Below are 72,089 nucleotides of genomic sequence, written 5' to 3'. Positions count from 1 at the left end.
TATTGCTGTGTGTATTTCCTGATGACATTAAGGAGGCTATTTAGTCCATTAATTTCCATGCTAGCTCTGAAACATTCCCATCAACCACATTGACTCATGTTTTCTTGAAACCTATTCTCCCCATTGACCCATTTACTCCCACCTGATTCACATACACCCTCCCCCACCTTCACAGGGTTAATTGTAATTAACAATTCATCCAGCATGTCCTTACAATGTGTCTGAAACTGTCATGGCCACAGGGAGAACATGCAAACTCCACAAAGACAGCAGCAGAGGTTAGGATCGAACCCAGGTCACTGGAGCTGCGATACTCTGCTATTCTGCATTAAAGGGACCAAAACTCGACAGTAATATCAGAAATTCCGCTCAAGAAGCCTCACCAGAATTCCGGAAATCTTCTCTTTCTGTTGCTGTTCCTTTTCCTGGAAGTCTGATTTCTTTTTTGTGAGAGAGCCTAAGGAAGATTTTAGCTGATCCTGGAAGTCCGAGAGTGAAGGAAATAGAAACAAAGATGCATCAAAAGAAACAGGTGATCAAACCCGATTATCCCACAAAATACCGGAGGACTCAGTGAGTCAGGCAGCATCTATTCAGGGGAAATAAACAGTCGGTGTTTCGGGATGAGACCCTCCATTAGGACTGGGAAGGAATGGGACAGAAGCCAGAATAAACAGGTTGGGGATGAGAACCAGCTAACAGGTGACGGGTGAGACAACGTGAGGGGGAACGTGGGGTAGGGTGATGAAGTGAGAAGCTGAGAGGGGACAGGTGGAAGAGGTAAGGAGCTGGAGAAGCAGGACAATTGGATACCAGAGGACAATCGAACATGGAAGAAATGGGAGGAACTGGGGCTGTTTGGCGCCCTGAGTTGTGACGAGGGAGGAGTTTGGGAATCAGGTGTAGCACTTGTCCCGCTTACAGGCACCAGTGCCAGGAGGGAAATCAGTGGGGAGGAGCGAGTGGATCAGGGCGATACAGGACGTAGAGCACGATCCGAATAGAGAGCGGAGAGTTGCGGGGTGCGGAGGTGGGCTGTGTGAAGGAGAGATGCTAGAATACCGTTGGAGATGGCGGAAGTTGCAGAGAATGATGTGTTAGTTATGGAGACTCGTGTGACGGTGTGTAGGACAAAGGAAATGTGTTAAGTATTAAATTAAAGTTCAGTTTTTACCATGTAGATTTTAACGGCTTCTTTAATCGGCAGGAAACGGTGTTCCTTGTGTTCCTCCGCCACTGCACAGATCACACAGATCAGTGTCTTGTCCGTTTCACAAAACAGCTTCAGTTCTTCCTCATGTTCCTCGCAGTGACGTTTACTTTCCTTCCCTTTCGGATTCAGGTTTATATTTCGAGCTTTATCAGCCAGATTTGCTAAGGCCCGATTCACCCTGAGGGTGCGGTCAGCAAACACCTCTCTACATTCCGGGCAGGAGTTTCTCTCCTCCCTTTCCCAGCATCGTGTGATACAAGAGCGACAGAAGTTGTGTCCGCACTCCAGTGTAACCGGATCGGTGAAGAAATCCAAGCAGACGGGACAAATTACCTCCTCGCTCAAACTCTGGGCCGGTCCTTTCGAAGCCATGTTAACTCGCAACACTTCCTGATTCAGAATGCTTTCACGTTCAAGGAGCTGCTGATTCCCTGCAGTACCGCGTTTGTCCACTACACGCGCTGCAGACTCGGGGAATGAACATCATGTTGTTCATCTGGACTGCCTGAACCCGAAATGTCGATTCTCCATTTCCCTCCACAGATGCTGCCTGACTCATTGAGTTCATCCAGCAACTCGTTTTCATTTTTTTTTTCGAGGTCTAACGAAAGTGGCTGGGTCGTAAAACGGTAGTTAAGTCCGTATTTGAAGTCACTATTAAATGAGTTCATGCCATGAAACTGGGGGTGTGGAGAGAATTTTGTGCTGTGAGGAGAGAGATGCAGTGGAGATGACCGACCCGTGGCTGCAGGAAAATGCACAGGACTGGATATTCTACGTCACAGGGTGGAAAATATTATTAGTTTCGGTGAAGTCCTGACTTGGTAGCCTTGGGCAAATCCGTGACTCACTGCATGAAGTCGCCTTCCACCGATGGGTTACTCCCAGCGGAAACTGATGGGAGACCACCCCAACTACACTCAATCCCAGAGCACCTTATATTCGCAGCCAACAGATGTGCATCAGGTGCAAATGCTTGAGTCCAAGCCGAAACGAGGGACATTCGGAGGACCCGGAGTCCGGAGTCTGCGGACTGGATCGTGAACCGGAATGCGGACTTCGGACTGGACCCTGACAGTTTGCCAGATTACTAATGATATCCAGATGTTTCTATATCCTGTCCCTTAAAATCTCTTCCAATAAGTTACCCACGACTGATGTCAGGCTCTCCTGCCTCTAATTTCCAGGCTTATTCTTCCAACTTTCCTTGTTCAACGGAAGCTAATCTCCAGCACCTCACCCGTGGCTGAGGACATTTTAAATCCCTCTGCCAAGGTCCCTGCAATTTCCGCATTGGCCACCGAAATGAACCGGGGAGGACACCCTATCTGAACCTGGGCATTCATCCACCATAATTTGGCGCATGTCGGCAAACACCCCTTTCACCATAATCCGTATATGGTCCATGACCTCAGTGCTGTTCTGCCCCATTTCCTTTGTCCATGTGCCTGTTGCTGAAGCACATACAGATACAAAAAACATTTAAAATATCTTCCCCGTCTCTCTTGGAAGACTAGTCTGATTGCCAATGGACACCATGTTTGACCCTTGCTATCCTCGTCCTCTCCGTATATCTCCAGAGACCCTTCGGATTCTTCTTCAGCTTGTCTGCTCGAGAAAACTTTGATTCCTGCTGAATTCCCTGAGAAGTATTTCATGTTTTCTTATACCTCATGAGTAACTCATTTCATCCGAGCTGTCTATGCCTCTTTCGTTTTCTTAACCAGACCATCAGTATGCCTCTGAAATCAAGATCCCTGAAGCCTTGGCCTTTATTCCAACAGGAACATATAAACTCTGCACTGCTGAATGTTTTCAACTTAGAAAGCATTATAACCCAATCTACACCGGCCTGAACTCTGCTGATGACATCGAAATTGTAGTGTTTCCAAACTACAGTCAGATTCCGAGGACCAGTTATATCAATCTTCACAATTATCTTGAAACTGATAGATTTATGATCACTAGATACAGAGTTTTCCCGGGCACACACTTCTGTCACTTGTAAACTACGACCTCCAGCATCTCATCCACTCACTGAGAAACACTACTTCCTCGATCCGAGGTGTTTCTCACCCTGGCATGTGAGATTCAACATACCTTTCCGGAGTCTCATTCTCGTCAACAAAACCCACAGTCTGTCCCACTAACTGGTGAATCCCCCGATTAGTACTGCTGAAAGGATGTGTAACCATTTGTGAAGATTTGGAAACGTATGGACTAATTCGGGATAAAAAGTAGAAAAATACAGCAAAGAATCAGGCCATTTGCAACGTGCAGGCCACGCTGAACCATTAAATAGTCCTCTATACCCTTACCATTTTTGTACCTATCCACACTTCGCTTAAACCTTGTAATCGAGCTCACAATCACCAGCTGCTGGCAACTATTTCAACTATTGAGTGAAGAGGCTACCTGCATGTTCCGCTTAAGCTTTTCACCTTTCACCATTAGCCCATGACTTTTGGTTGTTGTCCCACACAACGTCAGCAGAAAAATCTTGCCGATTTATACCCCCATAATTCTGTACACCTCTATCAAATTTACTCTCAATCTTGCACTTTGCAAGGATAAAATTTTAAGTTATTCAGTCTTTAACTCAGATAATCCAGACCTGGCAGCATCCTTGTAAATTTCCCCTGTACCCTTTCAACCTTATTTACAGCTTTCCTGTAGCTAGGTGACGATAACCGAACACAGATCTCGTAGCAAGGCCTCATCAGTATCTCTCGCATTACATCCCATCTCCGACAATCGATACATTGATTTAAGAAGGCCAATATTCCAAACAATCTGTATACTTTTGAAGCCACTTTGAATGAATTATAGACCTGTATTGCCAGATCCGTTTGATCTTCTACACTCCTCAGTGCCCTTCCGTTCACTTTGTAAGACCGACCCTGTTTGGTTCAATGGAGGAGCAACACCTCTCTCTTGTCTGCACTGAATTCGATCTGTTATTTTTCAGCCCGTTTTTCCAGCTGGATCAGATCATGCTGAAAAAAACATGAAAACCTTCTTCACTGTTCACTACACCCCCAATCCTGGTGGCATTCAGAAATTTGCTGATGTACTGTATCATATTATCATCCAGATCGTTGATATCGATGGTAAACAACAACGGACCCAGCACCGATCGCTGCGGCACTCCACTGGTCACAGGCCTTTATTCAGAGAGGAGACCATCTAATACCACACTCTGGCTTCTCACACAAAACAAATGTGGCTGAGTCGGCGGATCTGAGGGTATGACCAATCTCAGGTTGTTTCATTTATAGATACCTTAATAACGAATACACTTCGAAGTTTGAACTTTGTTTTTGCTATCTTTTAGGGTGGGGCAGCTATTTGTGAAGTGTTTGAAATCATTCTTGCTCTGGGATAATCTAATGTGCATGTGGAGAGTATCAGCGGGTTTGGGGTGCACACGGATTCGGCAGTGCACATAGATTTGGAGGTGCTCACTGATATGTGGGTGCACACGGATTCGGCAGTGCACATAGATTTGGAGGTGCTCACTGATATGTGGGTGCACACGGATTTGGCGTGTCTGCGGAATTGGTACTTTGACAAACCCAAGATTGTTTCATTTTTGAATACTTCAATGATAAATGCACCTTCAACTTTCTTCGCTATCAGTTTAAGGTGGAGGCCGCTATTTACTGAACAGTTTGGCATGATTATTGCTCTGAGATAATATTCCATGTCTGAGGGGTGTTACTGGGCTGAGGAGTGCGCTCAGATTTGGGGATAAGCGCAGATTCAGGGGTGTGTCAGCAAATATGGGGAATTAGGGGTTGTAGGTCGATTCGGGGTGTGACGAATCTCAAGGTTGTTTCATTCAAAGTTACTTTACTGATAAATACAGTTTGAATTCTGAACTTTGTTCTTGCTGTTTTTGTCAGGTGGAGGCAGGTATTTTGTAAACGGTTTGAAATTGTTCTTGCTGGGGGGTGTAATCTAATGTGCAGGTGGGGTGTCAGCGTGTTGGGGCTGCACACTGATTGAGGGGTGCAGACCGATTTTGTGCACACAAGTTTAGGGGTGTCCTTAAACAAGGGCTGCACACTGTTTTGGGGCCGTCAGTGGATTTCACTCTGCACAGTGATGTGTGGTGTGCATTGGGATTTAGGGGTGCATATGGATTTTAGGATGCACACAGATCCAGATGAATATAAAGTAATAATGCACTCCCCACCAGTGGTGTTACCTGTGGGGCACCTGAGACCACTAACCCAGGTCGCTTCAAACAGTCTTTCTGGTCTTTTGGAGTCGTTCTGCTGACTACAAACCCCTATAACGGTGTGAATGAAAACAAATAAAACTGTTTCGAATGACTGTGTCTAGAATCCTTATTCTTATGAGTTATAGACCAGCAGTGCAAGTTAAAAGAAAGGATTGCTTTGATTAGCCAAGCTACCCATTGTTTCACTGTGCGGTGTGTAAACGGTGGACTCCCAAGAGTTGAGGAACGGGAGGGAAAAGGACGTGAAACACTGGGGAAACTAGACCATTGACAGAACGAGGGGGAGTGACTAACCGGGCAAAGGGTAAAGGTTAGCGGAGAATGAGCATTACCAACCTGTTCAGTCACAGTCTGTTTCGTTGCTGTACTGTGTCTGTGACGGACGCAAACATGACAGGAACAACAGAGAAATGGGCCGGAGAGTTTGTTTCGATGCCATAGTGTCCGTGACTGACTCGAATGTGGGAGATGCGGCAGGAGGATGGGCCTAAATGCCTCTCCCTGTGCTATAGTTTCTACTGATAATGGGATAGAATGGGTATCTTGATGGGCTGATCTTGATCTCTGCCAGTGTTACAGTGCCTGTGGACAATGGGATAAAATGAATAGCGAGATAGGCTGAAAGAGTGTTTCTGCGCTGACGTATCTGTGATTCATTGTAATGGGACAGAATCTACAGGATGATGGGCCTAGTGGCCTTTCCTTCTCCCCCCCCCCCTCTCTCTCTCTCTCTCTCTCTCTCTCTCTCTCTCTCTCTCTCTCTCTCTCTCTCTCTCTCTCTCTCTCTCTCTCTCTCTCTCTCTCTCTCTTTCTCATACACACACACGTTTGTGCCTGACTCTAATGTGACATGAACAGCAGGATAATGGGACTGACGGTCTATGTGGTGTTGTGTCTGTAATTGACTCTCACAGTCAGGATGATGTACGAAGGGTCTGTTTCTGAGTACAGAGTCCGCAGCTGTTAAAAATATTCCTTATCACATACATACAAGATAGTTTACTTAAAAGTACATACTGTTTATTAGCAAGCTTGCGTTGCTCAGTTGACCCACAGAGACCTTGTGAAAATCTGCCAGTCAAGCAAGTCCCCGAGTACAGAGTCCGCAGCTGTTAAAAATATTCCTTATCACACATACACTCTGATAAGGGACACTGTGCAGCTTCTCATGCAACAAACACTTCTTTGTTCATACTTTATTCTCACAGCATGACTTGTCAGGCTGCCAATAACTCAGTTAGGCTTTAACCCTTTTCATCCTGCATATAATTTCCCAGCGTTAGAGTCAGTCACAAACACGAGAGCACAAGACTACCCTTCGGCCCGTCACCCTGTTGTTCCTCTCACTCGAGAGACAGTCAAAGAAACCGCAGTGCAGAAACAAACGCTTCGACCCATCAGCGTGTCGTTCCTGTCCCGTGAGAGTGAGCAAGGTTGTTACATTTATAGATACTTTATCAACAAATACACTTCGAAGTTTGAACTTTGTTCTTGATACTTTTTTATGGTGCGATAGGTATTTGGGAAATGTTTGAAATGATTCTTGTTCTGGTATAATCTAATGTTCACTTGGAAGGTGTCAGTGGGTTTGGGGTGCGCACGGATTCTGGAATGTACACAGATTTCGGGGATGCGCATAGTTAATTGGATGCTCACAGATTTGGGGTCGTGATGAAAATGAACGCTTTTCATTTTTCATACCTTAACAACAAATGCACTTTGAACTTTGTTCTTGATGTTAGTTTAAGTTGAAGGCATTCTTGCTGTGGGAGAATCTAATGTGTAAGTGGGGTGTCAGTGGGTTTAGGAGTGCGCACAGGTTTGGGGAAGTCTACAGACGTAGGGGTGTGGCAGCGAATGTGGGGGTTTGGAGGGTGCAGGTCGGTTTGAGATGTGATGAATCTCAGGGTTGTTTCAGTCATAGGTACCTTATTGATAAATACATTTTGAACTTTGAACTTTGTTCTTGCTACATTTGTAAGGTGGAGCTAGCTATTTTGTGAACTGTTTGATACTGTTCTTGCTCTGGATAATCTGATTTTCAGGTGGGGGTGTCAGCGGGGTTTCACACGGATTTCAGGGAACAGATGGATTTATGTTTGCACGCAGATATAGGGATATCGGTGGATTTGACGGTGCAGACTGATTTGTGGATGCATTGGGATTTGGAGCTGCATTTGGGATTTTGTGATGGGCACAGATCTAAGGATGTGTTGGCTAATATGGGGATATACACTGATATGGGGATGTGTTTAAATTTATGGGTGTATTATCGAATAAGCGCGTACACTCGAATTTGATTGTCCAGACAGATATGGTGTGTGGGTAGATTTGTGGGTGTGTCTGTAGATTTGGGTGAGTGGGTAGATTTGGGAATGTGTCTGTACGTTTGGGGTACACACGGATTGGGGTGTGATGAATCTCACGGCACTTTTCTAATAAATACAGTTTGAATTTTGAACTTTGGTTTTGCTATTCTGTAAGGTGGAGGCAGCTAATTTGTGAACTGTTTGAAATGGCTTTTGCTCTGGGAAAAGCTAAAATGTATTTGGGGGTGTCACACCTCGCTATCAGGTGTGTACACGACGAGGGTCACCAGTTGAAAATCAAACCGATATCAGTCCGCACCAGCACGTTAGTGCAAGGGGTTTTATTTAATGCAAGGTGGAAAAGTAAAAAAGTTGCCAAAAGATTGTACTGAAGAAAAGTATTTACAAAGAAACGAATGAAAACATATTCTTATGTAGAAAAAAAATACAAATATACAGTGGCTTGCATCACAACAAAAACTTTGTTTTTTATCTTTCCCATATAACCATTCTCTAGGCTCCATAGGTGGTCACAGCCGAAGGGTGGTAGTGGAGACGAGTTCGCACTGCTAAACAAATGCTCTTCATGGCGCGCGTTTCAAACAGCTTCTGACAACCAGATCCGACTCCTGGCCTTCACGTGGCGGAGCTGTTCTCACTGACAGGAGAAGAGGCAAAGGAGGGCCACTGGCGTCTTGAAACCAATTGCTCCGGGCAGATGGGGCTCGTTAACCACGGATGGTTGCTCATCTGGGAGAGGGGAAACTCCGATTTCAAACCTCCGCTTCCACTAGCGGTGTTACCTGTGCAAGGTGTGGGTCACCTGACCCCACTAACCCAGGTATTATTTCAGGACACCCCAGATGGTCCCTCGGATCTTTGGGGGCCATTGTACTGTCTACAAACTGCGGTAACCGTGTGACTAAAAATAAATGAAACCATTAGAAATGACTGTGACTAGAATCATATTTTTATCATTTATAGACCAGTAGAGCAGATTACCTGAAGTTCTGTGTCTCTTGTGTCTCTGCTGCGGTGTTTATACCGGGTCATGTCGCCTTCGGACCAGCCTCGGCCTTTTCAGCCGATTCAGACTGAGAAGTATCGGAGGACAGTGTTGAAGTCACTTCCTGATGACTCTGGCCATTTGGTGGCTGAAAAGACCAATCGATTGCTCAGAGATTGGTTCTACCGGCCGCTAATGAAGCTGGAGGACGAAGAATACAGCAAGTCGTGCATTCGATGCCTAAGACGGAAGAGACTGTCTACGCGGGCAGCTCCCTTGTCACATTTGCAGAGTGCAGGGCCTCTGGACCTGGTGTGTATGGATTTCCTGTTGATAGACCCCGATGCAGCAACGCGGCCAATGTATTAGTCATCACGGACCACTACACCAGATATGCGCAGGCTTTCCCTACCAAGGATCAGAGGGCGTCCACGGTGGACAAATTTTCATGGGAGATGTATTTCATTTATTATGGCCTCCCCAGGCTGATCCATAGTGATCAGGTTGGAGTTTTGAGAGTAGGCTTATGAGCATACACTGCTACAACTGTACAAGTAAAGAAGCTACCGGGACTCGCCACGTTATCTGATGTCGGGCATGATCAGGAACAGTCAACATGGATTTGTGCGTGGAAGGTCATGTTTGACAAACCTTATTGAACTTTTTGAAGAGGTTACCAGGAAACTTGACGATGGTAAAGCAGTGGATGTTGGCTATATGGACTTCAGTAAGGCCTTTGACAAAGTTCTACATGGAAGGCTGGTTAGGAAGGTTCAGTCGTTAGGTATTAATATTGAAGTAGTAAAATGGATTCAGCAGTGGCTGGCTGGGAGGTGCCAGAGAGTAGTGGTGGATAACTGTTTATCAGGTTGGAGGTCAGTGACTAGTGGTGTGCCCCAGGGATCTGTACTGGATCCAATGTTGTTTGTCATATACGTTAATGATCTGATGATGGGGTGGTAAATTGGATTAGTAAGTATGCAGATGATAGTAAGATAGGCGGCGTTGTGGATAATGAAGTAGGATTTCAAAACTTGCAGAGAGATTTAGGCCAGTTAGCAGAGTGATCTGAAAGATGGCAGGTCATCTTTCTGAAATTTGAAATGTCATCCGAAAGATGTCATTGGAGAGAGTCCAGAGGAAGTTCACAAGGATGATTTTGGGAATGAAGGGGTTAAAATATGAGGAGCACTTTGCAGCTTTGACCCTGTACTCACTGGAACTCAGAAAAATGCGGGGCATCTCATTGAAACCTACCGAATGTTGAAAGGACTGGATAAGGTGGATGTGGAGAAGGTATTTCCTATGGTGGGGCACAGCCACAAAGTTGAAGAGCCACCTTTTCAAACAGATGTAAGCAGGATATTTTTTATTATTAGCCAAGGAGTATTGGATCTGTGGAATGCTCTGCCACAGACTGCGGTGGAGGCCAAGTGTGTGGGTATATTTAAGGCGGGACTTGATCGTTTCCTGATCGTTCAGGGCATCAAAGGATATGGCGATAAAGTAGGTGCATGGGGTTGAATGAGATCCGGGGTCAGCCATGATGGAAAGGCGGCAGACTCGATGGGCTGAATGGGCTGAGCCTGTTCCTATCACTGAAGGTCTCTGGACACAAGCCCGCTCATTCATGATGAATCTCCTCTGCTGTCTTCCAGCACAAAACATCCTTCGTACAGAATGCTCAGCAGAACTGAATGCACATTTCAAGAATGTTGGCAAGTCAGGCAGCATCTATTGAGGGGAATAAAGTCGATGTTCGGCCCAACCTTTCCATGCTGTCCTCCTGTCCGTTTAAACTAATCCCTCTGCCTGTCTTTGACACAGAACACAGAAATCTACAGCACATTACAGGCTCTTCAGCCCACAAGGTTGTACCGACCATGTAACCTACTCTAGAGACTGCCTAGGATTTCCTGATCGTATATCACTCTATGTTTCAAAGCCCCATGAACCTATCTAAGAGTCTCTTAAAATATCCTATTGTATCCACCTCCACCATCGCTGCCGGCAGTGCATTCTATGCACCCACCACTCTCTGTGTAAGAAACTTACCCCTGACATTCCCTCAGTACCGACTTCCAAGCAGTTTAAAACTACGTCCCCTCGTGTTAGTCACTTCAAGCCTGGGAAAATGCCGCTGGCTATACACATGGTCAAAGCCTCTCATCATCTTATACACCTCTATCAGGTCACCTCTCATCCTCCGTCGCTCCAAGAAGGAAAGGCCAAGTTCACTCAATCTATTCTCATAAGGCATGCTCTCCAATCCAAGAGCAACATCCTTGTAAATCTACTCTACACTCTCTATAGTATCCACATTCTTCCTGTAGTGAAGCCACCAGAACTGAACACAGGACTCCCAAGTGGGGTCCAACTAAGTCCACAGCCCTACTGTATTGGGGTACAATTACTTATGTATAGGTTTGGAGAAATATAGCTTCAACATCACCTCACAGCTCTTGAACTCAATCCCACGGTTGATGAAGGCCATCACACCAGACGCCTTCCTAACAACACTGCCAAACTCCACAGCAGCTTTGAGTGTCGTATGGACATGGACCCCAAGATCTCTCTGACCTTCCACACTGCCAAGAGTCTTACCATTAATATTATATTCTGTGTTCATATTTGACCTGCAGAAATGAATCACTTCATCTGTGTTGAACTCCATCTGCCACTTCCCGGTTCTGCATCCGAGGCGAGAAAATAGATTGCTGAGCCTCTGGCTAGGATCATTATGTCCTCATTGTCCACGGGAATGGTCCCGGAGGATTGGAGGGAGGCAAATGTTGTCCCCTTGTTCAAAAGGTGTAGTAGGGATAGTCCGGAGAATTATAGACCACTGATCCTTACGTCTGTGGTGGGAAAGCTGTTGGAAAAGATCCACAAAGATAGGATCTATTGGCATTTAGAGAATCATGGTCTGATCAGTGACAGTCAGCATGGCTTTCTAAAGGGCAGATCATGTCTAACAAGCCTGATGGAGTTCTTTTCGCAGGTGACCAGGCATATAGATGAGGTTCCTGCAGTGGATGTGATCTACATAGATTTTAGTAATGCATTTGATAAGGTTCCACACGGTAGGCTTATTCAGAAAGTCAGAGGGCATGGGATCCAGGGATGATTGACCAGGTGGATTCAGAATTGGCTTGCCTGCAGAAAGCAGAGAGTTGTGGTGGAGGGGGTACATTCGGATTGGAGGGTTGTGACAAGTGGTGTCTCACAAGGATCAGTTCTGGGACCCCTACTTTTCGTGATTTTTATTAACGACCTGAATGTGGGGGTAGAAGGATGGGTTGGCAATTTTGCAGAAGACACAAAGGTTGTCGGTGTTGTGGATAGTGCAGAGGGTTGTCAAAGATTGCAGAAAGACATTGATAGGATGCAGGAGAGGGCTGAGAAGTGGCAGATAGAGTTCAACCTGGAGAAGTGTGAGGTGGTACACTTTGGAAGGACAAACTCCAAGGCAGAGTACAAAGTAAATGGCAGGATACTTGGAAGTGTGGAGGAGCAGAGGAATCTGGGGCTACATGTCCACAGATCCCTGAAAGTGGCCTCACAAGTAGACAGAGTAGTTTAGAAAACTTATGGGGTGTTAGCTTTCATAAGTCGAGGAATAGAGTTTAAGAGTCGCGATGTAATGATGCAGCTCTATAAAACTCTGGTTGGGCCACACAAGGAGTACTCTGTCCAGTTCTGGTCACCTCACTATAAGAAGGATGTGGAAGCATTGGAAAGGGTACAGAGGAGATTTACCAGAATGCTGCCTGGTTTAGAGAGTGTGGATTATGATCAGAGATTAAGGGAGCTAGGGCTTTACTCTCTGGAGTGAAGGAGGATGAGAAAAGAAATGATAGAGGTATAGTTGATATTAAGGGGAATAGATAGAGTGGACAGCCAGCGCCTCTTCCCCAGGGCACCACTGCTCAATACAAGAAAACATGGCTTTAAGGTAAGGGGAGAGAAGTTCAAGGGGGATATTAGAGGAAGATTTTATACTCAGAGAGTGGTTGGTGTATGGAATGCACTGCCCGAGTCAGTGGTGGAGGCAGATACACTAGTGAAATTTAAGAGACTAGTAGACAGGTATATGGAGGAATTTAAGCTTAGGGTGGCAGAATTTAAGGGTCGGCACAACATTGTGGGCCGAAGGGCCTGTACTGCGTTGTATTGTTCTATGTTCTATCTATTTCTCGCTGGAATCTCTCTTTTAATTTATTTTTTTATTGAAGGCGCGACACAGTACAGAAAATGTAATGCATTACATTTTCCTCCATTTTGCTTTTATACCTTACCCCTAAACAACACCACAATGTCATCAGTGGGGCCTTCTGGGAGTTTTAGTCATTGTCCTCGCTCGCTCTCTGTCAAAGCATGTTTCGTCAGCCACCACAGACGTCACCGAAACAGACCCACCGAGGCACGAAGGGGAATCCCACCCGTCCTTGTGGGCGCCGAGGCCGGCTACACCGACAGAAGCGAATCGCTGTTCTCCGCCATGGCGATGGAGCGGAAGAGGTGGAGCTGATCATGGGCTGATTTCCTCCAGCCTATCGTAGCTCAGACTTAACACTGACCCCTGCTGTCATTGGCTGCAGTGCTTGTCGCTCAAATGGGAGCTCAGATGGTGAATAGTTTATGTGAACCTCAGTCAGCCTTCCTGACCTTATGAGTTTGGATTTGGATTTATAACGGGACAGGAAGCAAATTGGGAGAAATGTGAGTTTTTATGTGATGGTGCATCAGTCTCCGAGTTACATTATTAATAATAAAATGGCAAAGGCCGTGGTGAGGTGATTTACTGACAGTTATATGGAGATAATATTGGAAGGGTATCAAACTTGGGATTGTTTGGGATATGATTTAGAAGATGGGGGGATTTGTGGGGATCATAACATTCCAGTGTTGATTAATGAAAGCAAAATGATTGTTACTGAAACAGGGAAGGTTGTGTTACTGACTGGATCATTTTTTGAGATTCATAATCAGGATAATTTAATTGAAGAAGTTAAACAATGTAGGGATATGTTTTTTCAGTGAATACCCTGATGTGCTGGAAGTCAGCTGTAGCAGTGATAGTATCACTGATGGAGAGATTTCTTTGTATGAATTTAAGAAGTCTATTAATAATGCAGGTCAGGTGTCCCCAGGAAAGAGTGATATTTGAAATTGTAATTGTATATAATTCTCTTTCGTGAAAATATTAAATGTTTGAATTGTGCATCTACTTTCCTCATGGAAAGTGGAAATAGTAGTGTATATTCTAAAACCTGGCAGATCCCCATTTGATCCTTCTAGTTAAGGGCCTATATTGTGAATGTCTCATATATGTAAACATATGGAATGTATGGTACTCCAGCGCTTGAGTTATATTTTGGAAAGAGTGGTGATGAAGTGTTTTATTAGAGTGGATTTTGGAAGGGTGAAATGACATTAGATTCAGTTTTAGGTTTGGAAGATGATATTCGGAAAGCAAAATTAAATAAAGCTGTTGTAATAGCAGTATTTCTTGATACTGAAAAGGGAAATGATATGGAAGAAAGGACGTTTGATTAAATTAGGAGTGAGGGGGTCAATGTATAATTTTTCTGAGTTTTTTTTGGATGGACTGTCCAAGTACCGGTCGGCATGTTATGTTTGTGTTTCTATGAGATAGAGAATGGGATCCCACAAGGCAGTATTTGTAGCCCTTCATTATTTAATATTATGATTAATGATTTTTTCTCTGAGATGGGAAAATGGGATACCCTGGGTAAATCACAATATACAGATGACGTAGCTTCTTAGATTAGAGGTATTAATTGTAATTTACAATTAATAGGTCAAACAGTGGGCAGATTGATGAGGATTTTAAGCTTTCAGTCGTTAAAACACATTACGTGGTTTACAAATAGCATTAATAGACTTGCACTTGATTTTAAATTATATGATTAATGTCTTGAGGAAGTGTCAGTGGTAAGATTTCTCAGTATGTGGATGGATAATAAGCTGACGTGGAAGCACCTATCAGTAAAATAATTGATATATGTAAAGGAGCTTGAAATCTCCTCAGACATCTATGTGGGTATTCTTGGGTACAACATGAAAATCTTTGCTGACCAGTTATATTTGTTTAATTTGATCTGTTCTTGATTATGTCTGTGTGACTTAAGGATCAGCTTCATCTTCAAATTAAAAATGTTTGTATGTGATACAATTACAGACTTTAGGATTGTGTTCTGGTGCGGTAATGTTGTCTCCTGTTTTGGCTTTACTGATTGCAATGGGACAATTGCCCTCAAAGTAACAGAGGTTCAAGTTGATGTCAACATACTGGATTAATTTGGTGTGCTGGAGGATGGTTGGGGACATCACAAGAAGAGAGTTTTTTGTTTTGGGTGGCTGGTTTCTTATCACGCTGGGAATATGGGTGTATTTGATAATACAATATCATCAATACTGTAGCTTTCTCTGTAACCCCACCTTGTTTTTTCCAATGACTTCCGTTGATTTTAGGTTACACGATCGGATTCGATTCTGCCTGAGAGTCTGTTGGTTCATCAGTATATTAATGAAAGTTATTATCATAAAGTAACCATTTTTACAGATGAATCTGTACAAAAGATAAGTTAACTGGGGATGTTGGTGTGGCTGTTTTTGTGTGCCTGAATTGCAAGTAATGATAAAGAAATGACTTATAGTCATTTATCAGCATAAAAAGCAGAATTCTTTGCCAACAGTTTAGGCTTACAGTGGGTGGAGGAAATTGGGCCTTATAATTTGCTCAGAATACATTTCGGTTTTGATGAGTCTTAAACAGGTCATTCTGGCAGTAGGTCAGATTGACAGTTGGAAACTCCTCAAACGATATTTCATATATAAAGTTTGATTTATATGTCTGCACATTATGGGCCCTGCACATCACACTGTTGAGGGAAATGATGGGGTTGACTGTTTAGCACTAAAAGTTGTTAAATGTTAAGCTGTGGATTTTGACCTTCCACTTAGCAAATTAGAAGCTAAAGGGTTGGTAGTGTTAAGAATTAGGGGCTTATGGCAAGACGTAGGATAATGGACATAAGGACAGACACCTTTACAGAATACATAAACCTGTTGGGTTTATAGAAGAAGGGCTTAAAACAAGGGAAGGAATGATATTGACATGACATAGAAATGCCCACACTATGCTTAATTATGCCTTGTAACTAATTGGAAAACTTCATTCTGTGTCGTATACATTTTGTCATTATGAAGCTGTCGAAACACATACTATTTCAATGAGAAGCGTTAAGGCTGAAGAAAAATCAAAATCAAATGCAGTCTTCAGCACAATCTTTGCGAGGATAGATAGTTTTCAGATAAAAACTTTATTAAATTATGGGACTGACTTTAAATCAATTCACAGTTTGAGCTGGAAAAGGCATGTAATAATTGTGTTAAGCCTAAGGAAATGACATATAGGGTAGCAAAGTGAGTGGGATGTTGGATTATTGGGATGCTCTTAAAATCCAACAAAAGGCAACGAAAAAAGCCATAAGAATGGTCAAGACGAAATATGAGGGCAAACTGGCCAATAATATAAATCAGGATACTAAAAGTTTAGTTTTCAGTTACATGAAGAGTGAAAGGGAGATGAGAGTTGATACTGGACCACTGGAAGATGATGCTGGTGAAGTAGTAATGGGGGACAAAGAAATGGCAGATGAACTTAATGAACAATCTTCACTGTCTTTTCCTGTCAGCACCGCCGCCACTTGTCCCATTTAACCTGTCTCAATACGGGTGGACTTTAGGACCCGGGGGAGCTCAGGACCCGCCGCCCGCAGCTGCTGCTGAATCCCCGGTGTTTCTGTTCGGTTGACAGATGCGGTGAACGAGTTAAAATTAATCGATCGATAATTCTCATCACGTATTGATTTCACTCCATAGAACTACAGAACACTACAGCACAGAAAACAGGCCATTCGGCGCTTCTAGTCTGTGCGGAAACTTTATTCCGCTTGTCCCATTGACCTGCACCCAGTTCGTAACCCTCCAGACCTCTCCCATCCATGTATCTATCCAATTTATTCTTAAAACGTAAGAGTGAGCCCGCATTTACCACGTCAGATGGCAGCTCGTTCCACATTCCAACCACTCTCTGAGTGAAGAAGTTCCTCCTAATGTTCCCCCTAGAGCTTTCCCCTTTCACCCAGAAGCCATGTCCTCCCGTTTTTATCTTTCCTAATCTAAGTGGAAAGAACCTACTCGCATTTACTGTCTATACCACTCATAATTTTGTAAACCTTTATCAAATCCCCCCTCATTCTTCTATGCTCCAAGGAATAAAGTCCTAACCTGTTCAATCTTTCCCTGTAACTCAACTCCTGAAGACCTGGCAACATCCTAGTAAATCTCTGCACTCTTTCAATCTCTCCAACCTCTCCATGGATACCTCATGTCTGAACTTTCTGAACTAACCTCCCATGTGGGACCTTGTCAAAGGCCTTACTAAAGTTCATGTAGACAACATCTACAGCCTTACCTTCACCTAGTTTGCTGGTAACCTCCTCGAAAACCTCTTCAAGTTTCATTAAACACGATCTACCATGCACAAAGTCATACTGACTATCCTTAATCAGCCCTTGGCTGTCCAAATACTTGTAAATCCGATCTCTCTGAACATCTTACAATAATTTACATGCTACTGATGTCAGGCTCACTGGCCTGTAATTACCTGGTTTACTATTGGAACCTTTTTTAAACAACGGAATAACAAGAGCTACCCTCCAATCCCCCGGCACTGCACTCGTGGCTGAGGACATTTTAAATATTTCTGTCAGGGCCCCTGCAATTTCTACTCTAGTCTCTCTCAAGGTCCGAGGAAATATCAAGTCAGGCCCGGGGGATTTATCTACCTTCATGCGCTGTAAGGCAGTAAGCACCTCCTCCTCTTTAATCTACAAATGTTCCATGACACTACTGCTTGTTTCCCTTCCTTCCATATACACTATGCCAGTTTCCTGAGTAACTACTGATGCAAAAAATCTGTTTAAGATCTCCGCCATCTCGTGAGGCTCCACACATAGACGACCACTCTGATTTTCTAGGGGAGCAATTTTGTCCCTTGCTATCCTTTTACTGTTAATATACTTGTAGAAACCCTTCGCGTTTACCTTCACATTATCTGCCAAAGCCACCTCATGTCTTCTTTTTTTCCTTCCTGATTTCCTTCTTTAGTATTTTCTTACGTTTTCTATACTCTTGAAGTAACTCATTTGCTCTTTGTTGCCTATACCTGCTATACACTTCTCTCTTTTTCTTAACCAGATCGCCAATATCCCTTGAAAACCAAGGTTCCCTATGCCTGTCAACTTTGCCTTTAATCCTGGTAGGAAAATGCAAACTCTGCACCCTCAAAATTTCACATTTGGAGGCCTTCCACTTACTGAACACATCCTTGTCAGGAAAAAAAAAACTTATCCCAATCCACTCTTCCTAGATCCTTTTTCATTTCCACAAAATTATCCCTTCTCCAATTTAGAACCTCAACTCGAGGTCTGGTTTCCTAATAGGAGATGAAGTATTGCATCCTCTCTCGTAGGTACCTCTATATATTGATTTAGAAAACTTTCCTGAAAACATTTCACAATCTCCAAGCCATCTAGCCCTATTACACTTTGGGAGTCCCAGTCAATATGTGGAAATTTAAAATCCCCTACTATTACAACTTCCTGTTTCTTACATCGGTCTAATATCTTTATACAGATTTGCTCCTCCAATTCTCTCTGACTATTGGGCAGTCTATAATATACCCCTACTAGTGTGGTCACACCTTTCCCGTTCCTCAGCACCACCCATATGGCCTCTGTAGACAAGCCCTCCGGGCTGTCCTGTCTACGCACAGCTGTGATAGTAATGCCACTCCTCCCCCTTTCATCCCTCCCCCTCTATCATGTATGAAACAACGAATATTTCTATCATGTATAAACCTTAGATGAGAGGTTATCTTTTTGTATTAATATATTAAAACTAAATGATAAATTCAACCATTGGAACCTCTTACTAAAGGATTCTTATTCAAAATAGTATCCAACAAATCAGATTCTTGCATATATGGGAACTTAGATAACTATTTTTGTAAAAAAAAATGTCTAACCTGAAGATATTTCAGTAAGTGTGTATGAGAGAGAATATTTGCTAATTAACTCTTCAAAAGTCATCAATCGACCATCACAAAATAAATGATAATAAAAATAAATAAATCTGCAAAAAAAAAAAACAGATCCCCTTAATCACTAAAGATTAAACAAGTTTGGGAGAGAGAACTTAATATGACCTTTGTTAATGAGGATGGTCAATTCTTCTTTAATATGAACCAATCAGTGTTTAATTCATTTTAAAATTGTTCACTGGTACTATTTAACAAAGGAGAGACTATCCAAAATATTTCCTAACATAGACAATTCTTGCGATAGGTATAAAACTGAAGTAGCCACTTTTTCACATATGTTCTGGTCATGTTCTTCATCAAAATCTTTTTGGAAATCTTTATTTTCTACAATTTCTAAAGCTCTGAAAATTAATTTACAACCTAATGTACAAACCTTTGATTTCTGTCTATACATGCAGTCCTCTCATGACCTTTATCCTCTTCCACCTCACTATCTGCTCTAACACTCTGGTTCCCCTCCCTCTGCAAATCTTTTTAAACCCCCCCCCCCCCGAGCAGCATTGGCAAATCTGCCCTCAAGGATGTTAGTTAGGGCCGTCGGAACAGGCCCCACCTTCCCGGGAACAAAGCCCAATTGTCCAGAAACATGAAGCCCTCCCTCCTGCACCATCTCCTTAGCCACGTATTTAGCTGCACTCTCCGCACATTTATATTTACAGGGACTTTACTCCTGACACCGGTCCGGGGACCCGACCCGATTACAGACCCGGAGCGGAACCGGAGCAGATTCTCAGCCACTGGTTTACATACCGAGGCCAGAAGAAAGGATAAAGTTTCCCCGTGAATTTATTCCCAGTGAAGGTGTGGAGATGGGACTTGGTCTCCGCGTTGTAAAATGAAACTCTCCTGGACTCGTAACTGAGAAAAACTCCCACCCTCCCGGGGATGGGAACGGCAGCGAGACGGGACTCGGGGGAGCGGAGACCACGGGACACGTCATAATCCCGATGTAACACGTCACCATCCCGCCCGATGATCCAGAATCCGGTCTCCGGACTCAGACTGAACAATCCCTTCCTCTCCACAGACTCTGCGGCGATTCCCAGACACCAGAACCGAATCCCCGTCACCTCCACCTCCCAGTAATGTCTCCCCGATGTGAATCCCTCCGATCCCAGCACACAAGGCCAGTGTGTGAACCTCTTCCCGGCGTCAGGGAGATTCCTCCGGGTCCCGGTCCGTCTCACACTCTTCCGATCCTCAGACACCTCGAGATACGGACTCGCCGTTTCCACATCCAGGGTGACAGAGACTGGGGGGAGAAGCAGAGAATGAGAGAGAGTCCCCGGGGATCGGGTGGAGAATCGGGCAGCGCGGCCCCGGGGATCGGGGGGAGACTCGGGCAGCGCGGCCCCGGGGATCGGGGGGAGACTAGGGAAGAGCGGCACCGGGATCGGGGGGAGACTCGGACAGCGCGGACCCCGGGATCGGTGGGATTCTTGGACAGCGCGGCCCCCGGGATCGGAGTGAGACTCGGACAACGCGGCCCCGGGGATCGGGGGGGGAGACTCGGGCAGCGCGGCCCCGGGGATCGGGGGGGACTCGGGCAGCGCGGCCCCGGGGATCTGGGGTGCGGGTGGAGGCTCGGGCAGCGCGGCCCCGGGGATCGGGGGGACACACTGGCAGCGCGGCCCCGGGGATCGGGGGGAGACTCGGACAGCGCGGCCCCGGGGATCGGGGGGGAGACTCGGGCAGCGCGGCCCCGGGGATCGGGGGGAGACTCGGACAGCGCGGCCCCGGGGATCGGGGGGAGACACTGGCAGCGCGGCCCCCGGGATCGGAGTGAGACTCGGACAACGCGGCCCCGGGGATCGGGGGGGAGACTCGGGCAGCGCGGCCCCCGGGGATAGGGGGGAGACTCGGACAGCGCGGACCCCGGGATCGGGGGGATTCTTGGACAGCGCGGCCCCCGGGATCGGAGTGAGACTCGGACAACGCGGCCCCGGGGATCGGGGGGGAGACTCGGGCAGCGCGGCCCCCGGGATCGGGGGGAGACTCGGACAGCGCGGACCCCGGGATCGGGGGGATTCTTGGACAGCGCGGCCCCCGGGATCGGGGGGAGACTCGGACAGCGCGGACCCCGGGATCGGGGGGAGACTCGGACAACGCGGCCCCGGGGATCGGGGGGGAGACTCGAGCAGCGCGGCCCCGGGGATCGGGGGGGACTCGGGCAGCGCGGCCCCGGGGATCTGGGGTGGGGGTGGAGGCTCGGGCAGCGCGGCCCCGGGGATCGGGGGGACACACTGGCAGCGCGGCCCCGGGGATCGGGGGGAGACTCGGACAGCGCGGCCCCGGGGATCGGGGGGGAGACTCGGGCAGCGCGGCCCCGGGGATCGGGGGGAGACTCGGACAGCGCGGCCCCGGGGATCGGGGGGAGACACTGGCAGCGCGGCCCCGGGGATCGGGGGCAGACTCGGACAGCGCGGCCCCGGGGATCGGGGGTGGGGGTGGAGGCTCGGGCAGCGCGGCCCCGGGGATCGGGGGGAGACACTGGCAGCGCAGCCCCGGGGATCGGGGTAAAGGCCGCTGGACGGAGAGCATAGAGTCCCCTGGCCCTGACTCCTCAGTGAGGGGAAACATCCTCCCTCACTCCTGCCTGTTGACCCCTGAAAGAATTTTGTGTTTCCATGGGATCTCCTCTCATTCTTCGAAACTGGGAACAGAGAACATAGAGCAGTACAGCACAGGAACAGGCCCGTCATACAATATTCACATTCATTTGTGAGTGTGAGGTGGGGGAGTGTGATGGTTTGAGATAGTAAAGGAGGTGATAATGGGAACCAGTATGGGAGAGATGAATGGCAGTTTGGTCCAGGAGGGGGAGGTGTGGAAAGCCTGTGGGTGAACTGTGTGTGTATACGTAATGAGAAGCTGGAGGCGGTAAAGATGGCAGATGAGGATGACTTTGTCCCCTTTCACACAACCCCATCCCCTGCAGCCCCTCATTAAGACAGGGGATGAATTTGCAGGGACCCTTAAGCAACACAGGTCTTCAGGAAGTGTTTTAGTCTGAACCATCGACTGTTTACTCTTTTCCAGAGAAACTTCCTGGCCTGCTGTTACCCCAACAATTTTTTTTAATTGAATTTTCAAATAGGTTACAGAAAGAAAGTAAAACCTTCCCCCTCCCCCCCAACACCCCGATAGAAAAAAAGAAGAAAAGATAAATAAATAAAGAAAGAATGCCTGGATATTGGAAGATCTCCACATGCTCCATGGAGTTCATAATAGCTTTAATATGTGTATTTATTTCTTTCCCCAGATAACCAATAATTTTATCTTCGGAGCACCTATATATTTAATCCCATTTTTTGTAAACAAGGGCGCCAAATTTTTAGAAATATTTCATATTTATCTCTTAAATTATAAGGAATTTTTTCAAGTGGAATGCAGCTAAGAATTTCATTCTTCGGACGATCTATACGTAAGTATGAATCCGATTTCCAAGTAACTGCAATAGCCTTTTTGACTAATGCAAATGCAATTTTTATTAATTTTTTCTGATGTGTATTCAATTTGGATTTTGATTTTATCCCTTCAATATAACCATATAACCATATAACAATCACAGCACAGAAACAGGCCATTCCGGCCCTCCTAGTCCGTGCCGAACTCTTAATCTCACCTAGTCCCACCTACGCGCACTCAGCCCATAACACTCCACTCCTTTCCTGTCAATATTCCTATCCAATTTTACCTTAAATGACACAACTGAACTGGCCTCTACTACTTCTACAGGAAGGTCATTCCACACAGCTATCACTCTCTGAGTAAAGAAATACCCCCCCCCCCGTGTTTCCCTTAAACTTTTGCCCCCTAACTCTCAAATCATGTCCTCTCGTTTGAATCTCCCCTGCTCTCAATGGAAACAGCCTATTCACGTCAACTCTCAACATTTTAAATACCTCGATCAATTCCCCCGCAACCTTCTACGCTCCAATGAATAGAGACCTAACTTGTTCAACCTTTCTCTGTAACTTAAGTGCTGAAACCCATGTAACATCCTAGTAAATCGTCTCTGCACTCTCTCTAATTTATTGATATTTTTCCTATAATTCGGTGACCAGAACTGTACACAATATTCCAAATTTGGCCTTACCAATGCCTTGTACAATTTTAACATTACATCCCAACTTCTGTACTCAATGCTCTGATTTATAAAGGCCAGCGTTCCAAAAGCCTTCTTCACCACCCTATCTACATGAGACTCCACCTTCAGGGAACTATGCACTGTTATTCCTAGATCTCTCTGTTCCACTGCATTCCTCAATGCCCTACCATTTACGCTGTATGTTCTATTTGGATTATTCCTGCCAAAATGTAGAACCTCACACTTCTCAGCATTAAACTCCATCTGCCAACGTTCAGCCCATTCTTCTAACCAGCATAAATCTCCCTGCAAGCTTTGAAAACCCACCTCATTATCCACAACACCTCCTACCTTAGTATCATCAGCATACTTACTAATCCAATTTACCACCCCATCATCCAGATCATTTATGTATATTACAAACAACATTGGGCCCAAAACAGATCCCTGAGGCACCCCGCTAGTCACCGGCCTCCATCCCGATAAACAATTATCCACCACTACTCTCTGGCATCTCCCATCTGGCCATTGTTGAATCCATTTTATTACTCCAGCTTTAATACCTAACGACTGAACCTTCTTAACTAACCTTCCATGTGGAACTTTGTCAAAGGCCTTGCTGAAGTCCATATAGACTACATCCACTGCCTTACCCTCGTCAACATTCCTCGTAACTACTTCAAAAAATTCAATAAGGTTTGTCAAACATGACCTTCCACGCACAAATCCATGCTGGCTACTCCTAATCAGATCCTGTCTATCCAGATAATTATAAATACTATCTCTAAGAATACTTTCCATTAATTTACCCACCACTGATGTCAAACTGACAGGTCTATAATTGCCAGGCTTACTTCTAGAACCCTTTTTAAAGAATGGAACCACATGAGCAATACGCCAATCCTCCGGCACAATCCCCGTTTCTAATGACATCTGAAAGATTTCCGTCAGAGCTCCTGCTATCTCTACACAAACTTCCCTCAAGGTCCTGGGGAATATCCTGTCAGGATCCGGAGATTTATCCACTTTTAAATTTCTTAAAAGCGCCAGTACTTCCACCTCTTTAATTGTCATAGGTTCCATAACTTCCTTACTTGTTTCCCACACCTTACACCATTCAATATCCTTCTCCTTAGTGAATACCGAAGAGAAGAAATCGTTCAAAATCTCTCCCATCGCCTTCGGCTCCACATATAACTGACCACCCTGATTCTCTAAGGGACCAATTTTATCCTTCACTATCCTCTTGCTTTTAATATAACTGTAGAAGCCTTTCGGATTTACTTTCACCTTATTTGCCAAACCAAACTCGTAACTTCTTTTAGCTTTTCTAATCTCTTTCTTAATTTTCCTTTTACATTCTTTATATTCCTCGAGCAATTCCTTTACTCCATGCTGCCTATATCTATTGTAGACATCCCTCTTTTTCCGAACCAAGTTTCTAATATCCCTTGAAAACCATGGCGCTTTCAAACCTTTAACCTTTCATTTCAACCGAACAGGAACATAAAGATTCTGTACCCTCATAATTTCACCCTTAAATGACCTCCATTTCTCTATTACATCCTTCCCATAAAACAACTTGACCCAATCCACTCTCTCCAAATCCCTGCGCATCTCCTCAAAGTTAGGCTTTCTCCAATCAAAAATCTCAACTCTAGTTCCAGTCCTGACCTTCTCCATAATTATATTGAAGCTAATGCTATTGTGATCACTGGACCCGAAGTGCTCCACAACACATACATCTGTCAGCTGACCTATCGCATTCCCTAACAGGAGATCCAACACTGCCCCATCTCTAGTCGGTACTTCTATGTATTGTTGCAAAAAACTATCCTGCACACATTTCACAAACTCTAAACCATCCAGCCCTTTTCCAGAATGAGCTTCCCAATCTATGTGTGGAAAATTAAAATCTCCCACAATCACCACCTTGTGTTTACTACAAATATCTGCTATCTCCTTACACATTTGCTCTTCCAACTCACGCTCCCAATTAGGTGGCCTATAATACACTCCTATCAGTGTTACTACACCTTTCCCATTCCTCAATACCACCCAAATAGCCTCCCTAGAGGAGCTCTCTAATCTATCCTTCCAAAGCACCGCCATAAGATTTTCTCGGAGAAGCAATGCAACACCTCCTCCTCTGGCCCCTCCTACTCTATCACACCTGAAGCAACTAAATCCAGGAATATTTAGTTGCCAATCACACCCTTCCTGCAACCATGTTTCACTAATAGCTACAACATCATAATTCCAGGTATCAATCAATGCTTTAAGCTCATCCACCTTTCTTACAATGCTCCTAGCAATAAAATAGATACATTTAAGATACTCTCCACCTCCTCCTCTCTTTTCATCCCTAGCAATGCATTCAAATTTATTATCCTTTTCTTTCTTCTCCCCTACATCTTCGGGCTGAGCGCATCCCTTCTCCATCACCTGCCTTTCCTCCCTCACACACTGTCTACTTACTTGCTCTACTGGTGAACTGACCTCCTCTCCCATAGTTTCCTCAAATTGATTTCCGCCCCCCCCCCATCTTACTAGTTTAAAGTCTGCCCTGTAGCCCTAGCAAACCTCCCCGCTAGGATATTGGTCCCCCCAGGATTCAAGTGTAACCCGTCCTTCTTGAGCAGGTCACGCCTGCCCCAGAAGAGGTCCCAATGATCCAGAAACTTGACTCCCTGCCCCCTTCTCCAATCCCTCAGCCACGCATTCATCCTCCACCTAATTCCATTCCTACTCTCACTGTCGCGTGGCACAGGCAGTAATCCCGAGATTACTACCTTTGCGGTCCTTCTTCTTAACTGCCTTCCTAACTCCCTATAATCTTGTTTCAGGACCTCTTCCCCTTTCCTACCCATGTCATTGGTACCTACATGTACCACGACCTCTGACTCCTCACCCTCCCACTTCAGGATATCTTGGACGCGATCAGAAACGTCCCGGACCCTGGCACCAGGGAGGCAAACTACCATCCGGGACTCCCGATCACCTCCACAGAACCGCCTGTCTGAACCCCTGACTATCGAGACCCCTATTACTATGGTCCTCTTTCTTCTATCCCTACCATTCTGAGCTACAGGGCCGTCCTCTGTGCCGGAGGCCCGGCCACTGTCACTTCCTCCAGGTAGGCTGTCCCCCCCCAACGGTACTCAAACATGAGTACTTATTGTCAAGGGGTACAGCCACTGGGGTACTCTCTAGTACCTGCCCCTTCCCCTTCCTGACCGTGACACACCTATCTGCCTCCCGTGACCCCGGAGTGACCACCTGCCTGTAACTCCTCTGTATCACCTCCTCACTCTCCCTGAGGAAAAACAATATCGCCTAGTAAAAAAAATATTGGATTGTGTGGAAGTTGTATTCCAATAATTTGTTCCGGTAAAACTCTTAAATTTGTCCAAAAAGGTTGAATTTTAGAACAAGACCAAGTCGAATGTAAAAAATTACTAATTTATTGATTACAAAGAAAACATTGATCAGATAAATTTGAGTTTAATCTATATATTTTTGTGGTGTAATATATATTTGATGTAAAAAGTTATATTGTACTAATCTTAGTCGAACATTTATTGTATTTGTCATACCGTCAGGACATAATCTTGACCAACTTGTTTCATCAATTTTAATATTCAAATCAGTTTCCCATTTTTGTCTTGACTTATGAATTACTTGTTTAATTGCCTGTTTTTGAATCAAATTATACATGCCAGAAATATTTTTAAAAATTTTTCCTTTATGAATTGAAGTTACTATTTCTTTAGGTTTCAGCAATAACATTGTTTGACCCAGTTTACCTCTTAAATAAGTCCTTAATTGGAAATAACAGAAAAGACTGTTATTTGATATTTTATATTTATTCTTTAATTGGTCAAATGACATTAATATACCTCCTTCAATACAATCTCCTATATATCTAATCCCTTTGTGAAACCAGTTATATAAAAGTTGATTATCCATTGTAAAAGGGATAAGTTTATTTTGAATTAAAGGTCTCTTTGCTAATAAAGATTTCTTTATCTTATCATCAACATTTATCTTTTTCCATAAATCAATCATATATTTTAGTATAGGAGATTCTTTCTTTTCCCGTATCCATTTAGATTCCCATTTATATGTAAAATCTTCTGGTATATTTACTCCTATTTTGTCTAATTCTATTCTAATCCATGCTGGTTTATCTTCATCAAGAAAAGATGCAATAAATCTAAGTTCATTTGCTTTGTAATAATTCTTAAAATTTGGTAATTGTAACCCTCTTAGGTCAGATTTCCATGTCAATTTTTCCAACGATATTCTTGACATCTTACCTTTCCAAAGGAATTTCCTCACGCATTTATTTAACTCTTGAAAAAAATTCTGTGATAATTGTATTGGTAATGTTTGGATTAAATATTGTAATCTAGTGAATATATTCATTTTTACAGCATTGACTCTACCTATTAATGTTATTGGTAACATCATCCATTTATCAAGATTCTCTTGAATTGTTTTCAATAATGGCAAATAATTTAATTTATATAAAATCTTTATATCATTATCTACTCTTATACCTAAATGTTTTATACCATTTATTGGTCCTCTAAATACAGTTATTAATCGACATTGACTATAATCTCCTTCAGTAAGTGGTAGAATTTCACTTTTATCCCAATTTATTTTGTACCCTGATATTTTCCCATATTCTTCCAATCTAGAAGATAATTTACGCAACGAATGTAATGGGTTACTTAGATAAATCAGAACATCATCAACAAATAAGCTAATCTTATATTCCTCCAGATTAACTCTGAAAGCCATAATATCTGAGTCAGTTCTACTTAATTCAGCTAATGGTTCTATCGCCAACACAAGTAAAGCAGGTGATAATGGGCAACATTGTCTAGTTGACCTTGTTAACTGAAATTATGTTGAAATTTGGCCATTTGTCACCACTTTAGCTTTGGAGTTAGTATTTAAGGTTTTAATCCATTTTATAAAAGATACTCCTTATCCATATTTTTCCAATACCTTAGATAAAAAATCCCATTCCAATCTATCAAATGCTTTTTCTGCATCCAAAGCAACTGCTACACTCATTTCTTCCCTCTTTTGTGCCAAATGAATTCTGCTAAGTAACCAAGTTACATTATCTGCCGATTGTCTATTTTTAATAAATCTTGTTTGGTCCATGTGTATTAATTTTGGTAAGTATTTAGATAATCTGTTTGATAAAATCTTTGCTATTATTTTATAATCCGTGTTCAACAAAGAAATAGGTCTACATGATGTTGGTTTTTAAAGATCTCTGTCTTTTTTTGGCAATACTATTAAAATAGCTGCCGAAAAAGATTCTGGAAGTTTATGCGTTCTTTCCGCTTGGTGTATTAGCTCCATAAAAGGAGGAATTAATAAATCTTTAAACTTTTTGTAAAATTCAGGCGGAAAACAATCTTCTCCTGGAGATTTATTACTCTGAAGTGATCCGAGAGCTTCTTCGACCTCTTTTAATGTAAAAGGCACATCTAATCCCTTCTGTTCTTCCAAATTCAATTTTGGGAGAGTTATTTGTGATAAAAACCTTTCTATCTCAACAATATCATTTTGTGATTCTGATTGATACAATTCAGAATTAAAAAAATTAAAAGTTTATAAAAGTTTATAAATAATTTTATTTACACTTGTTCTAATTGCATTTATCGTTTTGGAAGCCTGGTCTGTTTTTAACTACCAAGCAAGAATCTTGTGTGATCTTTCACCTAGTTAATAATATCTCTGTTTAGTTCTCATAATTGTTTTTTTTCTGTTCTGTATGTCTGAAGTGTATTATATTGTAGTTCGTATTAACAAGTTGTCTTTGGTTTTCTTCTGTCATATATCTTTGAAATTCTTCTTCTAATTTTGTAATCTCTTTTTCCAATTTATCTATTTCTACCATATATTCCTTCTTAATTTTAGAAGTATAACTTATTATCTGGCCTCTCAAATATACCTTCATCGCTTCCCATAATATAAATTTATCATCAACTGAATGTGAGTTTGTATCTAAAAAAACTTGAATCTGTTTTTTCATAAAATCACAAAAATCTTGACGTTTTAATAATATTGAATTAAATCTCCATCTGTAAATCGATTTCTCCGTATCCATCATTATCATTGTCATTATCAAGAGGGAATGATCTGACAATATTCTTGCTTTATATTCCATATTTTTCACTCTGTCTTGAATATTCGCTGATAGTAAGAAAAAATCTATCCTTGAATAAGTTTTATGTATATTTGAATAAAATGAATAATCTCATTTTCTTCTCCATTTATCAATCAAATTTAAATCTTTCATCAATGATAAAGTTAATTTTGCTACTTTTGGTTTTGTAACAGCCTTTGTTGATCTATCTAAAACTGGGTCTAGACAATAGTTAAATTCTCCACCTATTAATATTTTCTCGTGTGCGTCAGCCAAATTCAAAAAAGCCTCCTGTACATATTTTACATCGTTTTCATTTGGTGCATAAATATTCATAAGAGCATAGTTCTGAAAAGATTTGACAATGTATAATGACATATCTTCCCGCAGAATCAATTAATACATTTTATATTTTAATTAGTAAAGTTTTGTTGACCAAAATTGAAACTCCCCTCGCTTTTGAATTAAATGAAGCTGCTATAACATTTCCGACCCAATCTCTCTTTAATTTCTGATGTTCTATCTCTGTTAAAGGTGTTTCTTGTATAAAAGATATATCTATTGTCATTTTCTTCATGTATGTTAAAATTATTTTTCTTTTCACCGGTCCATTAAGCCCATTAACATTAAAACTTTAAAAAAAAATCAGTAAATTAGTCATTATGTTTAACGTGGTTACTCCAGTCTATAATAATGCTTAATATTTCAACTCTCATAGTTCCTTGGGGAATTATTTTAAAATTCTCCATGTTGCTATGTGTCTCCCCTCCGATCATCCAGGCAAAGAAAGAAAGATAAAAGGAAAATAAAACCCCTGCTAATTTTGTGAACGAAAAAAAAAACACAACATTACCCCCCTCTGTTGTGCGGCTCATGGCAAACGCCATGATTACACACGTGAATCACATAGCGATCGATCCGAAATTCCCCCAGCTCCCCCGTAACATGAAAAAGTATATATAAGAAAAAAGATATTACTACTCTCGATTAATATTTCACAAATGTTTACCTTTCTCCCCCTGTATCATATAATTAAAAGTATATTTAAATGTTCTTCTGTCCTTAATGTCCATCAACTCACTTCAGTGTCCCTGTCTTCATCTTTAATCTGTTTCACTTTTAAATCTTTACTGTGACTAGTGAATATTTGGGAGTTCTTGTGCAAACTCCTCTGCACCCCGATAATCAGTAAAAAATCTACTTTTTCCTTCATCCAAAAAAATTATCAGTGTTGCTGTGTGGCGCAATATAAATTTATAACCCTTTTCCCATAAAACATTTTTCGCTGGCTTAAATTTCTTCTTTCTCTTCAAAAGGTCATAACTTATATCAGGACAGAAAATAACTGCTTTCTCTTCTATCATCAATGGCTCATTTTTCTTTCTGGCATATTGGGCAGCCGCCTTCAGGATCTTTTCTTTATCTTGATATCTTAAGCATTTTATCAAGATTGGTCGTGGGTTTTGATCTTAAAGCTCTGTGGACCCTTTCGATTTCAATCAACTGGGTTCCCTCTTCCATTTCCAAATTTTCCGGGATCCATTTTTCAAAAATTTTTATTGGATCCTCTCTCTCTATCCCTTCTTTTAAGACCAACAATTTTAATATGACTTCGTCTACTAAAATTTTCAAGCACGTCTATTTTTTCCAACAGTCGTTTTCTTTCTGATGTCCAGGCAAGGGTATTATTTTCCATTTTCTTCACTCTCTCAATAGTGTCTCCCGTTATTTCTTCCAGGTTTTTAACTTTCTTGTCCATTTTCTCCTGTTTTTTCATCATTTTATCAAAAATAGCCTTCATATTTTTAATATCTTCTTGGATTATTTTTAATTTTTGAATTCTTTTAATTCATGCATTATTTGCACCAAAGAAGGAACTGTTATTTGTCCAGAATATCTTCCACCTCTAATCTCTTCCTGTTGTTCATCTTTTACCCCCTCAGCTTCATCTGTATGTTTCAGAGAATCCGAATCCACCGCGGGTTTATTGTCACTTCCGCTTCCAATCGTAGCTGGGATTTGTAGTTCAATATACTCATGTTTGCGCATGCCCTTTCCTGCGCGCACGCGCAGTTCCTGTTGTTCCTTCTTGGAGACGATTGATGCTGCGAGAGATTTCTGCTCTGTATCGCCGGATTGAGATGCACTTGAGTCCGAGGCTTCTTCATGGTGGCAGGCTCAACTTGTACTATCTTCAAAGTAATAGTTTTCTTCTTTGTCTGTTTAGGAGGCATATCTAAGGAAAATCCTGAGTAGTTTAGACGTAGTTTTTAGGAAATATTTACTAACTTTTCTTCACAAACATTAATTTATTAGTTTTTTTTAATGGGAGAGCTGGATATCCGCGTCTCGATCCCACCTCATCACGTGACGTCCCCCCCCCCCCCCAAACAATTTGTGTTTGTTACTCTGCTTTAAATATACTCAATTATTTGGCCTCCACAGCTGCCTGTGGCAGATTCACTATCCTGTGGATAAAGGAATTCCTCCTCATCTCTGTCCTAAATGGACATCCCTCTAGTCGGAGGCTGTGCTTACCGTTCTCGACCCACCCACATCCTCCCAACATCAACTCTCTCCCGACAGGTGTCAGAGAGATCTGGCGAGACCCTTCATCAGGACTTGTGTAGCTTGGATTACCAGCATCTGCAGATTTTCTTCTGTTTTATTTTTAAAGCAGAAGATAATAAGTAAACATCTTGATTGGTCAGATTCTCAAAAGTTATGGAGAGTAAGCGGGAGAATAGGGTTGAGAGGGATAATAAATCAGCCATTCTTCTAAACTCCGGTGAGTACAGGCCCAGAACCAACAAACACTCCTCATATGTTAACTCTTTCATTCCCGGAATTATTCTTGTGAATCCTCTGGACCCCCTCCAATGCCAGCACATGTTTTCCGATAGAAGGGACCCAAAACTGCTCACAATATTCCAAATGTGGTCTGACCAATGCCTTACTAAAAACTCAGAATTACATCCTTGCTCTTGTACTCTAATCCTCTCGAAATGAAAGCAAACATTGAGTTTGCCAATCTTACCACTGACACAAACTGCAAGTTCACCTTCAGGGAATCCTGCACAAGGACACCCATGTCCCTTTGCACCTCTGATTTTTGAATTTCGCCCTGTTTACAGAATTGTCTATGTCTTTAGTCCTTTGACCAAAGTCGTACCTGCCTAAGTTTATACCTGCCAAACCCTACCTGTGCTACAAGATCCTTATGACGTATACTGGTGCATTCAAATAAGACCATAAGACAAAGCAGCAGAAGCCAGCCATTCGGCCCTTCGAATCTGCTCCGCCATTTGATCATGAGCTGATCCATTCTCCCACTTAGTCCCACTCCCCCACCTTCTCACCATGACCTTTGATGCCCTGGCTACTCACATACCTATCAATCTCTGTCTTAAATACACCCAATGACCTGGCTTCCACTGCAGCAAGAAATTCACAGATTCACCACCCTCTAGCTAAAAAAATTTCTTCGCATCTCTCTTCTGAATGGGTGCCCTTCAATCCTTAAGTGATGCTCTCTCGTGCTAGACTCCCCCACCGTGGGAAACAACTTTGCCACAACCGCTCTGTCCATGCCTTTTAACATTCGACATGTTTCTGTGAGGTTCCCCCTCATTTTTCTAAACTCCACGGAGTACAGACCAAGAGCGGTCAAATGTTCCTCATATGTTAACCCTCTCATTCCCGGAATCATTCTCGTCAATCTTCTCTGAACCCTCTTCAATGTCAGAACATCCTTTCCTAAATAAGGAGCCCAAAACTGCACACAATATTCCAAGTGAGGTATTACCAGTGCCTCAACATCACATCCCTGCTCCTATACTCTATTCCTCTAGAAATGAATGCCAACATTGCATTCGCCTTCTTCACCACCGACTCAACCTGGAGGTTAACCTTAAGGGTATCCTGCAGGAGCACTCCCAAGTCCCATTGCATCTCAGAACTTTGAATTCTCTCTCCATTTAAATAACTGTCTGCCCGTTTATTTCTTCTACCAACGTGCATGACCATACACCTTACAACATTGTATTTCATTTGCCACTTATTTGACCATTCTCCCAATCCATCCAAGTCTCTTTGCAGACTCTCTGTTTCCTCAGCACTACCGGCCCCTCCACCGATCTTTGTATCATCAGCAAACGTAGCCACAAAGCCATCTATTCCATAATCCAAATTGTTGATATACAACGTAAAAAGAAGTGGCCCCAATACGGACCCCTGTGAAACACCAGCAGCCAACCAGAATGGAATCCCTGGCCAATCAACCAACGCTTTCTTGTAATTCCATGGGCTCTTATCTTGTTTAGCAGCCTCATGTGCGGCATCTTGTCAAAGGCCTTCTGAAAATCCAAATACACAACATCCACTGCATCTCCATTATCTAGCCTACTTGTAATCTCCTCAAAAAATTTCAATGGGTTTGTCAGGCAGGATTTTCCTTTAAGGAAACCATGCTGAGTTTGGCCTGTCTTGTCATATGCCTCCAGGTACTCCGTAACCTCATCCTCGACAATTGACTCCAGAAACTTCCCAACCACCGATGTCAAGCTAACAGGTCTATAATTTACTTTTTGATTCCTTGCCCCCTACTTAAATACCAGAGTGGCATTTACAATCTTCTACTCCTCCGGAACCATGCCAGAATCTATTGACTTTTGAAAGATCATTGCTAATGCCTCCGCGATATCCACAGCTACTTCCTTCAAAACACAAGGGTGCATTTCATCTGGTCCTGGAGGTTTATCTACCCTTAGACTATTCAGCTTCCTCAGTACTTTCTCTGTCGTAATTGTGACTGTGCACACTTCTCTTCTCTGACACCCTTCAGTGTCCGGTATACTGCTGATATCTTCCTCTGTGAGGACTGATGCAAATACTCGTTCAGTTTCTCAGCCATCTCCTTATCTCCCATTACAATTTCTCCAGCATCATTTTCTATCGGTCCTATATCCACTCTCACCTGTTTTTTTAACTCTTTATATACTTGAAAAAACTTTTAGTATCTTCTTTGATGTTATTTGCTAGCTTCCTTTCATAGTTCATCTTTTTCCTCTTAATCGCCTTCTTAGTTTCCTTTTGTAAGCTTTTAAAAACTTCCCAATACTCTGTTTTCCCACTAATTTTTGCTTCCTTGAATGCCCTCTCCTTTGCTTTTACTTTGGCTTTGACTTCTTTTGTCAGCCACGGTCGCATCCTTTTTGCATTCGAAAATTTCTTCTTTTTTGGAATATATCTGTCTTGCACCTTCCTCACTTCTCGCATAAACTCCAGCCACTGCTGCTCTGCCGTCCTCCCGCTAGTGTCCCTTTCCAGTCAAATTTGGCCAGTTCCTCTCTCATGCCACTGTAATTTCCTTTACTCCACTGATATACCGACACATCGGATTTCGGCTTCTCTTTCTCAAATTTCACAGTGAACTCAATCATGTTACGATCACTGGCTCCTAACGGATCCTTCACCTCAATCTCTCTAATCACCTCTGGGTCATTACACAATATCTATTCCAGTACCTCTGATCCCCTAGTGGGCTCAACAACAAGCTGTTCTGAAAAGCCATCTCGTAGACATTCTCCAAATTCTCTGTCTTGAGATCCAGTGTCGACCTGATTTTCCCAATCCACTCGCATGTTAAAATCCCCCACAATTATCATAACACTGCCCTTCTGGCAAACCTTTTCTATTTCCTGTTGGAATTTGTAGTCCACCTCACTGCAGCTGTTAGGAGGCCTGTATATAACTGCCATCAGGGTCCTTTTACCCCTGCGATTTCTTAGCTCAACCGAGAAAGATTCTGCAACTTCCAATCCTATGTCACCTCTTTCTAATAATTTAATATCTTTTCTTACCAATAAAGCCACGCCACCCCCTCTGCCTACCTGCCTATCCTTCCGATACATTGTGTATCCTTGGACGTTCAGCTCTCAGAGACATGCATCCTTTAGCTACGTCTCAGTGATGGCCACAAAATTATGCCTGCCAATCTGTAGCTGCACGACAAGATCATCCACCTTATTCCTTATGCTGTGTGTATTTAAGTATAACACCTTAAGTTTAGTATTTGATACTTTTTCTTTTGATTGCACTGCAACTCATCCCAGTAGCTGCAAATTTGCCCCATCACCTGCCTGTCCTTCCTGACATCTTTACTGCTCACTATCTTAGATTTATTTCTGTTTCCCTCTCCTCTACTCTATCATTCCGGTTTACCATCCCCCTACCAAATTAGTTTAAACCCTCCCTAACAGCTCTAATAAACATTCCCGCTATGGTTCAGGTGTAACCCGTCCTTTTTGAACAGGTAATACTTCCCCCTGAAGAGATACCAATGATCCAAGAATCTGAAGCCATGCCCCCTGCACCAGTCTCTGAGCCACACATGCATCTGCCTCATCCTACTATTCTTGCCCTCGCTAGCACGTGGCACAGGTAGCAATCCTGAGATTACTACCCAGGAGGCCCTGCTTCTCAGCTACCATCCTAACTCCCGGAAATCTCTCTTCAGGACCTCCTCCCTTTCCTCTCTATGTCATTGGTACCAACATGTACCAAGACAGCTGGCTGCTCGCCCTCTCCCTTCAGAATATTCTGGACCCGATTCGAAACATCCCGTACCCTGGCACCTGGGAGGCAGCACACCATGCGGGTATCTCTACCAGGCTCACAGAATCTCCTGTCTGTTCCCCTGACTATGGAATCCCCTATGACTACCGCATTCCTCTTCTCCCTCCTTCCCTCCTGCACAACAGCGCCAGGCTCAGTGCCAGAGACACGGTCACCGTGGCCGTCCCCTGTCAGGTCATCCCCCTCAACAGCATCCAAAACGATATACTTGTTGCTGAGGGGGGCAGCCACAGGGGTGCTCTCCACTATCCGGGCATTTCCCTTTCCTCTCCTGACAGTCACCCAGTTTTCTGACCCCTGTAGCCTAGGGATGACTACCTCCCTGTAGCTCCTGTCTATCACCTCTTCATTTTCTCTAATAAGCAGTATGTCATCAAGCTGCAGCTCCAGATCCCTAACACGGTCTCCGAGGGGCTGAATCTCGGTTCATCTGGTGCAGATGTGGCTATCAGGGAGGCTGGAGGTCTCCCAGGATTCCCACATCTGACACCCTGAAAAAAGCACTAACCCTGCAGACACGCTACCTAATTCTACAGGAATGAAACAAAGAAAGATAGGTCTACTCACCCACTTACTTCGCCAAACACACGAACTTTTTAAACCGTTCGCTAATGTGGCCTGCTATTCCCCCATCCATCCGGGCCGATTTGCTAAGGGGAGAAAAAGAGTCGGTGCCTCGCTCTCGACTCTTCCCGTTACCGCCTAAGCCCGTTGAGCCAAAGCCCTACACTCTGCTGCCACCCAATCCGCTGCCCGCTGTATAGGGTGATCATCTTTTTAAACTCTCCACGCTGTTCTGCGCAGTCTCGCCGTTCTTGTACACGAAGTATTTTTTAAAAAACTGCCTTCCTTCAGAATTTAGCTCCCACGCCGCCCTTCATGTCTTAATCTAAAAAAAACACCTTCAGTCCTGTATTCATCAGCCTGTTCCACACTGTCCACATGAAATTCAGCAAGGCCTTTGATGTCGATGATAGACCACACTTGGAGCATTGTCTGCATTTCCGGTTGGAGGATGTCATTACACTGGACAGGAGGCTTCAGGAGGATGTTACCAGGACTGGGGGCTTGGGTTAAAAGCAGAGAGTGGATAAGCTTGGGCTATTCAGCTGTAGTGTAGGATGTTCAGGTATGTCCCCTTATTGAGGGAAATAATTCATAAGGAGCTTAAATAAAGTTTCTTTTTCCAAGAAATGGGAGTACAGAACCAAAGGCCTCAGATTGAAAGTGAGACGGGAATTTTTTCTGAGTGGTCTATCGGGTAACATTCTCATAGAGAGGGAGGTTGGTAAATGGAATTTGCCCTCAGATGCTGTAGAAACAGGTAAAAATAAAATATTTTAAAATAAATTTGGGCAGGTACACAGATGGGAAATGGTTAGAGGGATGGGGAGGGGGGCAAACACACACAAATGGGCCATGCTCAAGAAGACATCTTAGTCTTGCAGATTGATGAAGTGGGCCGTGAGTTCAACATCCATCAAACCCTCCGAGATCATCCTCCTGAGCAATCTCACCCCCGGAGTCTGTCTGTGAAGTGTTGATGTGACGTCAAGTCAGAAGGCAGCTCAGTAACACAGAACAGACAGACTGGGTAAGGACGGCAGATTTCAATCCTAAATGGGAATTTGTGCCTATTTCTGTGGCCGTGTGTCACACTCTGATAGTAAATTTTGTGTGTTTGTGTGTGTGTGTGTGTGTGTGTGTGTGTGTGTGTGTTGATTGTGGTAAATATCCGTGTGGTGGGTATACACATTGAAGGAGAGTGTGCACATTGAAGAATTTGTATGTTGCAGTGTGTCATCACAGGTCTGGTGTGTGTTGACAATGTGTCACACGTGTTTGAGTTGTTTAAATGAATAAATGACTGTCTCTGAAGAGATTGGTTTCCAGGTTACTGAGGGAAATAACAGCGTACATTGCTGAGGCTCTGAATACAATCTGCCAGTCCTTCCTGTGTATGTGTGTGAGGGAGCTTTGCCAGTCCGGTTATGCTCTGTGTGCTTCTCCCGAGATGAAATCTTGACCCATGTCAATGCTTGTTGGTGTGTCCGAGCTCATTCTCACAATGCTTCAATGTAGTGGTCTGATAACCATAAGACATAGGAGCAGAATTAGGCCATTTGCCTATCGAGTCTGCTCCGCCATTCAATCATGGCTGATCCTTTTTTTTCCCTCCTCAGCCCCACTACCTGGTCTTCTCCCCGTAACCTTTGATGCTGTGCCCAATCTAGAACCTATCAAGCTCTGCCTTAAATACACCCAACAAGTTCCACAAATTCACCAGCTGCTGGCTCAAATTTCTCTGCATCTGTTTTAAATAGACACCCCTCTGTCTTGAGGCACTGCCCTCTTGTCCTAAACTCCACCACCAGGGGAAACATCCTTTCCACATCTACTCTGTCTAGGACTTTCAACATTCGAAAGGTTTCAATGAGATCCCCCCTCATCTTTCTAAATTCCAGCGAGTACAAACACAGAGCTATCAAACGTTCCTCGTATGATAACCCTTTCATTCCCGGAATCATCCTTATGAAATGAACCTTCTGCAATGCCAGCACATCTTTTCTTAGATGAGAAGCCCAGAACTGTTCACAATACTCAAGGTGAGGCTTCACCATTGCCTTATAAAGCCTCAGCATCACGTCCCTGCTCTTGGATTGAATGCTATTCTAAACCCCTTGAATTGAATGCTAACATTGGATTCTAAACCACAGATTAAAATCCAGGAGCAACAGGCTCTGGGACAGCTTCTTCAACCAGGCCATCAGACTGATTAACTCATGTGGACACAACTGAATTTCTATGTTACATTAACCAGCCTGTTGTACATATTATTTATCATACATTACTATCAATTGCACATTGCACAGTTAGACGGAGATGTAACATAAAGAATTTTAATCCTCAGGTATAGGAAGGATGTAAGTAATAAAGTCAATTCAATTCAAATCTATTTCTTGTTTATTTTTTTCATCCAAATCATTCTTTCAGTTCCTCTCTGTAGGTATTTAAAAGCTTCCCAATCCTTCGTCCTCCTACTAATTTTTGTTTAGTTGTATGCCCTCTCTTTTGCCTTTACAATACCTTGTCTTCCCTTGTCAGCCACGGTTGTACTATTTTGCCATTTGAGTATTTATTTATTTTTGGAATACATCTATCCTTCACCTTCCTCATTTTCCCAGAAACTGACACCATTTCTGCAGTGCTCTCATCCCTGCCAGCATCTCCTTCCAATTTGCTTTGGTCAACTCCTCTCTCAGACCACTGTAATTTCTTTCACTTCTCTGAAATAATACAATATCAGAATTTACTTTCTCCTTATCAGATTTCAAGTTGAACTCGGTCATGTTGTGAGCACTGCTTCCTAAGGTTTCTTTTAACTACACACCTCTGGTTCAATACATAACACCCAATCCAGTAGAGCTGTTCCCCGAGTAGGCTCAACGACAAACTGCTCTAGGAAGCCATTACATTGCATTCAACAAACTCACTCTCTTGAGATCCTTTACCAACCTGATTTTCCCAATTGACCTGCATGTTGAAATCTCCCATGATGATCATAACATTGTCCTTTTCATCAGCCTTTTCTATTTCCAGTTGTAATCTGTGGGCCACAACCCACTGACTGTAGGGAGGCCTGTATATGACTGGTGTCAGTGTCATTTTTACTTTTGCAGTTCCTTACCTCAACCCACAAGATTCAACATCTTCCAATCCTATGTCACATCTTGCTGCTGATTTACCAGCAGAGCCACACCACCCCATCAGCCTTCCTTCCTTCCTCCGATACATTGTGTAACCTTGAACATTCAGCTCCCAACTACAACCGTCCTTCAGCCACGATTCCGTGATGGCCACAACATCATACCTGACAATCGGTAATAGAGCAACAAGATCATCCACCTTATTTCTCATACTCCATGCATTGAGATATAACACTTTGTGTACTGTATCTGCTACCCTTTTTAATTCTGCATCCCTAATGCACTGCTACTCACCCTGCTGGCTGTGATTTTGTCCTCTCATCTGTCCGCCATATCTGACAGTCTGACTGCACGCTATCTTTGTATTTTTATCATCAGTCCTATCCAGGGTCCCTTCACTCCACTTCCAACCCCCCACCACACCAAATTAGTTTAAACCCTCCCCAACAGCTCTATCAAACCTCTCTGTGAGAATATTGTCTCCCTCGGGTCGAGGTGCGACCCATCCCTTTTGAGCAGGTCATTCCTCCACCAGAACAGATCCCAATGATCCAAGAACCTGAATCCCTGTCCCCAGCACCATCTTCTCAGCCATGTTTATCTGTCAAATTATCCTGTTTCTACACTCACCAGCACGTGGCATAGGCAGCAATCCAGAAATTACAACCCTGGGGGTGCTGCTTCTGAGCTTTCGACCAAGCTCTCCCAATTCTATTTTCAGGACCCCTTTGCTTTTACTTCCAATGTCATTGTCACAAATTTACCAAGATATCTGGCTCTTTTCCCTCCCTCTCTAAAATGCTGCGGACACGATTCGAGGCATCCCTGACCCTGGCACCCAGGAGGCAACATACCATTCGGGTGTCCCGTTCACATCAATAGATTCTCCTGTCTGTCCCCCTGATGATTCAGTCCCCGATCACGACCACTCCCCTCTTCTGCCTCTAACAATAGTGAGAGATGCTGATCCGGAAGGGGGAAGACCTGTGTCAGTCAGAGTCTGCACTCACAGGGCACATGAAGGACTTGGGTATTTTCCTGACAATCCCTGTCACCACACTGATACCGATTTTTATTCCCTGCAATATTATCGTCAGTATTAAATTCCCAGCTCCTCTGGTAGATCCAAACTCATGTCCTGGTGTGTTAGTGCAGTGTTCCTGGGATCAGGACACAGTGGTTCATTTGCCAGTCCCGTGTATTGATTGTACTGTGACCCTGTGCTGGTGTGTTCAGGGGTCTGACATCTCCAGCTGACCGTGTGACAGTGATGCCTCCCAGTCGGTGGGGTTGATGTGAAATAAACTTCAGTTCCCCTTCAGCCCAGTATTACAGACAATCTTTGCCTCAAATTGGAACTAAATTGAGCTTCATACACAAGGAAAAATAAATCTTTGTAAGTTTTACCTCGATTAATGGCATCAAGAGTTTCTCTCTGCACTGTTTTCAACAAATAGAGGTGATCGAATTTTTCAACCGGTAGGGCCTCATCTGTCACTAACAATTCCTGGATATCGTCATTAATCCTGTAAATATCAAACTGCTGGTTATAAATTGCTGTTCTGAACTATTTTACAAATCCATTCAGGGTTTCAGTAAAGAGCATGTCCTACCTTATGTTCCGACGAGCTTCCTTCTGAAATAAATAAAACACAAATCTGATTAGACTTGGACTTACCGTCCACATCCTGAATTTCATCCAAATCATTACAAGGTGTTGAAAATTCCCACTCCCGCAATCACTCACACACACGGACAATACAGAGCCACGGGGTAAATGACAGGGAAAGTTTCTGAATGTCAGACCATTACTGAGAGGATGAAACTTACAGGGAAGACAGGACAGGCTGTGCATTTTCATCTGGATATGACGTCAGTGTGATAGGATGGAGGAATTTAAGATCAGTGATGTATGTGATTGTGTGCGGGTGGAGGAAGTACCTCTATTTATGGGGAGACTTGTGGGAAGATGTAATTCCAGATGGATTTTAACAAATTACACAAGAAATTTAGTGAAGAGGATGTGGAACTCAGTGCCACAGGAGTGGCTGAAATGGAACAGCAGAGATTGAATGTAATGGGGAGGCTGGATAAACACGTGAGGGACCAGAGATTTCGGGGCACTGTTGCTGGTTGTGGTGAGTAGGTGGCAGGAGGATTGTGAAGCAGGGAAGCTGATAGAAGATGGACCTAATGGCCTGTTTATGATAGAGAATGGGATATAATCCCACGTGAAATGTTTCCAAAAAATAAAGAGACAGTGAAAGATTCCCATCCGATGGAAACCAGATATGGAGAATGTCTGATTTGTGGGTCACATTCTTTGTTCTCACTGATTGTCAGAGAGACCCTCACACCCACTCACAACCTGTGACTGGAACTGTGTGTTAATGAGAGTTTTAGTGGATATTTAATGTGGTAATTAAGGAAACAGTCAGCAGCTCTGTGTTATAATCGGAGTAAATAATTTCAGAGAAATTTGCATTCTGTCCTGGGATGTATAGAAGTTGTGGAAGCCCAGTTTTGGGACAATAGACAATAGGTGCAGCAGTAGGCTATTCGGCCTTTCTAGCCAGCACCGCTATTCACTGTGATCATGGCTGATCATACACAATCAGTATCCCATTCCTGCCCTCTCCCCATATCCCCTGACCCCGCTATCTATAAGAGCTCTATCTAACTCTTGAAGGCATCCAGAGACTTGGCCTCCACTGCCTTCTGGGGCAGAGCATTCCACATATCCACCACTCTCTGGGTGAAAAAGTTTTTCTGCATCACTGTCCTGAATGGCCTACCCCTTATTCTTAAACTGTGGTCTCCAGTTCTGGACTCACCCATCAGCGGGAACATGCTTCCTGCCTCCAGCGTGTCCAATCCCTTAATAATCTTATTTTTATGGGACAACAACAACCCTGAATAGATGCATCAATTGTCTGGTCAGAAAATGTTTACTGCCATTTGTAAATGCTGTGTGTAGGAGCAACGCATCTGTTTTCCGTCTGCATTGTATTCTGTGTTACGTGTTTATTATGGTAATTCGTCACGTGAATGGGGACGTGGTAAAAGCGAAGGGGAAAAGTTACGTATCTGTACTTTGTTCTGGGCAGTTTTGAGCTGGGGACGGGCGGATGTCATTCTGTTCTTGACCGCTGTGTTGTAGCTTACTTTACAATGAATTACCCTGAAGTATCATCGCTTCAAGATTGTAGTTTGCTAATGAAGGACTGAAAGCGTATCTTGGACATTTTGAAATGTCATTATTGGAGTGATTGGAGGGCGCATCATGCAGGTATAACAACGTGTGTGAGGTCGCCAGCAGCGGCAATTGATTTGTTAGAATTGGCCGCTGTGCTGTGTTTATTTCAAATATACCACTGTTCATTCAGTGCCCTTTGACAGAAACAAATTGAAATAGAATCCCTCACCTTGAGAAATATCACACTGTCTTTTTGATCCATCTGTTCCTTTAACTTTGAGATTTCCTCCTGAATAATCCTTATATTCTCTTGAAGAGCTAGAAGATTTTTCTCTATTGGATTCAGAATCCTCTTCTCTTCTTCCCTGAGATCCCTGAGTAAGCTCTGCTCTTCCTCAGTGATAATCCGGCGCAGTTCAGCAAACTGGCATGTGATGTGGGACTGAAGGCTGTGTGACTGTTCCTGTTGAATGAAAGGTGAAGATTAATATACTGCATTGCTGAATTCTGTTTCCTTTTGTCGTTAAGTTCGGTCTATTAGAGTCCATGCTACTTCTGAGAGCATTCCCGTCAACACCATTCATTCACGTTTTCCTGAAACCTATTCTCACTTATTGACCCATAAACTCCCATCTGATTCACAAACACCATCCCCACCTTTGCAGGGTTAACGGTAATTAGCCATTCATCCGGCATGTCCTTGGGATGTGTCGGAATCTCTCGTGGTCACAGGGGGAGCAGGCAAACTCCACACAGACAGCAGCAGAGGTCAGGATCTAACCCAGGTCGCTGGAGCTGCGATACTCGGCTATTCTGCATTAAATGGAGCAAAACTCGACAGTAATATCAGAAATTCCGCTCAGGAAGCCTCACCCGAACTCCGGAAATCTTCTCTTTCTGTTGCTGCTCCTTTTCCTGGAAGTCTGATTTCTTTTTTGTGAGAGAGTCTAAGGAAGATTTTAGCTGATCCTGGAAGTCAGAGAGTGAAGGAAATAGAAACAAAGATGCATCAAAAGAAACAGGTGATCAAACCCGATTATCACACAAAATGCCGGAGGAACTCAGTGAGTCAGGCAGCATCTATTCAAGGGAAATAAACAGTCGGTGTTTCGGGATGCGACCCTTCATCAGGACCGGGAAGGAATGGCACAGAAACCAGAATAATAAGCTTGGGGATGAGAACCAGCTGACAGGTGACGGGTGAGACAACGTGAGGGGGAACGTGGGGGAGGGTGATGTGGTAAACTATGTATACCTGGCTGACTGCTCCTGTGGCTCCTCCCACAGACCCCTGTATAAAGGTGATTGGAGGCACTGCTCCTCCCTCAGTCTCCAGGATGTCGTGTCGTGGTCTTTGCTGCTAATAGAAGCCTATCGTTCGCCTCCTGTCTCCGAGAGTTATTGATGGTGCATCAGGTGATGAAGTGAGAAGCTGAGAGGGGACAGGTGGAAGAGGTAAAGGGCTGGAGAAGAAGGAATCTAATTCGAAAGGACAATCGACCATGGAAGAAACGGGAGGAACTGGGCTGTTTGTGGCCCTGAATGGTGACGAGGGAGGAGGTTAGGAGTCAGGTGTAGCACTTGTCCCGTTTGCAGGTGTCGGTGCCAGGAGGGAGATCAGTGGGGAGGAGCGAGTGGATCAGGGCGATACAGGACGTAGAGCGCGATCCGTATAGAGAGCGGAGAGTTGCGGGGTGAGGAGGTGGGGTGTGGGACGGAGAGATGCTAGAATCCAGTTAGAGATGGCGGAAGTTGCAGAGAGTGATGTGTTAGTTATAGAGGCTCGTGTGATGGTATGTAGGACAAAGGAAATGTGTTAAGTGTTAAATTAACGTTCGTTTTTACCTTGTAGATTTTAACAGCTTCTTTAATCGGCCTGAAGCGGTGCTCTCTGTGTTCCTCCGCCACTGCACAGATCACACAGATTAGTGTCTTGTCCGTTTCACAAAACAGCTTCAGTTCTTCCTCATGTTCCTCGCAGTGACGTTTACTTTCCTTCCCTTTCGGATTCAGGTTTAGATTTCGAAGTTTTTCAGCCAAATTTGCTAAGGCCCGATTCACCCTGAGGGTGCGGTCAGCAAACTCCTCTCTACATTCCGGGCAGGAGTTTCTCTCCTCCCTTTCCCAACACTGTGTGATACAAGAGCGACAGAAGTTGTGTCCACACTCCAGTGATACCGGATCGGTGAAGAAATCCAGGCAGACGGGACAAATCACCTCCTCGCTCAAACTCTCGGCATGTCCTTTCGAAGCCATGTTAACTCCAGCACTTCCTGATTCAGAATGCTTTCACTTTCGGGGAGCTGCTGATCCCCTGCAGTACCGCGATTGTCCACTACGCGCGCTGCAGACTCGGGGAATCAAACAACACACACACAATGCTGGTGGAACACAGCAGGCCAGGCAGGGAGAAGCACTGTCGACGTTTCGGGCCGAGACCCTTCATCAGGACAGCTGGTGTGGTATACTGTGTCCGGTCCTCCCGGTATGACCTTTTATATATTGGTGAGACCCGACGCAGACTGGGAGACCGTTTCGCTGAACACCTACGCTCTGTACGCCAGAGAAAGCAGGATCTCCCAGTGGCCACACATTTTAATTCCACGTCCCATTCCCATTCTGATATCTCTATCCATGGACTCCTCTACTGTCAAGATGAAGCTGTCAGGTTGGAGGAACAACACCTGGGTAGCCTCCAACCTGATGGCATGAACATTGACTTCTCTCACTTCCGTTAATGCCCCTCCTCCCTTTCTTACCCCATCCCTGACATATTTAGTTGTTTGTTTTTTTATCTCTCTCTGACCATCACTCTGCCTGTTCTCCATCTCCCTCTGGTGATCCCCTCCCCCTTTTTTTCTCCCTGGGCCTCCCGTCCCATGATCATTTCCCTTCTCCAGCTCTGTATCCCTTTTGCCAATCACCTTTCCAGCTCTTAGCTTCACCCCACCCCCTCCGGTCTTCTCCTATCATTTCGCATTTCCCCCTCCCCCCACTACTTTCAAATCTCTTACTATCTCTCCTTTCAGTTAGTCCTGATGAAGGGGCTCGGCCCGAAACGTCGACAGTGCTTCTCCTTATAGATGCTGCCTGGCCTGCTGTGTTCCACCAGCATTTTGTGTGTGTTGTTTAAATTTCCAGCATCAGCAGATTTCCTCGTGTTTGCTCAGGGAATCAACATGGTTTTGCTGGATGTGTTCAGTGGAAATTCTGGCCCTTTCTATGTTTAGTGTGGGATCAAAAACACATTAAACGGACAATAGATAAGAAAACGCGGCCATGGACTGTCTAAGCCCGGCTACGAGCGGAGGAGGGTTGGCCGTATGGCCAGCAACCCATCTCTTAAAAACCCAGAGCGACAAAAACGTCAGCTGAATCTCCAAAGGCCTCATCCCTGCGGTCGGAGGGACCTTCCCCTGGAAGACGATTGAAGTCCTGCGCTGAAAGGAGAAGCCATGTGTCCCCCCGGGGTGGTTCACTACTACAATAACTGTGAGGCTTCCTCAGCCAACCCGGCCACTCCCTGTCCAGTGTAGAGGATCCCTGTAGTTCCAATGGTGTCCCTGTAGTCTGGAATGTGTCAGTCGGCAGTATTCCTGTACGACAGGGGTTCCCAACATTTTTTTAATGCCAAAGACCAAAACCAGTAACCGTGGACCCCAGGTTGGGAACCGCTGCTCTCCGGACATCTCGATGTGATGGCAGGGCAACAAGTTTCCCCGAGTTGATGATCTTCCAGCAGCACTCACTGTCCGTTTTCCTGTGCGTCCTGGGAACAGCCCGAGGATCAGTGAGCCTTCTGTCACGCAGCTGCTGTGGCACAGGCCCTTGCATCTTCCTCCACAGATCTTCGCCAGTCCACAGTCCGCAAAGAGGCGTGTGACCGTCTCGACTCCACTGCAGTAATCTCGGGGCAGCGCGCTGTGGGAGTGATCTCCGGGCATGCAGCAAGGATCAGACTGGGAGGGGCCCTCTCGTCTCCACTGCAGTAATCTCGGGGCAGCGCGCTGTGGGAGTGATCTCCGGGCATGCAGCAAGGATCAGACTGGGAGGAGCCCTCTCGTCTCCACTGCAGTAATCTCGGGGCAGCGCGCTGTGGGAGTGATCTCCGGGCATGCAGCAAGGATCAGACCGGGAGGGACCCTCTCGTCTCCACTGCAGTAATCTCGGGGCAGCGCGCTGTGGGAGTGATCTCCGGGCATGCAGCAAGGATCAGACCGGGAGGGGCTCTCTCGTCTCCACTGCAGTAATCTCGGGACAGCGCGCTGTGGGAGTGATCTCCGGGCATGCAGCAAGGATCAGACCGGGAGGGACCCTCTCGCCGCCAGACAGGTGAGGTCTTGGTGCCTGTTGGTGAGATCTGGTGATGAGGCATTCTGCCAGATGGTCTGGGCTGTCTGCTCAGGGAACCACTCCACTGTGTCCATCCAGTCCTTCTCCTGCAGTAACTGCAGGACATTCCGTGCTGACCACTGTCTGGTGTTCTTATGGTCAAAGCTGCTGATCTGAAAGAAATGTCACCAATTTCATGAACACAAGGTTCAGATGGAGAAGCTTCCTGACTGAGACAGACATAGTCTCACAGGGTATTTACAGGGTAGGGGCAGGAATGATGTTTCTCCTGGCTGGACAGTGGAACCGGGGATCACAGACTCAAAATCCGAGGTCACCTCAGCAGGACTGAGATGAGGAGAAATTTCCCCACCCACAGTGCAGTGAATATTTGGAGTTTTCTCCACAGATTTTCTAAATTAAACGGACATATTCAGGGGCTCGGCGATGTTGGGAACGTTGCAGGAAAGTGGTGCTGAGGGCAAAGATCAGCCATGTTCTGAGTGAGGGACAGAACAGCGCAACGGGCCGAATGGCAACGTCTGTTCCTGTTTCTTATTTTCTAAATCACGAGGTTACCTTTGCGCCTTGTTCTCCCTTGGACTTCAGCCTGTCGGACTGCACAGGGGAGCGGTGAGAGCTCCGGAGATCCATCCGCAGCCGCTGCGGTTATTTTATGTTCTTGTTCTTTATCATTATTTTTGTATTTGCATTTGCACAGATCAGCACTCTGGCTGATCTTTCACTGCCTGCTTCTGTTGTGGTTACTATTCTATACTTTTTCTAAGTATGTCCGCAGGAAAATGCTTCTCGGGGTTGTATGTGGTGACTTATCTGGACTCTGATAATAAAATTTATTTTGAAATTTGAGTTTCGGGAAACTTGCTTTAATTCTGAGAACAAACTGTGACTGACATCTCCAGCTCCCAGCAGCAGCCCGTCCTCAGACACACTCACAGCCAATCAGCGATCACCGTTGGGAGAGGGATGCTCTCATTGGCTGAGGGGAGTCAGTGGGCGGGACGCTGAGCGCCCGGCCGGGCCTGTGTTTGGAACCGGGACCGAGTGAGGCCGGAGACCGGGAGCTGCGCCTCGGGTTTCGGCTGCACCACCGGCGGGTCGCGAATCCTTTCGAAGGCAGAGCTGAAGAGACTGGCGGAGATTCCGTGAGATGTTTCAGCTACACGGAGGGCGCCCGGCCTTTCCCCGCCGAGGATCGGGGCCTGTTGTCTGGAGTTGTCTCCCAGACCCGTCCCTTCCTGCTGGGAGACGGGAGCTGCCCCGCAGCGGCTGCCGATGGATCTCCGGAGCTCTCACCGCTCCCCTGTGCAATCCGAACGGCTGAAAACCAAGGGAGAACAAGGCGCAAAGGTAAACTCGTGCTTTAGAAAATAAGTAACATGAGCATGCCTGGCCGCTCGGCCCGTTGCGCCTATTCCACCCTTTCCTCAGAATACTCCCTTTTAAATCTTTTTATTGATTTTAAACAAACACAAAAATGAAATATGAATACAAAGAGCTTGAGAGTACATAATTAATAGGTGAAGGTATAAATACAAATAGATGATAATAACCTCCAAAACTCATAGTGGTTACAAAAAATGGAGAAAATAAGAAATCCTCCCCCCCCCAAAAAATGAAAAAAATCCTAACCGACATGGGACATTGCATTATATCAATTATACACAGTAGCGTCAATAACTCCGCACCTCCATCCAAATAATTAAGGACAATAAAAGTAAGGTTTAGGGAAAGTCAGTTTAGCTTATATGAAAATGTTGAATAAATGGTCTCCAAGTTTCTTCATATTTAACTGAAGGGTCAAAGGCAACACTTGTAATTTTTTCTAAACTCGAACAAGAAATAGTTTGAGAAAACCACTGAAATATAGTTGGAGGATTAATTTCTTTCCAGTTCAATAGGATAGATCTTCTAGCCATTAACGTAACAAATGCAATCATCCGCCGGGCTGAGGGGGGATAAACGACTATTATCCACCATTGGTAAACCGAAAATTGCAGTAATAGGATGTGGTTGCAATTTGATATTCAGAACTGTTGAAATAATACCAAAAACATCTTTCCAATAATTTTGCAAACAGGGGCAAGACCGGAACATGTGGGTCAATGAAGCGACTTCAGAATGACATCTGTCACTGGTTGGATTAACATAAGAATAAAATCGAGCGAGTTTATCCTTGGACATGTGAGCCCTATGAACAACCTTAAATTGTATTAAGCATGTTTAGCACAAATAGAAGAAGAATTGACTAATTGTAAAATTTTCTCCCACTGCTCTGTGGGTATAAGACAGTGAAGTTCTTTTTCCCATTCCTTCTTAATTATTTCTGATACTCCTGGCTGGATTTTCATGATCATATGATAAATGATGGCTACTTAACCCTTCCGGCAAGGATTCAGAGATAGAATTTTTTTCTGTAATGTCCATTGGACATAATTTCAGAAAAAACTAACATTCAAGAAATTTCTAACTTGCAAGTATCTAGAAAAAATGAGTTTTAGGCTGGATAGCTGTTCAAAGGACATAAAACTGTTATCTAAAAATAGATCACAAAAACATGTTATACCTTTTGTTTTCCATAACACAAAGGCCTGGTCCATAAAAGAGGGCTGGAAAAAGAAGTTAGATATAATAGGGCTTGATTATTCAAGCCAAAGAATTTACAAAATTGAAACCATATTCTTAATGTATGTTTAACTATAGGATTAGTTATTTGTTTATTCGGTTTAGATAAAGCAAAAGGAAGCGAAGATCCTAAAATAGAAAACAATGATAGATAGATAGATACTTTATTCATCCCCATGCGGAAATTCAACATTTTTTCCAATGTCCCATACACTTATTGTAGCAAAACTAATTACTAATGAGAAGTCTTGTACAGATTTACACTCCAAATTTACCCATTGTGGGCAAGGTACTATGACCGATTCTTGTGTCCAAAATATTAAATATTGAATATTAACTGCCCAATAGTAAAATCTCAGGTTTGGCAAAGCAAAACCACCTTCCTTCTTAGGCTTCTGTAAATATCTTTTACTTAATCTCGGATTTTTACTCTGCCACACATATAAGGATATTTTGGAGTCAATAATATCAAAAAAAGATTTAGGAATAAAAATTTGTAATGCTTGGAATAAATAAAAAAATTTGGGTAATACTATCATCTTGATAGTATTAATTCGACCAACCAATGACAGAGATAATGGGGACCACCTGGTAACAAGTTGCTTGATTTGTTCAATTAAAGGTAAAAAATTAACTTTAAATAAACCCTTATGTTTCTTGGTAATTTTAATACCCAAATAAGTAAAATGATCTGTGACAACTTTAAATGGTAAGTGTTTATAAATTGGAACTTGCATATTTAATGGAAATAATTCACTCTTATTAAAATTCAGTTTGTAGCCAGAAAAGCTACTAAACTGAGCAAGCAAGGATGAAATAGCAGGAATAGATCTCTCAGGGTCAGATATGTATAGTAACAAATCATCAGCATATAATGATAACTTATAAGTCCCTTACCCACGGGTAATACCAAAAATATTAGGTGATTCACGAATGGCAACGGCTAAAGGTTCCAAAGCAATGTCAAATAATAGAGGACTTAAAGGGCAGCCTTGCCTCGTACCACGGGACAACTGAAAAAAAGGAGATCTTTGATTATTGGTAAGAACCGAAGCCAAAGGATTATAATACATTAATTTAATCCATGATATAAATTTCAAGCTAAAATTAAAATTCTGCAACGTATTAAATAAATATGGCCATTCAACTCTATCGAACGCTTTTTCAGCATCTAAGGAAATGACATTCTGGTATTTTAGATGAAGAAGTATAAATTATATTAATAAATTTTCAAATGTTAAAAGATGAATAACAGTTTTTAATAAATCCGGTCTGATCTTCAGAGATAATTTGAGGTTCACATTTTCTAATCTAGTGGCCAAAATTTCTGTAAAAATCTTAGAATCCGTATTCAGCAAGGATATTGGCCAATAGGATGCACATTCAGTGGGGTCTTTATCTTTTTTAAGAATTGGAGAAATGGAGTCATCATAAAAAGATTGTGGTTATTTACCTACTTTTAACGCATCTTTAAAAATGTTAGAAAGCCAAAGCGGGATTTAAAAAATTTAAAAAATTCAGCAGTATAACCATCCGGACCTGGGGCTTTACCTGAATTCATTGAAAAAGGGAGTGGGTTCCCCATTCCAGACCCTGCCTGGGGACTTCACTGCACTGCTCAGGGTTATATATGGAACCTCTCGGACAGGGACAGGGAGTGGGTTCCCCATTCCACACCCTGCCTGGGGACTTGTGCAACTCCTCGGGGTTATATATGGAACCTCTCAGACAGGGACAGGGGGTGGGTTCAACTTTCCAGACCCTGCCCGGGGACTTGTGCCACTCCTCAGGGTTATATATGGAACCTCTCGGGCAGGGACAGGGAGTGGGTTCCCCTTTCCAGACCCTGCCCGGGGACTTGTGCCACTCCTCAGGGTTATATATGGAACCTCTCGGACGGGGACAGGGAGTGGGTTCCCCTTTCCCAGGCAGACGCCTGAAGGTGACCGGCAGCCACCAGAGGGGCTGATGTAATACAAGCCATGGCACGGTGGGTCACTGAGGTAAGGGAACCCATTTGAATGACAGCCCGACTGCATGCGGATTTTGGTGAATTTACCCGATAACTACAGAAAAAAGGAGAACCCCTTGCGTACTTTATAGCTCGTTTTAAGGATACGTGAGAGTCCAATGCCGGCAAACCCCTGGACAGATCAGTATGTCCAGCTGGCAGTGCAGACTTTTCTAAACTGTCTCGGACCCAAGCCTGCCCACTCCTTTAAGTTAACTAATCTCAATTCGCTGTGTCAGACCTGGCCCCAGGTGACATAAATTGTGATGAATAGGGAGCGCAATTGACTTTTTAAAGCATATATGTCAAACTCAAGACCCGCGGGCCAAATCCGGCCCGCGGTGGAATTATCTTTGGCCCGCGAGATAATATCTAATTACTATTAAAGCTGGCCCCAGTAATCGAAGCGCCTATGGCGTATGATATGGCTAATGCGGAGTTTATTCAGGTACCAGGTTTTCAGGGTTTTTAGTGTTTATTCGGCAGTCTTGCTCGGCAGTCTTCTTCATAAGAAACGGAATTTGTAAAGTGAAACACTTTGTAGTTATAGCAGAGACTGAGACACATGACAGCAGGCTGAAAAAACGGAGGCAACGAAAGCTGCGTTCGCACGCGTCCGACTGATCCGGCCCGCATGAAGCTGCATTTTGCTCAATCCGGCCCGTGACCTAAAATGAGTCTGACACCCCTGCTTTAAAGGGACTGGGGCAAAGCGAGAGTGTGCACAGAGAACCGGTAGTGGGGAGATGGAGTTTGGGTCCCGACGAAGAACCCAGAACGGGTGTCAGGATCTTGCGGACGGTGCAGATGAAGAGAACTCTTGGCTAAGGACAGAAACGGTGTTTGTAGAAAGAGGGGACATTGGGCCAGAGATTGTCGCATTGCAATCACAGACAAGAATAATAAGGGGCAGGAAGAGAGCCTGGATCACAGTGATACTCGACAGAGTAACACAGGGTAACAGTAATACTCGACAGAGTACTACATTTACTCTCCACAATCCCTTTGGTCCCGGATAGGGCAGGCCAGAGGGGACGGATCACAGCGATAGTCGACAGAGTACCACATTTACTCTCCACAATCCCTTTGGTCCCGGATAGGGCAGGCCAGAGGGGACGGATGACAGTGATACTGGACAGAGTACCACATTAACTCTCCACAATCCCTTTGGTCCCGGATAGGGCAGGCCAGAGGCGACGGATCACAGTAATAATCGACAGAGTACCACATTTACTCTCCACAATCCCTTTGGTCCCGGATAGGGCAGGCCAGAGGGGACAGATCACAGTGATACTCGACAGAGTACCACATTTCCTCTCCACAATCCCTTTGGTCCCAGATAGGGCAGGCCAGAGGGGATGGATCACAGTCATACTCGACAGAGTACCACATTTACTCTCCACAGTCCCTTTGGTCCCGTGTACAGCAGGCCAGAGGGGACGGATGAGAGTGATACTCGAAAGAGTACCACATTTACTCTCCACAATCCCTTTGGTCCCGGACAGGGCAGGCCGGAGGGGACGGATCACAGTAATACTCGACAGAGTACCACATTTACTCTCCACAATCCCTTTGGTCCCAGATAGGGCAGGCCAGAGGGGACGGATCACAGTCATACTCGACAGAGTACCACATTTACTCTCCACAATCCCTTTGGTCCCGGATAGGGCAGTCCAGAGGGGACGGATCACAGTGATACTCGACAGAGTACCACATTTACTCTCCACAGTCCCTTTGGTCCCGGATAGGGCAGGCCACAGGGGACGGATGAGAGTGATACTCGAAAGAGTACCACATTTACTCTCCACAATCCCTTTGGTCCCGGATAGGGCAGGCCAGAGGGGACGGATCACAGTAATACTCGACAGAGTACCACATTTACTCTCCACAATCCCTTTGGTCCTGGATAGGACAGGCCAGAGGGGACGGATCACAATGATACTCGACAGAGTACCCCATTTACTCTCCACAATCCCTTTGTTCCCGGATAGGGCAGGCCAGAGGGGACGGATCACAGTGATACTCGACAGAGTACCACATTTACTCTCCACAATCCCTTTGGTCCCGGATAGGTCAGGCCAGAGGGGACGGATCACAGTGATACTCGTCAGAGTACCTCATTTACTCTCCACAATCCCTTTGGTCCCTAATAGGGCAGGCCAGAGGGGACGGTGATACAGGCGGCTGTGATCAGGCTCACCACACAGGCAGGCTCTTTTCTCACTGCTGTAATCAGGTAGAAGGTACAAGAGCCTCAGGACTCACCCCACCAGGGTCAGGAACAGTTACTACCCCTCAACCATCAGGCTGTGGAACAATACGGGATAACTGCACTCACTTGTCCATAGACATGCTGCCACAACAAATCATCGTACTGGGACTGTCTCCAAATGAGTGAAATAAGATCACATTCCTGTCTCAGAATTAGAGAAATACAATCACACAGGATATTTACAGCGGAAGGGCTGGAATGATGTTTCCCATAAGGTGTGGAACCAGCGCTCACAGACTCAAAATCCGAGGACAACTCAGCAGGACTGAGATGAGGAGAAATTTCCTCACCCAGAGTGCAGTGAATCATTGCAATTATCTCCACAAGGTTTCTAAATTGAATGGCCATATCCTGGGGCTCAGCGTATTTTCTGAAACACGAGTTTACCTTTGCGCCTCACTGTTTCTTGGCCTGTCAGATTGAACAGGGAGCGCTGAGTGCACCGGACATCTATCGGCAGCCGCTGCGGTTATTTCCTGTTCTCGTTGTTTATTTGCATTGGCGAAGTTTGTTGTCTTCTGCACTCTGGTTGATCTTTCAGTGATCCAGATATAGTTACCGTTCTGTAGCTTTGCTCTGTATGTTTGTAGGAGTTGTATGTGGCGACTTCTATGTACACTGTTAGTTTTTGGAATAGTCGCTTGGGGAATCTGAGGTGGAGGAGTATTTGGGGCTTATTTAAAATTATACATAGATATTATCCAAACAATGTTTATTTGACAAGGGTTAATTCAGATATTGAAACGAACTTTTTGTGGTTTATATCCAGAGTATTTATTTCATCTGTTTTGGGATTGTTAATATGTTAAAACATTTTGGGTTGATGTTTGTCAATTTATAGATCAATATATTAACATGGATTTAACTTTTTGTTTTGAAATTGTCTTATTTGGTTTTACTAATAATACCAAATCTCATAGGGATCATTTCCTTACCATACATATTTTGTTGATTTACAGCAAATTTTATATCCATAAATGCAATCACAGCAATAAGAAACCTTCATTTATATTTTTTACATCAGACTTCAAACTATACGTTTATACTCTGAAAGCTTCCCATAATCAGAAAGCTGTAAAGACTGTACAAATCTGTCAAAGTTTTGCGTTATCTCTGTAAATGTTCCTGTTTTGTGACTCCTCTTAGATACAGTTCCTTCTGTCCAACAGTATTTAGAGCGAATTTCCTTGTTTATTTATATATTTATAGTTAATAGTTATATATTTGTTGCTGCTTTCCTGTGATTCCCTGTCTTTGTTAGCATATGTTTAGTGTTTCTGTTTTTGATTGTGTTTAATAAAAATTTAAAAAATTTATAAATGATAATAAAATTTACTTTGAACTTTGAGCCTCGGGGAACTTGCTTTGATTCTGAGAACAAACAGTGACTGACATCTCCGGCTCCCGGCAGCAGCCCTCCCTCGGATACACTCACAGCCAATCAGAGAAGACCGCTGGGAGACTCTTGCCTCCATTGGCTGAGGTGTGTCAGTGGGCGGGACGCTGGGCGGACCGAAGTTTGGAACCGGGAACGAGTGGACCCGGTGAGAGACCCGAGATTGGGAGCAGCTCCCCGGGTAAAGGCTGCAACAGCGGCCGGAGTTTTGAATCCTTCCGATGGCGGAGGTGAAGATTCGGGCGGAGATTCCGTGAGATGTTTCAGCCACACAGAGGGAGCCCGGTCTTTCCCCGCCGTGGATCGGAGCCTATTGTCCGGAGTTTCCTCCCAGACCCGTCCCTTCCTGCTGGGAGACGGGAGCTGCCCCGCAGCGGCTGCCGGTGGATCTCCGGAGCTCTCACCGCTCCCCTGTGCAATCCGAACGGCTGAAAACCAAGGGAGAACAAGGCGCAAAGGTAAACTCGGACTTTAGAAAATAAGTAACAGGAGCAGGCCTGGCCACTCGGCCCGTTGCGCCTATTCCACCCTTTCCTCAGAGTAGTCCTTTTTAAATCTTTTTATTGATTTTAAACAAACATAAATGAAACATGAATACAAAGAGCTTGAGAGTACATAATTAATAGGTTAAGGTATAAATACAAATAGATGATAATAACCTCCCAAACTCATAGTGGTTACAAAAAATGGCGAAAATAAGAACCCCCCCCCAAAAAAAAATGAAAAAAATCCTAATCGACATGGGCCATTGCATTATATCAATTAGACACAGTAGCGTCAGTAACTCCGCACCTCCATCCAAATAATTAAGGACAATAAAAGTAAGGTTTAGGAAAAGTCAGTTTAGCTCATATGAAAATGTTGAATAAATGGTCTCCAAGTTTCTTCAAATTTAACTGAAGGGTCAAAAACAACACTTGTAATTTTTTCTAAACTCGAGAAAACCACTGAAATATAGTTGGAGGATTAATTTCTTTCCAATTCAATAGGATAGATCTTCTAGCCATTAATGTAACAAATGCAATCATCCGCCGGGCTGAGGGGGGATAAACGACTATTATCCACCATTGGTAAACCGAAAATTGCAGTAATAGGATGCGGTTGCAATTTGATATTCAGAACTGTTGAAATAATACCAAAAATATCTTTCCAATAATTTGGCAAACAGGGGCAAGACCAGAACATGTGGGTCAATGAAGCGACTTCAGAATGACATCTGTCACTGGTTGGATTAACATAAGAATAAAATCGAGCGAGTTTATCCTTGGATATGTGAGCCCTATGAACAACCTTAAATTGTATTAGGCATGTTTAGCACAAATAGAAGAACTGACTAATTGTAAAATTTTCTCCCACTGCTCTGTGGGTATAAGACAGTGAAGTTCTTTTTCCCATTCCTTCTTAATTATTTCTGATACTCCTGGCTGTATTTTCATGATCATATGATAAATGATGGCTACTTAACCCTTCTGGCAAGGATTCAGAGCTAGAATTTTTTCTGTAATGTCCATTGGACATAATTTCAGAAAATACTAACATTCAAGAAATTTCTAACTTGCAAGTATCTAAAAAAAATGGATTTTAGGCTGGGCAGCTGTTCAAAGGACATAAAACCGTTATCTAAAAATAGATCACGAAAACATGTTATACCTTCTGTTTTCCATAACACAAAGGCTTGGTCCATAAAAGAGGGGTGGAAAAAGAAGTTAGATATAATAGGGCTTGATTATTCAAGCCAAAGAATTTACGAAACTGAAACCATATTCTTAATGTATTTTTAACTATAGGATTAGTTATTTCTTTATTCGGTTTAGATAAAGCAAAAGGAAGCGAAGATCCTAAAATAGAAAACAATGAGAAGATTTGTACAGAATTACACTCCAAATTTACCCATTGTGGGCAAGGTACTATGACCGATTCTTGTGTCCAAAATATTAAATACTGAATATTAACTGCCCAATAGTAAAATCTCAGGTTTGGCAAAGCAAAACCACCTTCCTTCTTAGGCTTCTGTAAATATTTTTTACTTAATCTAGGATTTTTATTCTGCCACACATACGAGGATATTTTGGAGTCAATAATATCAAAAAAAAGATTCAGGAATAAAAATTGGTCATGCTTGGAATAAATAAAAAAATTTGGGTAATACTATCATCTTGATAGTATTAATTCGACCAACCACTGACAGAGATAATGGGGACCACCTGGTAACAAGTTGCTTGATTTGTTCAATTAAAGGTAAAAAATTAACTTTAAATAAACCCTTATGTTTCTTGGTAATTTTAATACCCAAATAGGTATAATGATCTGTGACAACTTTAAATGGTAAGTGTTTATAAATTGGAACTTGCATATTTAATGGAAATCATTCACTCTTATTAAAATTCAGTTTGTAGCCAGAAAAGCTACTAAACTGAGCAAGTAAGGATGAAATAGCAGGAATAGATCTCTCAGGGACAGATATGTATAGTAACAAATCATCAGCATTTAATGATAACTTATAAGTCCCTTACCCACAGGTAGTACCAAAAATATTAGGTGATTCACGAATGGCAACGGCTAAAGTTTCCAAAGCAATGTCAAATAATAGAGGACTTAAAGGGCAGCCTTGCCTCGTACCACGGGACAAATGAAAAAAAGGAGATCTTTGATCATTGGTAAGAACCGACGCCAAAGGTTTATAATGCATTAATTTAATCCATGATGTAAATTTCAAGCTAAAATTAAAATTCTGCAACGTATTAAATAAATATAGCCATTCAACTCTACCGAACGCTTTTTCAGCATCTAAGGGAATTACATTCTGGTATTTTAGATGAAGAAGTATAAATTATATTAACTAACTTTCTAATGTTAAAAGATGAATAATAGTTTTTAATAAATCTGGTCTGATCTTCAGAGATAATTTGAAGTAATACATTTTCTAATCTAGTGGCCAAAATTTTGGTAAAAATCTTAGAATCCGTATTCAGCAAGGATATTGGCCGATAGGATGCACATTCAGTGGGGTCTATATCTTTTTTAAGAATTGGAGAAATGGAGGCATCATAAAAAAGATTGTGGTTATTTACCTACAGTTAACGCATCTTTAAAAGTTTTACTAAGCCAAGGAGCGAGTATAGAAGAAAAGGATTTTAAAAATTCAGCAGTATAACCGTCCGGACCAGGGGCTTGACCTGAATTCATTGAAAAAGGGAGTGGGTTCCCCTTTCCAGACCCTGACCGGGGACTTGTGTCACTCCTCAGGATTATATATCGAACCTCTCGGACAGGGACAGGGAGTGGGTTCCCCTTTCCAGACCCTGCCCGGGGACTTGTGCCACTGCTCAGGGTTATATATGGAACCTCTCGGGCACGGACAGGGAGTGGGTTCCCCTTTCCGGACCCTGCCCGGGGACTTGTGCCACTCCTCAGGGTTATATATGGAGCCTCTCGGACAGGGAGAGGGAGTGGGTTCCCCTTTCCATACCCTGCCCGGGGACTTGTGCCACTCCTCAGGGTTATATATGGAGCCTCTCGGACAGGTACAGGGAGTGGGTTCCCCTTTCCAGACCCTGCCCGGGGACTTGTGCCACTCCTCAGGGTTATATATGGAACCTCTCGGACAGGGACAGGGAGTGGGTTCCCCTTTCCAGACCCTGCCGGGGACTTGTGCCACTCCTCAGAGTTATATATGGAACATCTCGGACAGGGACAGGGAGTGGGTTCCCCTTTCCAGACCCTGCCCGGGGACTTGTGCCACTCCTCAGGGTTATATATGGAACCTCTCGGGCAGGGACAGGTAGTGGGTTCCCCTTTCCAGACCCTGCCCGGGAACTTGTGTCACTCCTCAGGGTTATATATGGAACCTCTCGGGCAGGGACAGGTAGTGGGTTCCCCTTTCCAGACCCTGCCCGGGAACTTGTGTCACTCCTCAGGGTTATATTTGGAACCTCTCGGGAACGGACAGGGAGTGGGTTCCCCTTTCCAGACCCTGCCCGGGGACTTGTGCCACTCCTCAGGGTTATATATGGAACCTCTCGGACAGGGACAGGGAGTGGGTTCCCCTTTCCAGACCCTGGCCGGGGTGTTGTGCCACTCCTCAGGGTTATATATGGAACCTCTCGTACAGGGACAGGGAGTGGGTTCCCCTTTCCAGACCCTGCCCGGGGACTTGTGCCACTCCTCAGGGTTATATATGGAACCTCTCGGACAGGGACAGGGAGCGGGTTCCCCTTTCCAGACCTTGCACGGAGACTTGTGGCACGCCTCAGGTTTATATATGGAACCTCTCGGGCAGGGACAGGAAGCGGGTTCCCCTTTCCAGACCATGCCCGGGGACTTGTGGCACGCCTCAGGGTTATATATGGAACCTCTCGGACAGGGACAGGGAGTGGGTTCCCCTTTCCAGACCCTGCCCGGGGACTTGTGCCACTCCTCAGGGTTATATATGGAACCTCTCGGACAGGGACAGGAAGTGGGATCCCCTTTCCAGACCCTGCCCGGGGACTTGTGCCACTCCTCAGGGTTATATATGGAACCTCTCGGCAAGGAACAGGGAGTGGGTTCCCCTTTCCAGACCCTGCCCGGGGACTTGTGCCACTCCTCAGGGTTATATATGGAACCATATAACCATATAACCATATAACCATATAACAATCACAGCACGGAAACAGGCCATTCCGGCCCTCCTAGTCCGTGCCGAACTCTTAATCTCACCTAGTGCCACCTACCCGCACTCAGCCCATAACCCTCCACTCCTTTCCTATCCATATACCTATCCAATTTTACCTTAAATGACACAACTGATCTGGCCTCTACTACTTCTACAGGAAGCTCATTCCACACAGCTATCACTCTCTGAGTAAAGAAATACCCCCTCGTGTTTCCCTTAAACTTTTGCCCCCTAACTCTCAAATCATGTCCTCTCGTTTGAATCTCCCCTACTCTCAATGGAAACAGCCTATTCACGTCAACTCTATCTATCCCTCTCAACATTTTAAATACCTCGATCAAATCCCCCCTCAACCTTCTACGCTCCAATGAATAGAGACCTAACTTGTTCAACCTTTCTCTGTAACTTAAGTGCTGAAACCCTGGTAACATCCTAGTAAATCGTCTCTGCACTCTCTCTAATTTATTGATATCTTCCCTATAATTCGGTGACCAGAACTGTACACAATATTCCAAATTTGGCCTTACCAATGCCTTGTACAATTTTAACATTACATCCCAACTTCTGTACTCAATGCTCTGATTTATAAAGGCCAGCGTTCCAAAAGCCTTCTTCACCACCCTATCTACATGAGACTCCACCTTCAGGGAACTATGCACCTGACTATGAACCTCTCGGACAGGGACAGGGAGTGTGTTCCCCTTTCCAGACCCTGTCCGGGGACTTGTGCCTCTCCTCAGGGTTATATATGGAACCTCTCGGACAGGGACAGGGAGTGGGTTTCCCTTTCCAGACCCTGTCCGGGGACTTGTCTGCACTCCTCAGGGTTATATATGGAACCTCTCGGACAGAGACAGGGAGTGTGTTCCCCTTTCCAGACCCTGTCCGGGGACTTGTGCCTCTCCTCAGGGTTATATATGGAACCTCTCAGGCATGGACAGGGAGTGTGTTCCCCTTTCCAGACCCTGCCCGGAGACTTGTCCCACTCCTCAGGGTTATATATGGAACCTCTCAGGCAGAGACAGGGAGTGTGTTCCCCTTTCCAGACCCTGCCCGGGGACTTGTCCGACTCCTCAGTGTTATATATGGAACCTCTCAGGCAGGGACAGGGAGTGTGTTCCCCTTTCCAGACCCTGCCAGGGGACTGGTGCCACTCCTCAGGGTTATATATGGAACCTCTCGGACAGGGACATGGAGTGGGTTCCCCTTTCCAGACCCTGCCCGAGGACTTGTGCCACTCCTCAGGGTTATATATTGAACCTCTCGGACAGGGACAGGGAGTGGGTTCCCCTTTCCAGACCCTGCCCGGGGACTTGTGGCACGCCTCAGGGTTATATATGGAACCTCTCGGGCAGGGACAGGGAGTGGGTTCCCCTTTCCCAGGCAGATGCCCGAAGGTGACCGGGAGCCACCAGAGGGGCTGATGTAATACAAGCCATGGCACGGTGGGTCGCTGAGGTAAGGGAACCCATTGGAATGACAGCCCGACTGCATGCGGATTTTGGTGAATTTACCCGATAACGACAGAAAAAAGGAGAATCCCTTGCGTACTTTATAGCTCGTTTTAAGGATACGTGAGAGTCCAATGCCGGCAAACCTCTGGACAGATCAGTATGTCCAGCTGGCAGTGCAGACTTTTCTAAACTGTCTCAGACCCAAGCCTGCCCACTCCTTTAAGTTAACTAATCTCAATTCGCTGTGTCAGACCTGGCCCCAGGGTGACATCAATTCTGATCAATAGGGAGCGCTATTGACTCTTTAAAGGGACTGGGGGAAAGCGAGAGTGTGCACAGAGAACCGGTAGTGAGGAGATGGAGTTCGGGTCCCGACGAAAAACCCAGAACGGGTGGCAGGATCGTGCGGACAATGCAGATGAAGAGGACACTTGGCTAAGGACAGAGACGGGGTTTGTAGAAACAGGGGACATTGGGCAGTGATTGTCGCTCTGCAATCACAGACAAGAATAATAAGGGACAGGAAGAGAGCCCGGATCACAGTGATAATCGATAGAGTACCACATTTACTCTCCACAATCCCTTTGGTCCCGGATAGGGCAGGCCAGAGGGGACGGATCACGGTCATACTCGACAGAGTACCACATTTACTCTCCACAATTCCTTTGGTACCGGATAGGGCAGGCCAGAGGGGACGGACCACAGTGATACTCGACAGAGTAACAGATTTACTCTCCACAATCCCTTTGGTCCCGGATAGGGCAGGCCAGAGGGGACGGATCACAGTGATACTCGACAGAGTACCACATTTACTCTCCACAATCCCTTTGGTCCCGGATAGGGCAGGCCAGAGGGGACGGATCACAGTGATACTCGACTTAGTACCACATTTACTCTCCACAATCCCTTTGGTCCCGGAGAGGGCAGGCCAGAGGGGACGGATCACAGTGATACTCGACAGAGTACCACATTTACTCTCCACAATCCCTTTGGTCCCGGAGAGGGCAGGCCAGAGGGGACGGATCGCAGTGATACTCGACAGAGTACCACATTTACTCTCCACAATCCCTTTGGTCCCGGATAGGGCAGGCCAGAGGGGACGGATCACAGTGATACTCGACAGAGTAACAGATTTACTCTCCACAATCCCTTTGGTCCCGGATAGGGCAGGCCAGAGGGGACGGATCACAGTGATACTCGACAGAGTACAACATTTACTCTCCACAATCCTTTTGGTCCCGGATAGGGCAGGCCAGAGTGGACGGACCACAGTGATACTCGACAGAGTAGCACATTTACTCTCCACAATCCGTTTGGTCCCGGATAGGGCAGGCCAGAGTGGACGGACCACAGTGATACTCGACAGAGTACCACATTTACTCTCCACAATCCCTTTGGTCCCGGATAGGGCAGGCCAGAGGGGACGGACCACAGTGATACTCGACAGAGTAACGGATTTACTCTCCACAATCCCTTTGGTCCCGGATAGGGCAGACCAGAGGGGACCTACCACAGTGATACTCGACAGAGTAACAGATTTACTCTCCACAATCCCTTTGGTCCCGGATAGGACAGGCCAGAGTGGACGGACCACAGTGATACTCGACAGAGTACCACATTTACTCTCCACAATCCTTTTGGTCCCGGATAGGGCAGGCCAGAGGGGACGGGCCACAGTGATACTCGACAGAGTAACAGATTTACTCTCCACAATCCCTTTGGTCCTGATAGGGCAGGCCAGAGGGGATGGATCACAGTGATACTCGACAGAGTACCACATTTACTCTCCACAATCCCTTTGGTCCCGGATAGGGCAGGCCAGAGGGGACGGATCACAGTGATACTCGACAGAGTATCACATTAACTCTCCACAATCCCTTTGGTCCCGGATAGGTCAGGCCAGAGGGGACGGTGATACAGGCGGCTGTGATCAGTCTCACCACACAGGCAGGCTCTTTTCTCACTGCTGCAATCAGGTAGAAGGTACGAGAGCCTCAGGACTCGCCGCACCAGGGTCAGGAACAGTTACTACCCCTCAACCATCAGGCTGTGGACAACACAGGACAACTGCACTCACTTGCTGTCCATAAAGATGCTCCCACAACAAATCATCGTACTGGGACTGTCTCAAAATGAGTGAAATAAGAGGTGGTTTGACTGAGAGAGATCACATTCCTGTCTCAGAATTAGAGAAATACAATCTCACAGGATATTTACAGCGGAAGGGCTGGAATGATGTTTCCCATAAGGCGTGGAACCAGCGCTCACGGACTCAAAATCCGAGGACAACTCAGCAGGACTGAGATGAGCAGAAATTTCCTCACCCAAAGTGCAGTGAATAATTGCAATTATCTCCACAAGGTTTCTAAATTGAATAGACATATCCTGGGGCTCAGCGGTGCTTGAAAGTTGCAGGAAAGTGGTGCTGAAGTCAAAGGTCAAGCATGTTCTGAGTGAAGGGCAGAAGAGGCGCAAGGGGCCGAATGGCCACGCCTTCTCTATTTCTGATTTTCTGAAACACGAGTTTACCTTTGCACCTCACTGTTTCTTGTCCTGTCAGATTGAACAGGGAGCGCTGAGTGCACCGGACATCTATCGGCAGCCGCTGCGGTTATTTCATGTTCTCGTTGTTTATTTGCATTGGCGAAGTTTGTTGTCTTCTGCACTCTGGTTGATCTTTCAGTGATCCCGGTATAGTTACCGTTCTGTAGCTTTGCTCTGTATGTTTGTAGGAGTTGTAAGTGGCGACTTATACGTACTCTGTTAGTTTTTGGAATAGTCGCTTGGGGAATCTGAGGTGGAGGAGTACTTGGGGCTTATTTAAAATTATAGATAGATATTATCCAACCAATGTTTATTTGGCGAGGGTTAATTCTGATATTGAAACTAACTGTTCTTTTTGTGGTTTATATCCAGAGAATTTATTTCATCTGTTTTGGGATTGTGAATATGTTAAAACATTTTGGGTTGATGTTGGTCAATTTATAGATCAATATATTAATGGATTTTACTTTTTGTTTTCAAAATGTCTTATTTGGGTTTACTAATAACACCAAATCTCACAGGGATCATTTCTTTATCATAAATCTTTTGTTAATTTACAGCAAATTTTATATCCATAAATGCAATCACAGCAATAAGAAACCTTCATTTATATTTTTACGTCAGACTTCAAACTATACGTTTATCCTCTGAAAACTTCCCATCGCCAGAAGGCTGTAAAGACTGTACAAATCTGTCAACGTTTTGGGTTATCTCTGTAAATGTTCCTGTTTTGTGACTCCTCTTAGATACAGTTCCTTCTGTCCAACAGTATTTAGAGCGGATTTCCTTGTTTATTTGTATATTTAAAATTAATAGTTATATATTTGTTGCTGCTTTTGTGTGACTCCCTGGCTTTGTTAGCATATGTTTAGTGTTTCTGTTTTTGATTGTGTTTAATAAAAATTTAAAAATAATAATAAAATTTACTTTGAACTTTGAGCCTCGGGGAACTTGCTTTGATTCTGAGAACAAACAGTGACTGACATCTCCATCTTCCGGCAGCAGCCCGTCCTCGGACACTCCCACGGCCAATCAGAGAACACCGCTGGGAGAGTCTTGCCTCCATTGGATGAGGGGTGTCAGTGGGCGGGACGCTGAGCGGACCGAAGTTTGGAATCGGGAACGAGTGGACCCGGTGAGAGACCCGAGATTGGGAGCAGCTCCCCGGGTAAAGGCTGCAACAGCGGCCGGAGTTTTGAATCCTTCCGATGGCGGAGGTGAAGATTCGGGCGGAGATTCCGTGAGATGTTTCAGCCACACAGAGGGAGCCCGGTCTTTCCCCGCCGTGGATCGGGGCCTATTGTCCGGAGTTTCCTCCCAGTCCTGTCTCCTGCTGCTGGGATACGGGAGCTGGCCCGCAGCGGCTGCCGATGGGACTCCGGTGTGTGAGCGCTCCCCTGTGCAAAAGGACAGGCTGAAGGTCAAGGGAGAACCAGGCGCAAAGGTAAACTCGTGCTTTAGAAAAAGGAAACAGGAGCAGGCCATTCGGCCCTGTGCGTCTGTTCTGTTTCACTCCGAACATGCCTGATCTTTGACCTCAGCGCCACTTTCGCGCAACGTTCCCAGCATCGCAGAGACCCAAAATTTGTAATTCGAATTTAGAAACCTTGTGGAGAAAATTCTAAAGATTCGCTGCCCTCTGGGTGAGGAAATTTCTCCTCATTTCAGTCGTGCTGAGGTGAACTCGGATTCTGTGACCCCCATTCCTCACAACAGCCAAAGGAAACATCATTCCTGCCTCTACCCTGTCAATACCCTGTGAGACTGTGTCTGTCTCAGTCAGACGGCCTTTTATTTCTCTAATTTTGAGACAGGCCCGGTCAGTATAATCTCTCCGAGGACACTACCTCACCTCCTAAATCAATCTGTGAAATCTCTTCATTCCCTTCATCCCACAGGCTGAGTCCGGGAGGGAGACCAGACCTGTGCACAGTGTTCCATGTACGCTCTCACCAGAACCCCATATACCTTCAGAGGGGAACTTTATTCTTGTATTCAAACCTTCCTTCCCATTCAATGCTCTTCATTTAATATCGAACTCAAACAGTGAACAGACACAACACAGCCTCAGACATGAATTTAAAGGGCAGGTGTTGCAACAGTTTGAGCTTCATACTGGGGGCCACGGAGCAAGCAGGGTGTCACAAAGGGAGGAATGTGAGAGTGTTGTATGTCTGAGCCCAGCTGTGTGTGTTTGTGTATCAGAATCAGGTTTAATATCACCCGCATATGTGGTGAAATTTGTCAGCCGTACATTGCAATATCCAGAAATAAAAAACACAAATTACAGTAAGTATTTATAAAATTCTACTTAAAATGTAGTGCAATAAGAGAAAGAAAATACTGAGGAAGTGTGTTTCGGCTCATTGTCCATTCAGAAATGTGATGGTGGGGATGAAGCTGTTCCTGAAACGATGGGAATGTCTTCAGGGTCTTGTACGTCCTCCTTGATGGTAGCAATGAGACGAAGGCATGTCCTGGGTGATGGGGGTCCTTAATGATGGATGCCATCTTTTTGTGGCATCATCTTTTGAATGTGTCCTTGATGCTGTGGAGTCCAGTGCCCATGAAGGAGCTGGCTGAGTTTACAACTTTCTGCAGCATTTTCGGATCCTGTGCAGTGGCCTCTCCACACCAGGCAGTGATGCAACCAGTTAGAATGCTCTCCACAGTACATCTGTAGAAATTTGCAAGTGTCTTTAGTGACAAACCGATTCACCTCAATCTCTGAATGAAATACAGCCGATGTTGTGCCTTCATTGTAACTGCATTAATATGTTGGGCCCAGATAGTTCCTCAGAGATGTTGACAGGCAGGAAATGGAAACTGCTCACCCTTTTCACTTCTGATCCCACGATGAGGACTGGTGTGTGTTCCCTCGACTTCCCTTTCCTGAATCCACAATCAATTCATTTGTCTTCATGATGTTGAGTGCAAGGTTGTTGCTGTGACACCACTCAACTAGCTGATCTATCTCACTCCTGTACTCCTCCTCGTCACCGTCTGAAATTCCAGCAACAATAGTTGTGTCATCGGCAAGTTTATAGATGAGCCTAGACACACAGACGTGGTGTAGAGAGAGTAGAGCAGTGGGCTGAGCACGCATCGTTGAGGTGTGCCAGTGTTGATTGTCAGCAAGGAGGAGATGTTATTTCTGATCCACACAGACTGTGGTCTCCTGGTGAGGATCCAGTTGCAGAAGGAGGTACAGAGGACCAGGTTTTGGAGCTTGTTGATTACAATTGAGGGTCTGATTGTGTTGAACGCTGAGCTGTAATCAGCAGCCTGACTTGTGTATTAGTTTAATCCTGGTGATCTAAGGCTGAGTGTGAGCCAGTGAGAATTGTTGACAGATTGTAGCGATTAGCAAATTGCAGTGGGTCCCTGCACACAGACAGGAGTTGATTTACCATGACCAACCCCTCAAAGCACTTCATCACAGCAGTGAGCGACACTGGGTGATAGTTGTTGAGGCAGCTCACCCTGGTATTTTTGGGCACTGATATGATTGTCGACGTTTTTAAATCTGTGTGTGTGTGTGTGTGTGTGTGTGTGTGTGTGTGTGTGTGTGTGTGTGTGTGTGTGTGTGTGTGTGTGTGTGTGTGTGTGTGTGTGTGTGTGTGTGTGTGTGTGTGTATGTGTGTGTGTGTGTTCGCACGCTTGAGCAGAGAGACAGTGTATTTGAGGCTTTCCAGTTCAATTCAGGAATATTTCCTGTAATTGGTGTGCCTCGAAAGACGGGTCACAGTGTTGGGCCGACCATTCAGATCAGAACAAAATAATTTACCCAGCAGACTTTGAGCTCACAACCCGCTCTTGTGTTTCAGAGTTATTTACAAATTGAAATGTACAATTTAAAATGTGCAAAGTAAATTTATTATCAAAGTATAGGCATGTCACCATGTATAATCTGAGATTTGATTATATTGTAAATTTAGTAAACTCAAGAACCATTATAAGATGAATGAAAGATCTCCCCCAGCAGGACAAACAAAACAACTGTGTGCAAAAGACAACAACATTCAAGTGCAAAAGAAAGAAAAATAATAAATAACCGAGAAATAATCGAACATGAGATGAAGAGTTGTTGATTGTGTCCATCGGTTGTGGGAATAGTTTAGTTATGGGGCAAGTTAATTTGAGTAAAATGATCCCTTCTTGTTCAGGACCTGTTGGTTGAGTGTAATAACTGTTCCTGAACCTGGGGTTGAGGCTCCTGAGGCTCATGCACCTTCTTCCTGATGGCAGCATTGAGAAGAGAGCATGGCCTGGGTGGTGGGGGTCCTTGATGATGGATGCTGATTTCCTGCGACAGCACTCCACAGAGATGTGCTCAGTTGTGAGGAGAGTTTTACCCGTGATGTACTGGGCCGTATCCACAATTTCTAGTAGGATTTTCCTTTCAAGGGCTTTTGTGTTTCCATACCAGGCCATGATGCAACCACTGAACATGCTCCCCACCACACATCTGTCGAAGTTTGTCAGGGTTTTAGATGTCATTCTGAATCCACGCAAGCTTCTAAGCAGGGACAGACAGTCCCCGCTTTCTTGTAATTGCACTTGTGTCCCGGGCTCGGGACAGATCCTCTGAAATGTTAATATTGTGGAATTTAAAGTTGCTGAACGTCTCCACCTTTGAGCCCCGATGAGGATTGCATCATGAGTTCCTGTTTCCTCCTCCAAAGTCCATAACCAGTTCATTGCTCTTGCTCTCATTGAATGAGAGGCTGCTCTTGGACCATAAGACCATGAGAGACAGAAGCAGAATTAGGCCATTTGGCCCATCAAAACTGCTCTGCCACTTCATCATGGTAAATCCATTTTCCCCATGTTCCTGCCTTCGCTGCGTATACTTTCATGTCCTGACCGATCAAAAGTCTATCAACCTCTGCCTTAGCAAAAGGAAAAGCAGCATCCGTCATCAGGGCAAGATGAGGTGAGGCACCTCCCACTCCATACCCATCCATTTCTGTCCCTCCCCCCTCCCTTGCCTACAAACCTCTCACTCTTTACCATTCTCTTCTCTCTCCCTCCCCCTCTCGCCTACAAACCTCTCACTCCTGACTATCCTCTTCTTTCTCTCCTTCCTTTCTCTCCTCTCTCCCCTCTCTCCTGTCACTCGACTTACTTTTCCTCACTTTTTCCTCCCCAGTATACCCCACTCTCCTAATCTTAAACCCTCTCTCCCCGCTCTCTCTTTCACTCTCACCCCCCACTTCCTCTCCCCTTCCCGTTTCCTCTATCTCCCCCTCACCACCCTCATCCCTCTCCCCCTCTCACCCTCACCCCCTCTCCCCCACCATCCCCCTCTCTCTCCCGCTACCCTTTTCTCAGAGGGTTAAATAGATCGTTATATTTGGAAGTGAGTTCTCCAATTGCAGTACTTACAATTAACAAGAATGTCTGTTAAAATAATGTGAAACATACTTTAACTTTAGATCGATGAGAGCTTGAACATGCAGATGTGAGCTATGATGGAACGTGACGGAGTATTTTCTGGAGATGAACCTCATGTTTCAACTGGCAAAGTAAAACTTGTCTGAAAATGTTTTCAAGAATAATCGGACCTACATCAATGTAAAATCCTCCCTATCCACCCCCAATTCAGAAAGGGTTAACTTTAGTTTTGCAACTGACTCGTACGCTAAGGCGGAAAATGAAGTGCCATTTGTTTAAAAATTGTATCAGTGTTGGATTTCTGCTTTCGGACCGGAAATGCGATTGGTCGTAATGACTTTCAGAGTCTCCAGGGCCGTCATCGGAAACCGGAGTCTCTGACCGGCACAAAGGGGGTGAGACTTGTGACCGTATCAGTGATTCTGTGCTCTGTTTACACTTGTTTAGTGGATTGTTCTTATCACTTGTTCCTTCATCAATTCTTTCACTCTTTGTTTTAGACTTGTGATTGTGTTTTTCATTATATATTGTACTTCTCACTTACTGTAATCCAACAAACAATCCCACAGCATCCTCGGGAAGTTCCCACTCCCCACTGATCGAATCCTCTCATCTTGCTGATCTCGGTCCGACACGTCCACTCTTTATTATTTTCCACAGTGGTTGCCTGACCTGCTGAGTTCCTCCAGCATTTTGTGTGTGTTGTTCTCTGTTACACCTCCTCCTCTCTGTCCCTTTCTTTTCCCATTTCCTGCACCTCTCTCCCTTCCTCCATTCTTACCCATCTCTCCCACGCGCTCTCACTCCCTCTGTCCCTCTCTCACCCCAACTGTTCATTGCAGTCTCTCTCTCTCCCTCTTTATCACACTCTCTCTCACACACACAAACATCTGCCCTGTATTACTCTCACAATCACTCCCACACTCTCCTCCACTCCTGCCCTCTCCATCTCTTCCACCTCCATGCTGGTCCACTCTTTCCTTTCCCCCTCTCTCCATCCCACCCATGTTCCCGCTCCCTTCTCTCGTTTGCCCAAATTTCACGTAAAATTGTTCTCCCTCTCTGCCTCCCCACCCTCTATCGCTGATCACATTCTTACCCTCCACCTTCCTTCCTCCTTCCTTCAAGGTCTCTCTTCACCCTCTCACTGCATCCACTCGCTCATCCCACTCTCACCCTCTTCAACCTACTTACCCGCACTCTCCAATTCTCCCCCACCTATAGTCTACCCTTTGTCCCTTAACATCTCTCTCCCTCACTCTCTTTCTCTCCTCACCACTGTCACATCCGTCCTTCACCACGGAGAGAGGGAAAAGAGTGAGACGGAGATGGAGAGGAGGAGTGAAACTGACCGAGTCAGCAATTTATTGTATCAGCATTGGCCTCGTTCAGTGACCCCAGCTCTGGAGAGAGGGAGAGAGAGGAGAGAGGAGAGATTCCTATCTTCCACAGCCCTGTTTATCCATCTTCCCAGTATCTCCTGCTTCTCAACTTCCCCCGAGCATTGAAAATCATTGAAAAAATTCAAAGCGTGAGAAGTGTCACGAACATAGGTGGGAAGAGATTGAACAAGGGGGGGATAAGGTAGTGTCAAGGTATGCAGAAATGAGTTCAGTGGGGCAGGAGCAAGCTGAGACAATAGGTCTACCTGGACAGGCAGGTTTGTGGATCTTGGGTAGGAGGTAGAAAGGGGAAGTGCGGGGTGTGGGAACTATGAGGTTGGTGGCAGTGGATGGGAGATCCCCAGAGCCAATAAGTCGGTGATGGTATTGGATGCAATGGCCTGGTGCTCCTTAGTGCGGTCATAAGGGGTAAATAAGAGGAGGTATCAGAGAGTTGTCGCTGTGCTGAGCTCGTTGACTTCATTAACTTTGCCTCCAACTTTCACCCTGCCCTCAAATTTACCTGGTCCATTTCCGACACCTCCCTCCCATTTGAGTAAATCCGTGTCCTGCGGAAGCGACAGCAGATAAAGCCTTTCGGCTGGATGAGGAGGGCGCGGGAGGAATATGTTTCATATGAGTGATGTAGGATTCAGGAAGGTAGGGAGTAAGCAGAGGGTGAGGGGTCAGTGTGAGAGTGGTGTAAGGCGGAGGGAGTGGGGAGTAATGGAGGAGAGTGAGGGGGAGGAATAGTAGAGTTTGGGATGAGAGAGGAGAAGCGGAGAGAGACTAGAGAGAGGAAGGTGAGAGTGAGAAAAGTGAGAGAGAAGGACGAGATTCGGGGAAAGTGCGTAAATAGACCCTTCAGTCCGTCTGGACAGTTCCACCCGTGTTCACAGAGCCAGTGCTGTTTGCACACGGTTGGAATTTACTCCTGTAAACCTTCTCCACCCGCGTGTCGGGTCGGAGCTGGAGAGCTTTGTGACCTGGTATCAACACTCCCCACCCCCTCCATTTCACCAACACAATAGAGCTGGTTACTGACAACAGGAAGTCAGCCGCGGCGATGCAGACATTCCTGTTTACATCAACGGCAGATGATAAGGGGGTTGAGAGCTCCAATCTCCTGAGAGTGAACACCACTAACAGCCTGTCTTTCTCCAGCCACAAGGATACTATCGCCAATAAAGCTCAGCGGCATCTCTGCTTCTGCGAGAGGCTGAAGAAA

Source organism: Hemitrygon akajei, unplaced genomic scaffold, assembly GCF_048418815.1.
Source record: "Hemitrygon akajei unplaced genomic scaffold, sHemAka1.3 Scf000044, whole genome shotgun sequence".
In the NCBI taxonomy this organism is placed as follows: domain Eukaryota; kingdom Metazoa; phylum Chordata; class Chondrichthyes; order Myliobatiformes; family Dasyatidae; genus Hemitrygon; species Hemitrygon akajei.
The sequence above is the reverse complement of the archived record's forward strand: the minus strand, read 5'-3'. Positions refer to the sequence as shown.